The 72,089-nt window shown below is 43.4% G+C and overlaps 2 protein-coding genes across 3 annotated transcripts in view; one reads left to right on the top strand and one right to left on the bottom strand.

The window, feature by feature from the left end:
* LOC139388443 (stomatin (EPB72)-like 3b) overlaps positions 1–17,264 on the top strand; it is a 32,634-nt gene extending 15,370 nt beyond the window's left edge. For both annotated transcript variants that reach the window (XM_071135104.1, XM_071135105.1), the window contains exons 3-8: positions 7,489–7,595; positions 8,868–8,940; positions 9,117–9,199; positions 14,624–14,827; positions 16,462–16,596; positions 16,788–17,264. In XM_071135104.1, the coding sequence (XP_070991205.1) occupies positions 7,489–7,595; positions 8,868–8,940; positions 9,117–9,199; positions 14,624–14,827; positions 16,462–16,596; positions 16,788–16,976 (791 nt within the window). In that variant the 3' untranslated portion in view covers positions 16,977–17,264. The remainder of the gene's footprint in view (positions 1–7,488; positions 7,596–8,867; positions 8,941–9,116; positions 9,200–14,623; positions 14,828–16,461; positions 16,597–16,787) is intronic.
* A 9,865-nt stretch (positions 17,265–27,129) lies between these two features.
* Positions 27,130–56,687, bottom strand: LOC139388703 (solute carrier family 46 member 3). Its single transcript, XM_071135553.1, has 9 exons — positions 56,589–56,687; positions 49,720–49,915; positions 47,610–47,723; positions 45,191–45,386; positions 44,421–44,782; positions 39,227–39,473; positions 38,689–38,772; positions 37,510–37,666; positions 27,130–27,251 (listed from the first exon to the last, which is right to left on the bottom strand). The coding sequence occupies exons 2-9, from the start codon at positions 49,909–49,911 to the stop codon at positions 27,140–27,142; spliced, it is 1,464 nt and encodes a 487-aa protein (XP_070991654.1). The 5' UTR covers positions 49,912–49,915; positions 56,589–56,687; the 3' UTR covers positions 27,130–27,139.
* Between the last annotated feature and the right edge of the window lie 15,402 nt (positions 56,688–72,089).

Below are 72,089 nucleotides of genomic sequence, written 5' to 3'. Positions count from 1 at the left end.
AAAGTTGACGGGAAATTTGAGCTTCTGTTTTCCATTGGGGGAAGTGAAACACTTTTACACAATACAGGCCTACCCACTGGACTTCTGTACGGTGATCAAACACTTCCTCTGGCTGAAGTGACGTTTAGCAAAACAGAGCTATCCGTAATAAGGAAAATAGCCCAGAACCATTCATTCAGATTGACTATCGTCTGTGTGGGGGAAAATAACAAGGTTTTATCGGTAGGCACTGTAATTCAATAGACTCATTTAAAAGATACAGACTGATTAAGCAAGCTATGTTATTAAACGCTGTCAACACACACTATCAATAGCATAACTACACAGTAATCGACTAACGTTAATGTTGACATTGTGTATGTGACACACAGACTGGGCTTGTTTTAGGAGACGATTTCCTCTGATTTTCTCAGATAGTATATTTCCATGAGCTCAAACCATTACAGATGCCGTATCTTAATTTGAGCCAGTTTCACAAAGCAGAAAAATAACCCTTCAGCGACAGGAAATGTGGATCATGATGTGGATTATAATTTTTAGTAGGGGTTGATCAATTTTTTTATTAGGGCAAATCAAGTCTTTCATTTTAAATGGGAAATTATAAACTTTAGAAACCTTTTTAAACGTTGAATAAAATTCCTTCAACAACAGGATGATCAAATGAAGATCCAACATCTGTAGGGATCCCAGGCTGAGATGAGTCATCCCAACTGTGACAACACGTGGAATTTATTTATCTTTCATCTAGAGGGAGGGAGCACATGACGCTTTGTTGCATAACACAACCTTTGTTGGCCTTGACCGTGTGTGTGTGTGTGTGTGTGTGTGTGTGTGTGTGTGTGTGTGTGTGTGTGTGGTCTTCATCACCAGATAGCATTATGCTATGCTACTTCATAAAACCCCATAAAACCCCTCCCTCCGCTAATGTCTTCATCACCAGATAGCATTATGCTATGCTACTTCATAAAACCCCTCCCTCTGCTAATGTCTTCATCACCAGATAGCATTATGCTATGCTACTTCATAAAACCCCTCCCTCTGCTAATGTCTTCATCACCAGATAGCATTATGCTATGCTACTTCATAAAACCCCTCCCTCCGCTAATGTCTTCATCACCAGATAGCATTATGCTATGCTACTTCATAAAACCCCATAAAACCCCTCCCTCTGCTAATGTCTTCATCACCAGATAGCATTATGCTATGCTACTTCATAAAACCCCTCCCTCTGCTAATGTCTTCATCACCAGATAGCATTATGCTATGCTACTTCATAAAACCCCATAAAACCCCTCCCTCTGCTAATGTCTTCATCACCAGATAGCATTGTGCTATGCTTTTTCATAAAACCCCATAAAACCCCTCCCTCTGCTAATGTCTTTATCACCAGATAGCATTATGCTATGCTACTTCATAAAACCCCTCCCTCTGCTAATGTCTTCATCACCAGATAGCATTATGCTATGCTACTTCATAAAACCCCTCCCTCTGCTAATGTCTTCATCACCAGATAGCATTATGCTCTGCTACTTCATAAAACCCCTCCCTCTGCTAATGTCTTTATCACCAGATAGCATTATGATGTTACTTCAGAAGTAAACAGACCTGTGTGTGATCAAATCAAATGTATTTGTAAAGCCCTTCTTTCATCAGCTGTGCTGTACAGAAACCCAGCCTAAAACCCCAAACAGCAAGCATATGCAGGTGTAGAAAGAAGCACGGTGTGATCACTGCCATCCTAGACTAGAAGATATAACAAATATTTGTTTTGTCTGATGTGTGTAATGAGGAGCATCCAGACGCACCACTTGATCCATTTATGAAACAGTTTCTACCAGTTATTGATAAGAATGCACCTGTTAAGAAACTGACTGTTAGAACTGTTAGGGCTCCATGGATTGATGAGGAAATGAAAAACAGTATGGTTGAAAGAGATTGGGAAAAAGCAGTGGCTAATAACTGACTGGCTGACTTACTGGAAATTGACAGATTATGTCACTAAACTCAACAAAAAGAAGAATAAACTGTATTATGAAGCCAAGATGAATTATATAAAGAATGGTGAATAAAAAACGTTGTAGTACTTTAAATGAAATGATGTCCAGAAAGACAAATTCATCACAAAACCATTTGATGTTTCCAAATATTTGGCAAATTGGGCAAACTTAGACAAGAAATGCCAACAGCGAACAGTGAGTTATCGAATTCACACATTTAAAAAACAAAAATTAATAATGAAAGAAAAGCATTTTAAGTTATAAGTTGGTAAAGTAAGTGTGGGAGAGGTGGAAAAATGGTCGATCAATAATGACAGACCTGGCATTGAAAACTTAGATGGAAAGCTACTGAGGATGGTAGCTGACTCTCTGGCCACTCCTATCTGTCATATCTTTAATCTGAACCTAGAGGAAAGTTTTTGTCCTCAGGCCTGGAGGGAAGCCAAAGTAATTCCGCTATCCAAGAGTGGTAAAACGGCTTTTACTGGTTCTAACAGCAGACCAATCAGCTTGCTGCCAGCTCTTAACAAACTGTTAAATAATGGTGTTTGACCAAATACAATTCTATTTCTCTGTAAACAAATTAACAACATACTTTCCCGCATGCTTAAAGAGAAGGCCATTCAACATGTACTGCACTGACACAAATGACTGATGATTGGTTGAAAGAAATTGATAATAAGAAGACTGTGGGAGCCGTACTGTTAGATTTCAGTGCAGCCTTTGATATTATTGACCATAACCTGTTGTTGAGATAATTTATGTTTTATGGCTTTTCAACCTCTGTCATATCATGGATTCAGAGCTAAACTCAGCAAAAAAGAGAAACGTCCCCTTTTCAGGACCCTGTCTTTCAAAGATCATTCGTAAAAATCCCAAAACTTCACAGATCTTCATTGCATCGGGTTAAAATACTGTTTCCCATTCTTGTTCAATGAACCATAAACAATTAATGAACATGCACCTGTGGAACGGTCGTTAAGACACTGACAGCTTACAGACAGTAGGCAATTAAGGTCACAGTTATGAAAACTTAGGACACTAAAGAGGCCTTTCTACTGACTCTGAAAAACACCAAAAGAAAGATGCCCAGGGTCCCTGCTCATCTGCGTGAACGTGCCTTAGGCATGCTGCAAGGAGGCATGAGGACTGCAGATGTGGCCAGGGCAATAAATTGCAATGTGAGACGCCTAAGACAGTGCTACAGGGAGACAGAATGGACAGCTGATCGTCCTCGCAGTGGCAGACCACGTGTAACAACACCTGCACAGGATCGGTACATCCAAACATCACACCTGCGGGACAAGTACAGGATGGCAATAACAACTGCCCGAGTTACACCAGGAACGCACAATCCCTCCATCAGTGCTCAGACTGTCTGCAATAGGCCCAGACATCACTGGCAACAACGTCGCATATGGGCACAAACCCACCATCGCAGGACTGGCAAAAAGTGCTCTTCACTGACAAGTTGCGGTTTTGTCTCACTAGGGGTGATGGTCGGACTCGCGTTTATCGCTGAAGGAATGAGCATTACACCGAGGCCTGTACTCCAGAGTGGGATCGATTTGGAGGTGGATGGTCCGTCATGGTCTGGGGCGGTGTGTCACAGCATCATCGAACTGAGCTTGTTGTCATTGCAGGCAATCTCAACGCTGTGTGTTACAGGGAAGACATCCTCCTCCCTCATGTGGTACCCTTCCTGCAGGCTCATCCTGACATGACCCTCCAGCATGAAGATGCCACCAGCCATACTGCTTGTTCTGTGCATGATTTCCTGCAAGACAGGAATGTCAGTGTTCTGCCATGGCCAGCGAAGAGCCCAGAGCTCAATCCAATTGAGCATGTCTGGGACCTATTGGATTGGAGGGTGAGGGCTAGGGCCATTACTCCAGAAATGTCCAGGAACTTACAGGTGCCTTGGTTTAAGAGTGGGGTAACAACTCACAGCAAGAACTGGCAAATCTGGTGCAGTCCATGAATAGGAGATGCACTGCAGTAGTTAATGCAGCTGGTGGCCGCACCAGATACTGACTGTTACTTTAGATTTTGACCCCCCCTTTGTTTAGGGACACATTATTCCATTTCTGTTAGTCACATGTCTGTGGAACTTGTTCAGTTTATGTCTCAGTTGTTGAATCTTCTTATGTTCACACAAACGTTTACACATGTTAAGTTTGCTGAAAAAAATGCAGTTGACATTGAGAGGACATTTCTTTTCTTCCTGAGTTTATATATATATATATATATATATATATATAATAGAACAAGAGAGTTTTATTTAATGGAAGCCTCTCTAATGTCAAGCATGTAGGATGTGGTGTACCGCAGGGCAGCTCACTAGGCCCTCTACTCTTTTCTATTTTTACCAATGACCTGAATCTGGTAATGGTATGGCTGTTGAATAGGTTGAGGAGACTAAATGACTTGTCGTTACCTTAGATTGTAAACTGTCATGATCTAAACATATAGATTCAATGGTTGTAAAGATGGGCGGAGGTCTGTCCATAATAAAGAGATGCTCTGCTTTTTGACACTACACTCCAAAAAGCCATTTCTGCAGTCTCTAGTTTTATCTTCTCTTAATTATTGTCCAGCCATGTGGTCGAGTGCTACAAGAAAATACCTTGTTGAGCTGTAGCCAAAAACAGAGGGGCACCTCTTGCCTTAATGAGAGGACTTAATAAATGTTATGATTACCAGTCTCTCTTGGCTAAGAGTTGAGGAGAGACTGACTGAATCACTTCTTATTTTTATAAGAAACATTAATTAATGTAACGGCTCTCGTTGTTGGAATGAAGAGTGGACCAAGGCGCAGCGTGGACAGTGTTCATGACTTTAATATTCAAAAACACTCAAACAAAATAACAAATGTGAAAACGAAAGCGCACAGTTCTGTCAGGCACAGACACTAAACAGAAAACAAGATTCCACAAAACCCAAAAGGAAAATGACAACTTATATATGATCCCCAATCAGAGACAATCATAGACAGCTGCCTCTGATTGGGAACCACACTCGGTGTGAAATAGAAATAGAAAACATCGACTTTCCCACCCGAGTCACACCCTGACCTAACCAAACATAGAGAATAATAAGGATCTCTAAGGTCAGGGTGTGACAGTACTCCCCCCAAAGGTGCGGACTCCGGCCACAAACCTGAACCTATAGGGGACACTCGGTGGGGGCTCCGGTGGGGGCTCCGGTGCGGGACGCAGACCCCGCTCCGCTTGAGGCTCCCCCCACTTCGGTGGCGCCTCTCATGCAGCGATCGTCGCCAGGACCGCCGGACCGTAGATCGTCTCTTCAGGCTCTTGACTCAGAGACAACGATAGACAGCTGCCTCTGATGTAGGTGCTTCTACACCTGCATTGCTTGCTGTTTGGGGTTTTAGGCTGGGTTTCTGTACAGCACTTTGAGATATCAGCTGATGTACGAAGGGCTATATAAATACATTTGATTTGATTTGATTTGATTGGGAACCACACTCGGCCAAAAACAAAGAAATAGAAAACATTGACTTTCCCACCCGAGTCACACCCCGACCTAACCAAACATAGAGAATAATAAGCATCTCTAAGGTCAGGGCGTGACAATTAATGTGTTGAAAATTCCAAATTGTTTGCCGAGTCAACTTACACACATATCTGACACACACTTAACCCACCAGACATACCACCAGGGGTCTTTTCACTGTCCCCAGAACAAATTCAAGAAAGGGTACAGAATTATAGAGATGTTATTGCATGGAACTCCCTTCCATCTCAGATTGCTCAAATGAACAGCAAACCTGCTTTCAAAAAACAACAACAAAAAAACAAGATATAAAAAAACAGATATAGCAACATCTCACTGCACAACGGTGTGGGACGCAGATCTTCATCTTACTGCACAACGCCTCTCTCCTATTGGACCCAGATATTTTGTGTGTTTGCATTGATATGTAGGCTACGTGATTTAAAAAGCTACGCCATTTTTTATATTTACGTATTCATGTCCTATATTTAGTGTACGTAGTTATGTCCTTCAGTTGTTCTTGAAAGAGTAGCTGATGCTTTCGCAAAAAGGGATCCTAATAAAATATCAAACGCTAAATATATACTGAACAAAAAATATAAACGCAACATGCAACAATTTCAAAGATTTACTTAGTTACAGTTATTAGGAAATAAATTCATTAGGTTGCTAATCTATGGATTTCACATGACTGGGAATACAGATATGCATCTGTTGGTCACAGATACCTTTAATAAAGAGGTAGGGGTGTGGATCAGAAAACCAGTCAGTATCTGGTGAGACCACCATTTGCCTCATGCAGCACGACACATTTCCTTCACATAGAGTTAATCAGGCTGTTAGATGTGGCCTGGGGAATGTTGTTCCATTATTCAATGGCTGTGTGAAGTTGCTGGATATTGGCGGGAACTAAAACACGCTGTTGTACACGTCGATCCAGAGCATCCCAAACATGCTCAATGGGTGACATGTCTGGTGAGAATGCAGACCATGGAAGAACTGGGACATTTTCAGCTTTCAGGAAATATGAACGATCCTTGCGACATGGGGCCTGCATTATCATGCAGAAACATGAGATGATGGATGAATGGCATGACAATGGGCCTCACAGGGTCTCGTCACGGTATCTCTGTGCATTCAAATTATCAGCGATAAAATGCAATTGTGTTCATTGTCCGTAGTTTATACCTTCCCTTACCATAACCCCAGCGCTACCATGGGGCTCTCTGTTCACAACGTTGACATCAGCAAACCGCTCGCCCACACAACGCCATATACGTGGTTTGCGGTTGTGAGGCCGATTGGACGTACTGCGAAATTCTCTAAAACAATGTTGGAGGTGGCTTATGGTAGAGAAATTAACTCTGGTGGACATTCCTGCAGCCAATTACAAGCTCCCTCAAAAAGGTTGACATACATTGTGTTGTGTGACAAAACTACACATGTTTCAGTGGCCTTTTATTGTCCCCAGCACAAGGTGCGCCTGTGTAAGGATCATGCTGTTTAATCAGCTTCTTGATATGCCACACCTGTCAGGTGGATGGATTATCTTGGTAAATGGAAAAATACTCCCTAATAGGGAGGTAAACACATTTCTGCACAACATTTGAGAGCAATAAGCTTTTTCTGTGCGTATGGAACATTTCTGGGATCTTTTATTTCAGCTCAGGAAACATGAGACCAACACTTTAATTGTTGCATTGATAATTTTCTTCAGAGTAGATTGTACAATACACTGTACAGCTCACTGTAGTAAAGGGATCAGTGATTTCTACATTTATATATTTCCTTCCTCCTTACCATGACAGGAGTCTATATAGACAAGAAGTGACTCCCATCCAAACTCTGGTTTTCTAAAACTTGCCATTTCCAACAAATGCTAATAACATGTCATTTCTCTCTCTATTTCTCTCTCTATTTCTCTCTCTCTCTACCTCTCTCCCTGTCTACCTCTCTCTCTCTCTCTCTCTCTCAGCTGATGTTGGTTCAGGGAGCCTAGGTTGCTGTGGCTGGCTCATTGTGATCCTCTCTGGACTGTTCGTCTTCTCCCTGTTCCCCTTCACCATCTGGTTCTGTATAAAGGTGAGTAAGACACAATGTCCATAGAATGAATAGAACGGGCGTCTTCATTCCAGTCAAAGCTGTACTGTAAAAAGTAATTGGCCAGTAAGTTACTGTAATTTATTTTACAGTAAGTTACTGTAATCCATTTTACTGTACCAAAAATTGTACTATAACTACATACCTACAGAACTACAGAACTACATACCTACAGAACTACAGAACTCCATACCTACAGAACTACAGAACTACAGAACTACATACCTACATAACTACAGAACTACATACCTACAGACCTACAGAACTACAGAACTACATACCTACAGACCTACAGAACTACAGAACTACATACCTACAGAACTACATACCTCCAGAACTACAGAACTACATACCTACAGAACTACATACCTCCAGAACTACAGAACTACATACCTCCAGAACTACAGAACTACATACCTACAGAACTACATACCTCCAGAACTACAGAACTACATACCTCCAGACCTACAGAACTACAGAACTACATACCTACAGAACTACATACCTCCAGAACTACAGAACTACATACCTCCAGAACTACATACCTACATACCTACAGAACTACAGAACTACATACCTACAGAACTACAGAACTACATACCAACAGAACTACATACCTACAGAACTACAGAACTACATACCAACAGAACTACAGAACTACATACCTACAGAACGACAGAACTACATACCTACAGAACTACAGAACTACATACCTACAGAACTACAGAACTACAGAACTACATACCTACAGAACTACAGAACTACATACCTACAGAACTACATACGTACAGAACTACAGAACTACATACCTACATACCTCCAGAACTACAGAACTACATACCTCCAGAACTACAGAACTACATACCTACATACCTCCAGAACTACAGAACTACATACCTCCAGAACTACATACCTACAGAACTACATACCTACAGAACTACAGAACTACATACCTACAGAACTACATACCTACCGAACTACAGAACTACATACCTACCGAACTACATACCTACAGAACTACAGAACTACATACCTACAGAACTACATACCTACCGAACTACAGAACTACAGAACTACATACCTACAGAACTACATACCTACAGAACTACAGAACTACAGATACCTCTAACTAAAATCTACCAAGATATGTTCTATATTTAACTTTTTGTGTTGTGTGTGTGTGTGTGTGTGTGTGTGTGTGTGTGTGTGTGTGTGTGTGTGTGTGTGTGTGTGTGTGTGTGTGTTGTGTTGTAGATAGTTCAGGAGTATGAACGTGCTGTCATCTTCAGGCTGGGCCGTATTACAGACCGGAAGGCTAAGGGACCAGGTAAAAGACCAGTCACTGTGTGTGTGTGTGTGTGTGTGTGTGTGTGTGTGTGTGTGTGTGTGTGTGTGTGTGTGTGTGTGTGTGTGTGTGTGTGTGTGTGTGTGTGTGTGTGTGTGTGTGTGCGCACGCATATTCAATCTACATTGATAAAAATAAATAAACTCTCTCTCTTCCAGGTATCTTTTTCGTGCTGCCATGCACAGACTCCTTCGTGAAAGTGGACCTGAGAACCGTGTCATTCGACATTCCTCCACAGGAGGTAGGACCTATACTAACCAGGATGGACACCTATTAAATAAACTGTCATCTAAATCAGGAGGTAGGACCTATACTAACCAGGATGGACACCCATTAAATAAACTGTCATCTAAATCAGGAGGTAGGACCTATACTAACCAGAATGGACACCCATTAAATAAACTGTCATCTAAATCAGGAGGTAGGACCTATACTAACCAGGATGGACACCCATTAAATAAACTGTCATCTAAATCAGGATGTAGGACCTATACTAACCAGTTAAATAAACTGTCATCTAAATCAGGAGGTAGGACCTATACTAACCAGGATGGACACCCATTAAATAAACTGTCATTTAAATCAGGAGGTAGGACCTATACTAACCAGGATGGACACCCATTAAATAAACTGTCATCTAAATCAGGAGGTAGGACCTATACTAACCAGGATGGACACCCATTAAATAAACTGTCATCTAAATCAGGAGGTAGGACCTATACTAACCAGGATGGACACCCATTAAATAAACTGTCATCTAAATCAGGAGGTAGGACCTATACTAACCAGGATGGACACCCATTAAATAAACTGTCATTTAAATCAGGAGGTAGGACCTATACTAACCAGGATGGACACCCATTAAATAAACTGTCATCTAAATCAGGAGGTAGGACCTATACTAACCAGTTAAATAAACTGTCATCTAAATCAGGAGGTAGGACCTATACTAACCAGGATGGACATGGACACCCATTAAATAAACTGTCATCTAAATCAGGAGGTAGGACCTATACTAACCAGGATGGACACCCATTAAATAAACTGTCATCTAAATCAGGAGGTAGGACCTATACTAACCAGGATGGACACCCATTAAATAAACTGTCATCTAAATCAGGATGTAGGACCTATACTAACCAGTTAAATAAACTGTCATCTAAATCAGGAGGTAGGACCTATACTAACCAGTTAAATAAACTGTCATCTAAATCAGGAGGTAGGACCTATACTAACCAGGATGGACACCCATTAAATAAACTGTCATCTAAATCAGGAGGTAGGACCTATACTAACCAGGATGGACACCCATTAAATAAACTGTCATCTAAATCAGGAGGTAGGACCTATACTAACCAGGATGGACACCCATTAAATAAACTGTCATCTAAATCAGGAGGTAGGACCTATACTAACCAGTTAAATAAACTGTCATCTAAATCAGGAGGTAGGACCTATACTAACCAGGATGGACACCCATTAAATAAACTGTCATCTAAATCAGGAGGTAGGACCTATACTAACCAGGATGGACACCCATTAAATAAACTGTCATTTAAATCAGGAGGTAGGACCTATACTAACCAGGATGGACACCCATTAAATAAACTGTCATCTAAATCAGGAGGTAGGACCTATACTAACCAGGATGGACACCCATTAAATAAACTGTCATCTAAATCAGGAGGTAGGACCTATACTAACCAGGATGGACACCCATTAAATAAACTGTCATCTAAATCAGGAGGTAGGACCTATACTAACCAGGATGGACACCCATTAAATAAACTGTCATTTAAATCAGGAGGTAGGACCTATACTAACCAGGATGGACACCCATTAAATAAACTGTCATTTAAATCAGGAGGTAGGACCTATACTAACCAGGATGGACACCCATTAAATAAACTGTCATCTAAATCAGGAGGTAGGACCTATACTAACCAGTTAAATAAACTGTCATCTAAATCAGGAGGTAGGACCTATACTAACCAGGATGGACATGGACACCCATTAAATAAACTGTCATCTAAATCAGGAGGTAGGACCTATACTAACCAGGATGGACACCCATTAAATAAACTGTCATCTAAATCAGGAGGTAGGACCTATACTAACCAGGATGGACACCCATTAAATAAACTGTCATCTAAATCAGGATGTAGGACCTATACTAACCAGTTAAATAAACTGTCATCTAAATCAGGAGGTAGGACCTATACTAACCAGGATGGACACCCATTAAATAAACTGTCATTTAAATCAGGAGGTAGGACCTATACTAACCAGGATGGACACCCATTAAATAAACTGTCATCTAAATCAGGAGGTAGGACCTATACTAACCAGGATGGACACCCATTAAATAAACTGTCATCTAAATCAGGAGGTAGGACCTATACTAACCAGGATGGACACCCATTAAATAAACTGTCATCTAAATCAGGAGGTAGGACCTATACTAACCAGGATGGACACCCATTAAATAAACTGTCATTTAAATCAGGAGGTAGGACCTATACTAACCAGGATGGACACCCATTAAATAAACTGTCATCTAAATCAGGAGGTAGGACCTATACTAACCAGGATGGACACCCATTAAATAAACTGTCATCTAAATCAGGAGGTAGGACCTATACTAACCAGGATGGACACCCATTAAATAAACTGTCATTTAAATCAGGAGTTAGGACCTATACTAACCAGGATGGACACCCATTAAATAAACTGTCATCTAAATCAGGAGGTAGGACCTATACTAACCAGGATGGACACCCATTAAATAAACTGTCATTTAAATCAGGAGGTAGGACCTATACTAACCAGGATGGACACCCATTAAATAAACTGTCATTTAAATCAGGAGGTAGGACCTATACTAACCAGGATGGACACCCATTAAATAAACTGTCAGAGCAAAGTAATTACAATATAGCAATTAAACACTGGAATGGTAGATGTGCAGAAGATGAATGTGCAAAGCAGAGATACTGGGGTGGAAAGGAGAAAGATCAATAAATAAATACCAGTATGGGGATGAGGTAGTTGGATGGGCTAATTACAGATAAGCTGTGTACAGGTCGAATGATCTGTGAGCTGCTCTGACAGCTGGTGCTTAAAGCTAGTGAGGGAGGTAAGAGTCTCCAGCTTTAGTGATTTTTGCAGTTCGTTCCGGTCATTGGCAGCAGAGAACTGGAAGGAGAGGCGGCCGAAGGAAGAATTGGTTTTGGGGGTGACCAGTGAGATATATCTGCTGGAGAGCGTGCTACGGGTGGATGCTGCTATGGTGACCAGTGAGCTGAGATAAGGCGGGGCTTTACCTAGCAGAGACTTGTAGATAACCTGGAGCCAGTGGGTTTGGCGACGAGTATGAAGCGAGAGCCAGCCAACGAGAGCGTACAGGTCGCAGTGGTGGGTAGTATATGGGGCTTTGGTGACAAAACGGATGGCACTGTGAAAGACTGCATCCAAGTTGTTGAGTAGAGTGTTGGAAGCTATTTTTTAACCTCACTAGGGTATGTGGTACGCTAGCGTCCCACCTCGTCAACAGCCAGTGAAACTGCAGGGTGCCAAATTCAAAACAACAGAAATCCCATCCCATCTTTAAAATTCCTCAAAAATACAAATATTTTACACCATTTTAAAGATACACTTGTTGTAAATCACAGTGTCCGATTTAAAAAAGGCTTTACGACGAAATAACACCAAACGATTATGTTCGGTCAGAGCCAAGTCACAGAAAAACATCCATTTTTCCAGCGATAGAGAGAAGTCACAAAAAGCAGAAATAGAGATAAAATTCATCACTAACCTTTGATGATCTTCATCAGATGACACTCATAGGACTTCATGTTACACAATACATGTATGTTTTGTTCGGTAAAGTTCATATTTATATCCAAAAATCTCAGTTTACATTGGCGCGTTATGTTCAGTAGTTCCAAAACATGCAGTGATTTTGCAGAAAGCCACATCAATTTACAGAAATACTCATAATAAACATTGCTAAAAAATACAACTGTTATGCATGGAACTTCAGATAAACTTCTCCTTAATGCAACCGCTTTGTCAGATTTCAAAAAAGCTTTACCGAAAAAGCACACCAGGTAATAATCTGAGTACAGCGCTCAGACAACAAAACAAGCCATACAGATATCTGCCATGTTGTGGAGTCAACAGAAGCATTATAAATAATAGCATTATAAATATTCACTTACCTTTGATGATCTACATCAGAATGCACTCCCAGGATTCCCAGTTCCACAATAAATGTTTGATTTGTTTGATAAAGTCCATCATTTATGTCCAAATACCTCCTTTTTGTTTGTGCGTTTAGCACACAATCCACACTCACGAGGCGCGGGCAAGTCCAGGCGAAAGTTCAGACGAAAAATCATATTACAGTTCGTAGAAACATGTCAAACGAAGTATAGAATCAATCTTTAGGATGTTTTTATCATAAATCTTCAATAATGTTCCAACCGGAGAATTCCTTTGTCTGTAGAAATGCAGTGGAACGCAAGCTAACTCTCACGTGAGCGCGCGTGATCAGCTCATGCCACTCTGGCAGACCTCGGACTCATTCAGCTCCCATTCCCCCCTCCTTCACAGTAGAAGCATCAAACAACGTTCTAAAGACTGTTGACATCTAGTGGAAGCCGTAGGAAGTGCAATCTGACCCCATAGACACTGTGTATTCGATAGGCAACGACTTGAAAACTACAAACCTCAGATTTCCCACTTCCTGGTTGGATTTTCTCTCAGGTTTTTGCCTGCCATATGAGTTCTGTTATACTCACAGACATCATTCAAACAGTTTTAGAAAGTTCAGAGTGTTTTCTATCTAAATCTACTAATTAGATGCATATTCTAGCTTTTATGGCTGAGTAGCAGGCAGTTAAATTTGGGCACACTTAATTTGGGCACACACCCCCTACCCTAGTGAAGTTAAATGACATCGTCGAAGTCGAGGATCGGTAGGAAGGTCAGTTTTACGAGGGTATGTTTGGCAGCATGAGTGAAGGATGCTTTGTTTTGCGAAATAGGAAGCCGATTCTAAATTTAATTTTGGACTGGAGATGATTAATGTGCGTCTGGAAGGAGAGTTGGTGAACCAGGCAAGGCAATCATTTGAGAAACCAAGGCAGTTGAGTCTGCCAATAAGTATGTTGTGATTGACAATCACCCGACCTCAACCCATTGAGAGGGTTTGGGATGAGTTGGACCACAGAGTGAAGGAAAAGCAGCCACCGAGTGTTCAGCATATGTGCGAACTCCTTCAAGACTGTTGGAAAAGCATTCCAGGTGAAGCTGGTTGAGAGAATGCCAAGAGTGTGCAAAGCTGTCATCAAGGCAAAGGGTGGCTACTTTGAAGAATCTAAAATATATAATATGTTTAACACTTTTTTGGTTACTACATGATTCCATATGTGTTATTTCATAGTTCTGATGTCTTCACTATTATTCTACAATGTAGAAAATAGTAAAAATAAAGAAAAACCCTGGAATGACTAGGTGTTATAAAACTTTGACTGATACTGCATATCTTATCTTTATATAATAACATTCTTCAGTCTTGATGTAAACAAAATCATTGAGGTCTTTCTCTCTCCTCTCTCTTTCTATTTCTCTCTCTCTCTCTGTGGGTGTTTGTGTGTTGTAGATTCTGACTAAGGACTCTGTGACAGTGTGTGTTGATGGGGTGGTGTACTTCCGGGTGAGTGACCCCATCTCCTCGGTGGCCAACGTGTCCAACGCAGACTTCTCCACCCGTCTCCTGGCCCAGACCACCCTGAGAAACGTCCTGGGAACCAAGAACCTGGCAGAGCTGTTATCAGACCGCGAGGGCATCTCACACAGTATGCAGGTACAGAACCCTAGAAACCTATAAACCAGGGCCGGCTCCAGGCATAAGTGACATAAGTGGTCACTTAGGACCCACTGCCACAAGGGGGCCCCGACCCCTCAAAAATATGTTTTTTTTTAAATGTTTTTGTCGACTCAGTTGATGCACATTGGTTTGTGCATCAGCAGTTGTTCTTGTTATGTCAGGCATTCAATTACCTGACAATTAGCCATGTTAATGTTTCTATTGGTAGTTAGTCTAGCCGTGCTATTTAAACTTCTAGTAATCATCAATAAGCATGCAGGGCACGTGCCCAGTGGCCCTGACTTCCAGCTCCATGGCAAAACGTGTAGAATTGCTGGAAATTAACTTAAAAACAGTAACATTTCTCTCCGCCGTGAACCAAATCTCACTTAGGGCCCCCGTACCTAGAACCTACCACTGTAGAACCCTAGAACCAAGAAACTGGCTGAGGTCCTGTCTGACTATGATGTGAAGCAAGAACCTGGCTGAAGTCCTGTCTGACTATGAGTTGAACCAAGAACCTGGCTGAGGTCCTGTCTGACTATGAGTTGAACCAAGAACCTGACTGAGGTCCTGTCTGACTATGAGGTGAACCGGGAACCTGACTGGGGTCCTGTCTGACTATGAGGTGAACCGGGAACCTGGCTGAGGTCCTGTCTGACTATGAGGTGAACCGGGAACCTGGCTGAGGTCCTGTCTGACTGAAGTGTAGAAAGTCAAAGTTGCAGGTCCATTATTATATCCTGAGAGATCAACTTGGCGTATATAACAAGCCCATTAGAAATGCCAGACGTGCTCATTTTACTAACTTGATCACTATTAATCAGAATAATTAGACAGTGCTCTTCTCAACCATTGATGGCCTGATAAATCCTGCCCCCCCCCCTCCCCTCGCAAACCTATGTGAACATCTATATATGATGAGTTCGACACATATTTCAGAGATAAGATAAGCAACGTTAGGCTGGGTATCAGAGAAGTAAGACCTGATGAGAAGTTTGATGGTATGTGCCTTTAGCCGACAACGCAAAGCCACTGTGGATTTATTTACCCTGGCTGAGGGCCCCCGTACCTAGAACCTACCAACAGTTTTTAATTCATTTAATTTCTGAAGAAGTGCAAACTATTATTAATCACTGACTTTTCCCACGGCACTAAAAACTGTTACGATGAAACCCCATCTGGGAAAATGTCATCAAGATTCTTCATCTCTTAGGAAATTTCTGACAATCTCCATCCTTTCATTCTTAAGCAAAAAAATCTGGAGAAATTGGTCTTCAAAACAGCTCTTTTTTTTTTTTAAGTGTCAACTTTATTTATTAAAAAGAAATCCAATCTAGTTTTGGTGCTGACCACAGCAATGAGACAGCCTTAGTTAAAGTGGTAAATGATCTTAGAGCCGACACTTGTCCTTAAGTGCTGCGTTCAACACTGTTGACCATGATGTCCTTCTGGACAGACTGGAGAGGTGGGTTGGCCTCTCCATTTAACCGGTTGAGAGTTTTTTTGTCACCGTTGGTGAACATAATTTCCTGTAATATTCTGTTCCCCTCCTATAGTCCAGTCTGAATGAGGTGGAATAGGGAGGGCTCTGTAATAACGTGTTGCTGTAATATCCTATCTTCCTATAGGCCAGTCTGGACGAGGCTACTGACCCGTGGGGTATCAAGGTGGAGCGTGTGGAGATCAAGGATGTGAAGCTGCCCCACCAGCTGCAGAGAGCCATGGCTGCAGAGGCAGAGGCCACCCGGGAGGCCAGGGCGAAGGTGGGCACACACTCACACACTTACACACACACACACACAGTTGTCTCCCTCTGTAGGTTTGTTCCAATCCACTTCTTTGTCTCCCTCTTTAGGTGATAGCGGCAGAGGGGGAGATGAATGTTTCTCCATACTGAAAATGTATCTGTATGTTTATTACCTCTCCCCCTCCCTCCCCCCCTCCCCCTCTCTAGGTGATAGCGGCGGAGGGGGAGATGAACGCCTCTCGGGCCCTGAAGGAGGCGTCTCTAGTGATCGCTGAGTCTCCATCAGGCCTCCAGCTGAGATACCTCCAGACCCTCACCACCATCGCTGCGGAGAAGAACTCCACCATCATCTTCCCTCTGCCCATGGACGTCATCAGTCACTTCATGAAGAAGTGATGTCATCAAAACTCGCCACCCACCACTCCTGTCTAATGTAACCATTCAATCAGTTGATTTAGTTGATTCGGGTGATTTGAAAGAAGAAAAAAAAAAGTTTCATTTCTTTTCTGCGAGGATTGTTTCAGATTTCAGGATTAGATGGGAATGAAACACAACCCAATAACGTTTTAGGGAATGTATATCTGCGTGGTCAAGACCTTCATTTGTCTGTTATGGTGGAAATTGAAAACCATTTAAATGTCTTTCTAGTGTGTTAAAAAATATAAAAAAAATATGTTTGAAATACTTTCTGTTATATTGATAATTTATTGGATATTATAAACGGTGTGGTTCAAGCCCTGAATGCTGATTGGCTGACAGCCATGGTATATCAGACCGTATGTCACGGGTATGACAAAATAGTAATTTTTACTCCTCTAATTACGTTGGTAACCAGTTTATAATAGAAATAAGGCACCTCAGGGGTTTGTGATATATGGCCAATATACCACGGCTACGGGCTGTGTCCAGGCACTCCGCGTTTAATCGTACCCAAGAACAGCCCTTAGTCGTGGTATATTGGCCATATATCACACCATATACCACACCCCTCGGGCCTTATTGTTTAATTTAACTTTATTTTTGTAATCTTTATATTTTGATATTCCTCAATAGATTACAATTCAGAAATCATGCATGTACACTGAACGACAATATAAACGCAGCATGTAAAGTGTTGGTTCCATGTTTCATGAAAGATCCCAGAAAGGTTTATGTGGGCAGCACAGAATGGGGATTGCAGACTGCATAGCTCAGTGGGGGGGGGGGTTCTATGGTTCCATTATCATGTGTGGGTCTCTGGACCGAGTGCGTTAGTGTGTTAGCAGTACTTGAACCAGAGACGGAAGAGGAAACCGGACCCAGCTGCTTTCGTATTGGTGTCTATGGAAGAGCCACCCTGTTAAGCAGAATGTAACTGATCCCCCCCCCCCCCCCCCCTCCCCCAATGGTAAAAGGCCTGAGTTGAACTATTTGTCAACAAACAAATGTGTTATGGCTTTACACCCCCTGTTATAAAAAGTTACCTGTCTAACGGAACACAGAGGGTGTTCTTTAATGGAACCCTCTCCAACATAATCCAAGTAGAATCAGGAATTCCCCAGGGCAGCTGTCTAGGCCCCTTACTTTTTTCAATCTTCACTAATGACATGTTACTGGCTTTGAGTAAAGCCAGAGGGTCTATGTATGCAAATGATTCAACACTATACACGTCAGCTACTACAGCAACTGAAATGACTGCAACACTTAACAAAGAGCTGCAGTTAGTTTCAGAACGGGAGGCAAGGAATAAGTTAGCCCTAAATATTTCTAAAACTAAAAGCATTGTATTTGGAACAAAACACTCACTAAACCCTAAACCTCAACTAAATCTTGTAATAAATAATGTGGAAATTGAGCAAGTTGAGATGACTAAACTGCTTAGAGTAACCCTGGATTATAAACTGTCATGGTCAAAACATTGATGCAGTAGTAGTTAAGATGAGGAGAAGTTTGTCTATAATAAAGCTCTGCTCTCCCTTCTTAACAACACTATCAACAAGGCAGGTCCTACAGGCCCTAGTTTCTACCTTCTTAACAACACTATCAACAAGGCATGTCCTACAGGCCCTAGTTTCTACCTTCTTAACAACACTATCAACAAGGCAGGTCCTACAGGCCCTAGTTTCTACCTTCTTAACAACACTATCAACAAGGCAGGTCCTACAGGCCCTAGTTTCTACCTTCTTAACAGCACTATCAACAAGGCAGGTCCTACAGGCCCTACTTTCTACCTTCTTAACAACACTATCAACAAGGCAGGTCCTGCAGGCCCTAGTTTCTACCTTCTTAACAACACTATCAACAAGGCAGGTCCTACAGGCCCTAGTTTCTACCTTCTTAACAGCACTATCAACAAGGCAGGTCCTACAGGCCCTGGTTTCTACCTTCTTAACAACACTATCAACAAGGCAGGTTCTACTGGCCCTAGTTTCTACCTTCTTAACAACACTATCAACAAGGCAGGTCCTACAGGCCCTAGTTTCTACCTTCTTAACAACACTATCAACAAGGCAGGTCCTACAGGCCCTAGTTTCTACCTTCTTAACAGCACTATCAACAAGGCAGGTCCTACAGGCCCTAGTTTCTACCTTCTTAACAACACTATCAACAAGGCAGGTCCTACTGGCCCTAGTTTCTACCTTCTTAACAACACTATCAACAAGGCAGGTCCTACAGGCCCTAGTTTCTACCTTCTTAACAACACTATCAACAAGGCAGATCCTACAGGCTCTAGTTTCTACCTTCTTAACAACACTATCAACAAGGCAGGTCCTACAGGCCCTAGTTTCTACCTTCTTAACAACACTATCAACAAGGCAGGTCCAACAGGCCCTAGTTTCTACCTTCTTAACAACACTATCAACAAGGCAGGTCCTACAGGCCCTAGTTTTGTCGCACCTTGACTACTGTTCAGTCGTGTGGTCAGGTACCACAAAAAAGGACTCATCACTACTTTTATTTATGAGAGGTATTGACATGTTGAATGCACCGAGCTGTCTGTTTAAACTACTAACTCCCAGCTCAGACACCCATACATACCCCACAAGACATGCCACCAGAGGTCTGTTTAAACTACTAACTCCCAGCTCAGACACCCATGCATACCCCACAAGACATGCCACCAGAGGTCTCTTCACAGTCCCCAAGTCCAGAACAGACTATGGGAGGCGCACAGTACTACATAGAGACATGGCTACATGGAACTCTATTCCACATCAAGTAACTGATGCAAACAGTAAAATTACATTTAAAAAACAGATTAAAAAACACCTTATGGAACAGAGGGGACTGTGAAGCAACACAAACTTTGGCACACACATGCATACACACACACACACACACACACACGATATCATACGCACTATACATACACATGGATTTAGTACTATAGATATATGGTAGTGGGGGAGTAGGGGCCTGAGGGCACACAGTGTGTTGTGAAATCTGTGAATGTATTGCAATGTTTTTAAAACTGTATAAACTGCCTTCATTTTGAAGAGTAGCTGCTGCTTATGGGGACCCATAATAAATACAAATACAAATCCTGATTTCAAATCCACCATGTTTGCTTGAACTATAAACTGACTGGCAGCCATTTTCCCCCAACTGCCAACTGTAAACTGACTGGCAGCCATTTTCCCCCAACTGCCAACTATAAACTGACTGGCAGCCATTTTCCCCCAACTGCCAACTATAAACTGACTGGCAGCCATTTTCCCCCAACTGCCAACTGTCAACTGACTGGCAGCCATTTTCCCCCAACTGCCAACTATAAACTGACTGGCAGCCATTTTCCCCCAACTGCCAACTATAAACTGACTGGCAGCCATTTTCCCCCAACTGCCAACTATAAACTGACTGGCAGCCATTTTCCCCCAACTGCCAACTGTCAACTGACTGGCAGCCATTTTCCCCCAACTGCCAACTATAAACTGACTGGCAGCCATTTTCCCCCAACTGCCAACTATAAACTGACTGGCAGCCATTTCCCCCAACTGCCAACTGTAAACTGACTGGCAGCCATTTTCCCCCAACTGCCAACTGTAAACTGACTGGCAGCCATTTTCCCCCAACTGCCAACTGTAAACTGACTGGCAGCCATTTTCCCCCAACTGCCAACTGTGAACTGACTGGCAGCCATTTTCCCCCAACTGCCAACTGTAAACTGACTGGCAGCCATTTTCCCCCAACTGCCAACTGTCTGACAGCTGTTGCTATGACGATCAAGATGTCAAATGATAATTTGCCTGGTTGTAAATTTACCTTATGTAGCCCTGCCAACTTGACCCACTTCCTGAATGAATGCTGTTGTTTTCAATCTTCCAGTCCATTCTGGCCCGTTGACACAAACCCAGGTTTGAGTAGTTGATAAATATAAATGACTTTCGTCAAAAAAATAAATGAACTGCACAGAATCTGAAAGATATATTAATTCTCTGTTGAGGAAAATTATTTTAAAATATGTAAATGTTTGTTTTCATGTAGTAGGACCGCCCGCCAATGGCAATGTCTGCTAGTGGAAGCCAGAGTAGCTTACCAAGCAAGAGGAGTCTTGGGTAGTTGATATCCACTAGGGGGAGCCAGAGTAGCTTACCAAGCAAGAGGAGTCTTGGGTAGTTGATATCCACTAGGGGGAGCCAGAGTAGCTTACCAAGCAAGAGGAGTCTTGGGTAGTTGATATCCACTAGGGGGAGCCAGAGTAGCTTACCAAGCAAGAGGAGTCTTGGGTAGTTGATATCCACTAGGGGGAGCCAGAGTAGCTTACCAAGCAAGAGGAGTCTTGGGTAGTTGATATCCACTAGGGGGAGCCAGAGTAGCTTACCAAGCAAGAGGAGTCTTGGGTAGTTGATATCCACTAGGGGGAGCCAGAGTAGCTTACCAAGCAAGAGGAGTCTTGGGTAGTTGATATCAACTAGGGGGAGCCAGAGTAGCTTACCAAGCAAGAGGAGTCTTGGGTAGTTGATATCCACTAGGGGGAGCCAGAGTAGCTTACCAAGCAAGAGGACTCTTGTGTGGTGTATATCCACTAGGAGGAGCAGGAGTAGCATACCAAGCAAGAGGAGCCTTGGGTAGTGGATATACACTAGGGGGAGCCAGAGTAGCTTACCAAGCAAGAGGAGCCGAGGCACCTCTGTTTGACAGGCTAGAGACAATGTTTGAACTTCCAGATCTGGTGTTATATGTCTATTTACAAATGCTAGCTACTTGTCAGGCTAGTCTGGAGATCTGTTCTGCTTTACGACACTACTTTTAAGCCACAGAAGCAAAAAAAAAAATCTTTTTTGAATTGTAATTGCTAGAGCTTGAAATGCTATTCCTACTCAGGAGGAGAAGAAAACAAAGACTGAGAAAATGGCCAGTTCATCCACTGAACCCTACAAGAGAGGACGATGGAGAGAACAAGTCTCTTGTTTAACCTATGTGAAGCATTGACGCAGGGACATTTTAATTTTCAATACTTTCGGATGTCGGTTGCCAGATTTCACGACTTACTTCAGCTGTTTGTCCTTGACATCTCCCACGACAGAACTCACAGCTTGCCCATAAGTACTGCAGTGTAGAGCAGAACAGAACACAATAGAATAGAATAGAACAGTGTAGAACAGAGCAGAATAGTGGCAGCACACAGAAAAGTATCGCTGCAAGTTATAACTCATCTCTACAGTTTGTGCCATCACCGCGGAAGTCTGCCAGGTTATCTGGCATGTCCTGAAGGAGGATTCTGTTGCTTATCCCTTCAACGGCACAAATTGGCAGAGATTTTGGGGATTGATGGAGGTACCTGTTCAGATCCGAGATACGACATCACTACAACCACAAGGGCTTTTTCTCCTGATGGCAATACAAGGTACCGATATCCAGGTAAGATACTCTGGCAGTCCGAGATACAAGGTACCGATATCCAGGTAAGATACGCTGGTAGTCTGAGATACAAGGTACCGATATCCAGGTAAAATACGCTGGTAGTCTGAGATACAAGGTACCGATATCCAAGTAAGATACTCTGGCAGTCTGCGATGCAAGGTACCGACTATATCCAGGTAAGATACGCTGATAGTCTGAGATACAAGGTACCGACTATATGCAGGTAAGATACTCTGGTAGTCTGCGATACAAGGTACCGACTATATGCAGGTAAGATACTCTGGTAGTCTGCGATGCAAGGTACCGACTATATCCAGGTAAGATACGCTGATAGTCTGAGATACAAGGTACCGACTATATGCAGGTAAGATACTCTGGTAGTCTGCGATACAAGGTACCGACTATATGCAGGTAAGATACTCTGGTAGTCTGAGATACAAGGTACCGACTATATGCAGGTAAGATGCTCTGGTAGTCTGAGATACAAGGTACCGACTATATGCAGGTAAGATACTCTGGTAGTCTGCGATACAAGGTACCGACTATATGCAGGTAAGATACTCTGGTAGTCTGCGATACAAGGTACCGACTATATGCAGGTAAGATACTCTGGTAGTCTGAGATACAAGGTACCGACTATATGCAGGTAAGATACTCTGGTAGTCTGAGATACAAGGTACCGACTATATGCAGGTAAGATACTCTGGTAGTCTGCGATACAAGGTACCGACTATATGCAGGTAAGATACTCTGGTAGTCTGCGATACAAGGTACCGACTATATGCAGGGAAGATATAAATACTTGTGACTATATACATATGACTTAATACATGTGACTATTTACATATGACCTAATACATGTGACTATATACATATGACTTAATACATGTGACTATATACATATGACTTAATACATGTGACTATTTACATATGACTTATTACATGTGACTATTTACATATGACCTAATACATGTGACTATATACATATGACTTAATACATGTGACTATTTACATATGACTTAATACATGTGACTATTTTGCATTCAGAAAGTATTCAGACCCCTTGACTTTTTCCACATTTTGTTACGTTACTGCCTTAATCTAAAATGGATTAAAAAATGTTTTTATCCTCAGTAATCTACACACAATACCCCATAATGACAAAGCAAAAACTAATGACAAAGCGAAAACAGGTTTTTAGAAATGTTTGCAAATTTATTTAAAAAAACAGATACCTTATTTATGTAAGTATTCAGACCTTTTGCTATGAGACTCAAAATTGAACTCAGGTGCATCCTGTTTCCATTGATCATCATTGAGATGTTTATACAACTTCATTGGAGTCCACCTGTGGTAAATTGATTGGACAAGATTTTGAGAGGCACACACCTGTCTATATAACGTCACTGTGCATGCAGTTCACTGTGCATGCCAGAGCAAAAACCATTTCATGAGGTCAAAGGAATTGTCCGTAGAGCTCCGAGACAGGATTGTGTTGAGGCACTGATCTGGGGAAGGGTACCAAAATATTTCTGCAGCATTGAAGGTCCCCAAGAACACAGAGGCCTCCTTCATTCTTAAATGGAGGAAGTTTGGAACCACCAAGACTTCCTAGAGTTGGCCGCCCGGCCAAACTGAGCAATCGGGGGAGAAGGGCCTTGGTCAGGGAGGTGACCAAGAACCTGATGGTCACTCTGACAGAGCTCTAGAGTTCCTCAGTGGAGATGGGAGAACCTTCCAGAAGGACAACCATCTCTGCAGCACGCCACCAATCAGGCCTTTATGGTAGAGCGGCCAGACGGAAGCCACTCCTCAGTAAAAGGCGCGTGACAGCATGCTTGGAGTTTGCCAAAAGGCACCTAAAGACTCTCAGACCATGAGAAACAAAATGCTTTGGTCTGATGAAACCAAGATGGAACTATTTGGCCTGAATGCCAAGCGTCACGTCTGGAGGAAACCTGGCACCATCCCTACGGTGAAGCATGGTGGTGGCAGCATCATGCTGTGGGGATGTTTTTCAGCAGCAGGGACTGAGAGACTAGTCAGGATCGAGAAAAAGATGAACAGAGGAAAGTACAGAGAGATCCTTGATGAAAACCTGCTCCAGAGCACTCAGGATCTCAGACTGGGGTGAAGGTTCACCTTCCAACAGGACAACGACTCTAAGCACACAGCCAAGACAACGATCGAACATCTCTGGAGAAAACCAAAAATAGCTGTGCAGCAACGCTCCCCATCCAACCTGACAGAGCTGGAGAGGATCTGCAGAGAAGAATGGGAGAAACTCTCCAAATGCAGGTGTGCCAAGCTTGTAGCTTCATACACAATAAGATTTGAGGCTGTAATCGTTGCCAAAGGTGCTTCAAAAAAGTACTGAGTAAAGGGTGTGAATACTAAATGTAGATGTGATGTTTCAGTTTTATTTATTTTTTAGATTTGCAAACATTTCTAAAAAACTGTTTTTGCTTTCTCATTATGGGGTATTGTGTGTAGATTGATGAGGGGGGGAAAAATATATATATATTAGAGTAAGGCTGTAATGTAAAACATGTGGAAAAAGTCAAGGGGTCTGAATACTTTCTGAAGGCACTTTACTTATTATTGATTCTTATTATTCCTTATTCTCCAGTGACTGGACATTTGCCAATAAAACAGGAGGGAAGTGGAGGCAGGTTCTCTCTTCGTCTTAATCTCACAAGGACGAGCCGTCTCTCGGCGTTTCCATCTTGGCAGCCCGAATATGGTGGTTAGGTCGGACTCCAACTTACATTGGCACACACACTGTTCAGTTGGGATGCAGAAAAACCCTGGGAAATTCCAGGGTGTGGATACCAGGGTTGGGGTGAATTCCAATTTGGATTTAAAATTCTAAATTAAATTCTGGAATTCAAGCAAGAAGTGGAGAATTCACTTTGGAATTGAATTTGAATTGCAGCAATCAACCCTCCAAAAGTGGAATTGATTTGGATTTTAAATTGGAATTGTAAAAGAACTTCATCACTGGAATGGAATTGGAATTTAGACTGTCTGAATTGGAATCGAACAAGAACCATCCTTCGGTTGGAATTTAGTTAGAATTTAGACTGTCTGAATTGGAATCGAACAAGAACCATCCTTCGGTTGGAATTTAGTTAGAATTTAGACTGTCTGAATTGGAATCGAACAAGAACCATCCTTCGGTTGGAATTTAGTTAGAGTTTAGACGGTCTGAATTGTGATTAAAATGGTTAGATAAAAACATCCTTGGAATGGAATTGGAATTTATAATGTTAAAACTTGAATTGTATTATAACTGTGCAAACATCTAGTTACTGGAGTTTATTTATTTATCATTGAAATTGAATGCAAACTTTGTTTAAAAATCAATCAAATAATTATAATAATTTATAATTCTATTCTATTACTGTATATAACGGGGAGTGTCATTATGGCGGCAGGTAGCCTAGTGTTGGGCCAGTAACCGAAAGGTTGCAAGATCAAATCCCCGAGCTGACAAGGTACAAATCTGTCGTTCTGCCCCTGAACAAGGCAGTTAACCCACTGTTCCTAGGCCGTCATTGTAAATAAGAATTTGTTCTTAACTGACTTGCCTAGTTAAGTAAGGTAAAACTGTGTCATTTAGGTCAACTATCCCTTTTGTATGGTGGAAAAAGTCAAATTACACTGTGTTGTTTACTCAATTATTCTGTATTGTTTTACAATTCTACAATATATACCATTTAGCTGACATTTTAGTCAAAAGTGACTGACAGTTATTCATCCATTCATATTTCACAGAAGGGTTTTCATTCATTTTCACGCTGGGTTGACACAGCAGATGGGTGTGTTTTTAATGTCATCAATCATTAATCTACAAAAGGGTCAGCTCACACAGAGTGGTAGCTCAGTGTGGTAAATCACTCAGAGTGGTAGCTCAGTGTGGTAGCTCAGTGTGGTAAATCACTCAGAGTGGTAGCTCAGAGTGGTAGCTCAGTGTGGTAGCTCAGTGTGGTAAATCACTCAGAGTGGTAGCTCAGCGTGGTAAATCACTCAGAGTGGTAGCTCAGTGTGGTAAATCACTCAGAGTGGTAGCTCAGTGTGGTAAATCACTCAGAGTGGTAGCTCAGTGTGGTAAATCACTCAGAGTGGTAGCTCAGTGTGGTAAATCACTCAGAGTGGTAGCTCAGTGTGGTAAATCACTCAGAGTGGTAGCTCAGTGTGGTAAATCACTCAGTGTGGTAGCTCAGCGTGGTAAATCACTCAGAGTGGTAGCTCAGCGTGGTAAATCACTCAGTGTGGTAGCTCAGTGTGGTAAATCACTCAGAGTGGTAGCTCAGTGTGGTAGCTCAGTGTGGTAAATCACTCAGAGTGGTAGCTCAGTGTGGTAAATCACTCAGTGTGGTAGCTCAGTGTGGTAAATCACTCAGAGTGGTAGCTCAGTGTGGTAGCTCAGTGTGGTAAATCACTCAGTGTGGTAGCTCAGTGTGGTAGCTCACACAGTGTGGTAGCTCGCACAGTGTGGTAGCTCAGTGTGGTAGCTCCCACAGTGTGGTAGCTCGCTCAGTGTGGTAGCTCAGTGTGGTAGCTCACACAGCGTGGTAGCTCATTGTGGTAGCTCAGTGTGGTAGCTCACACAGCGTGGTAAATCACTCAGTGTGGAGGCTCAGTGTGGTAGCTCAGTGTGGTAGCTCAGTGTGATAGCTCACAGAGTGTGGTAGCTCACACAGTGTGGTAGCTCAGTGTGGTAGCTGTAGTGACTGTCCACAGCTCTCTGTCTCCTCCTCATCATCATCAGCTGTTAGTCGACTGGCCTCTTCATCCTTGTCCAGTCGCAGACACATTACCACCCTGGAGACAGACAGACAGACAGACACATTACCACCCTGGAGACAGACAGACAGACAGACAGACAGACAGACAGACAGACAGACAGACAGACACATTACCACCCTGGAGACAGACAGACAGATTACCACCCTGGAGACAGACAGACAAACAGACAGACAGACAGACAGACAGGCACATTACCACCCTAGAGACAGACAGACAGACAGACACATTACCACCCTGGAGACAGACAGACAGACAGACAGACAGACACATTACTACCCTGGAGACAGACAGATAGACACATTCCTACCCTGGAGAGAGAGAGCTCAATCACAATATACTACAACCCTGGAGAGAGAGAGCTCTATCACAATATACTACAACCCGGGAGAGAGAGAGCTCTATCACAATATACTACAACCCGGGAGAGAGAGAGCTCTATCACAATATACTACAACCCGGGAGAGAGAGAGCTCTATCACAATATACTACAACCCGGGAGAGAGAGAGCTCAATCACAATATACTACAACCCGGGAGAGGACCTCAGCCACCCGAGCCACAGCCTGTTCACCCCGCTACCATCTAGAAGGTCATTAAGGACCTCAGCCACCCGAGCCACAGCCTGTTCACCCCGCTACCATCTAGAAGGTCATTAAGGACCTCAGCCACCCGAGCCACAGCCTGTTCACCCCGCTACCATCTAGAAGGTCATTAAGGACCTCAGCCACCCGAGCCACAGCCTGTTCACCCCGCTACCATCTAGAAGGTCATTAAGGACCTCAGCCACCCGAGCCACAGCCTGTTCACACCGCTACCATCTAGAAGGTCATTAAGGACCTCAGCCACCCGAGCCACAGCCTGTTCACCCCGCTACCATCTAGAAGGTCATTAAGGACCTCAGCCACCCGAGCCACAGCCTGTTCACACCGCTACCATCTAGAAGGTCATTAAGGACCTCAGCCACCCGAGCCACAGCCTGTTCACCCCGCTACCATCTAGAAGGTCATTAAGGACCTCAGCCACCCGAGCCACAGCCTGTTCACCCCGCTACCATCTAGAAGGTCATTAAGGACCTCAGCCACCCGAGCCACAGCCTGTTCACACCGCTACCATCTAGAAGGTCATTAAGGACCTCAGCCACCCGAGCCACAGCCTGTTCACCCCGCTACCATCTAGAAGGTCATTAAGGACCTCAGCCACCGAGCCACAGCCTGTTCACACCGCTACCATCTAGAAGGTCATTAAGGACTTCAGCCACCCGAGCCACAGCCTGTTCACCCCGCTACCATCTAGAAGGTCATTAAGGACCTCAGCCACCCGAGCCACAGCCTGTACACCCCGCTACCATCTAGAAGGTCATTAAGGACCTCAGCCACCCGAGCCACAGCCTGTTCACCCCGCTACCATCTAGAAGGAGGAGACCGTATAGGTGCATCAAAGCTGGAAGAAGAGACTGAAAAACAGATTGTTATCTCCAGGCCATCAGACTGTTAAATAGTCACCACTAGCCAGCCTCCACTCAGTACCCTGCCCTGAACCTTAGTCACTGTTACTATCCGGCTACCACCCGGTTCTCTACCCTGAACCTTAGAGGCTGCCGCCCTATGTACATAGACATGGAACACTGGTCCCTTTAATAATGGAACACTGGTCACTTTAATAACGGAATACTGGCCACTTAAATAATGGAACACCGGTCCCTTTAATAATGGAACAACGGTCACTTTAATAATGGAACACTGGTCACTTTAATAATGGAACACTGGTCAGTAATAATGGAACACTGGTCACTAATAATGGAACACTGGTCACTTTAATAATGGAACACTGGTCAGTAATAATGGAACACTGGTCACTTTAATAATGGAACACTGGTCACTTTAATAATGGAACACTGGTCACTTTAATAATGGAACACTGGTCACTAATAATGGAACACTGGTCACTTTAATAATGGAACACTGGTCAGTAATAATGGAACACTGGTCAGTAATAATGGAACACTGGTCACTAATAATGGAACACTGGTCACTAATAATGGAACACTGGTCACTAATAATGGAACACTGGTCACTAATAATGGAACACTGGTCACTAATAATGGAACACTGGTCACTAATAATGGAACACTGGTCACTTTAATAATGGAACACTGGTCACTAATAATGGAACACTGGTCACTTTAATAATGGAACACTGGTCACTAATAATGGAACACTGGTCACTAATAATGGAACACTGGTCACTTTAATAATGGAACACTGGTCACTAATAATGGAACACTGGTCCCTTTAATAATGGAACACTGGTCACTTTAATAATGGAACACTGGTCACTAATAATGGAACACTGGTCACTTTAATAATGGAACACTGGTCACTTTAATAATGGAACACTGGTCACTAATAATGGAACACTGGTCACTTTAATAATGGAACACTGGTCACTTTAATAATGGAACACTGGTCACTAATAATGGAACACTGGTCACTAATAATGGAACACTGGTCACTAATAATGGAACACTGGTCACTAATAATGGAACACTGGTCACTAATAATGGAACACTGGTCACTAATAATGGAACACTGGTCACTAATAATGGAACACTGGTCACTTTAATAATGGAACACTGGTCACTAATAATGGAACACTGGTCACTTTAATAATGGAACACTGGTCACTAATAATGGAACACTGGTCACTAATAATGGAACACTGGTCACTTTAATAATGGAACACTGGTCACTAATAATGGAACACTGGTCCCTTTAATAATGGAACACTGGTCACTTTAATAATGGAACACTGGTCACTAATAATGGAACACTGGTCACTTTAATAATGGAACACTGGTCACTTTAATAATGGAACACTGGTCACTAATAATGGAACACTGGTCACTTTAATAATGGAACACTGGTCACTTTAATAATGGAACACTGGTCACTAATAATGGAACACTGGTCACTAATAATGGAACACTGGTCACTAATAATGGAACACTGGTCACTAATAATGGAACACTGGTCACTAATAATGGAACACTGGTCACTAATAATGGAACATTGGTCACTTTAATAATGTTAACGTACTGTTTGATTCATTTCATATGTATCACCTGTATTGCAGTCCAGGTTAATCTTATTAAACTACTTTGTACACATATTTTCTATTCAGAAACTGTCCATAATATCTATACACACTATTACATAGTACATACGAAACCCATGACTGTCTAAGCCCAGTCTATGTCCAGTCTAAGCCCAGTCTAAACCCAGTCTATGTCCAGTCTAAGCCCAGTCTAAGCCCTGTCTAAACCCAGTCTAAACCCAGTCTAAGCCCTGTCTAAACCCAGTCTAAGCCCTGTCTAAGCCCAGTCTAAGCCCTGTCTAAGCCCAGTCTAAGCCCAGTCTAAACCCTGTCTAAACTTTTAGCTCCTACAAATGCATTGAATAACAGATAAACTACATGTATATAACACCGGTATTCTTGGCACTAAACAGTCTCCATATAACATTTTTTACAACCAAACCGTTAAGACGCTACAGGCGATTTGGTGAGAAGACTTTAGGGACGGTCTGATAAACACTGCTCTAGCTCCGTTCACAGCAGAGGAGGAAGTGCGATATCGGCGGACGCAGTAGATATCTCTAGCATTAACTGACGGATTTGTACGAGGATCTTGTGGTGGGCTTCGGACATCGACTCTAGGGGCTTCATTTATATGTCGGACTCTGACATTGCTCATTCTAATTTTTCTATATTTCTTAACTTCTTTCTTTACATTTTTTGGATTCGCGTGTATTGTTTTATATTGCTAGCTATTACTGCACTGTTGGAGCTAGGAACATAAGCATTTAGTTAGATACTACTGCACTGTTGGAGCTAGAAACACAAGCATTTAGTTAGATACTACTGTACTGTTGGAGCTAGGAACACAAGCATTTAGTTAGATACTACTGCACTGTTGGAGCTAGAAACACAAGCATTTAGTTAGATACTACTGTACTGTTGGAGCTAGGAACACAAGCATTTAGTTAGATACTACTGCACTGTTGGAGCTAGGAACACAAGCATTTAGTTAGATACTACTGCACTGTTGGAGCTAGACACACAGGCATTTAGTTAGATACTACTGCACTGTTGGAGCTAGGAACACAAGCATTTAGTTAGATACTACTGCACTGTTGGAGCTAGAAACACAAGCATTTAGTTAGATACTACTGCACTGTTGGAGCTAGGAACACAAGCATTTAGTTAGATACTACTGCACTGTTGGAGCTAGGAACACAAGCATTTAGTTAGATACTACTGCACTGTTGGAGCTAGGAACACAAGCATTTAGTTAGATACTACTGCACTGTTGGAGCTAGAAACACAAGCATTTAGTTAGATACTACTGCACTGTTGGAGCTAGGAACACAAGCATTTAGTTAGATACTACTGCACTGTTGGAGCTAGAAACACAAGCATTTAGTTAGATACTACTGTACTGTTGGAGCTAGAAACATAAGCATTTAGTTAGATACTACTGCACTGTTGGAGCTAGGAACATAAGCATTTAGTTAGATACTACTGCACTGTTGGAGCTAGACACACAAGCATTTAGTTAGATACTACTGCACTGTTGGAGCTAGGAACACAAGCATTTAGTTAGATACTACTGCACTGTTGGAGCTAGACACACAAGCATTTAGTTAGATACTACTGCACTGTTGGAGCTAGGAACATAAGCATTTAGTTAGATACTACTGCACTGTTGGAGCTAGGAACACAAGCATTTAGTTAGATATTACTGTACTGTTGGAGCTAGGAACATAAGCATTTAGTTAGATACTACTGCACTGTTGGAGCTAGGAACATAAGCATTTAGTTAGATACTACTGCACTGTTGGAGCTAGGAACATAAGCATTTAGTTAGATATTACTGCACTGTTGGAGCTAGAAACACAAGCATTTAGTTAGATATTACTGGACTGTTGGAGCTAGGAACATAAGCATTTAGTTAGATATTACTGCACTGTTGGAGCTAGAAACACAAGCATTTAGTTAGATACTACTGCACTGTTGGAGCTAGAAACACAAGCATTTAGTTAGATACTACTGGACTGTTGGAGCTAGGAACATAAGCATTTAGTTAGATACTACTGCACTGTTGGAGCTAGGAACATAAGCATTTAGTTAGATATTACTGCACTGTTGGAGCTAGAAACACAAGCATTTAGTTAGATACTACTGCACTGTTGGAGCTAGAAACACAAGCATTTAGTTAGATATTACTGCACTGTTGGAGCTAGAAACACAAGCATTTAGTTAGATACTACTGCACTGTTGGAGCTAGAAACACAAGCATTTAGTTAGATATTACTGCACTGTTGGAGCTAGAAACACAAGCATTTAGTTAGATATTACTGCACTGTTGGAGCTAGGAACACAAGCATTTAGTTAGATACTACTGCACTGTTGGAGCTAGGAACACAAGCATTTAGTTAGATACTACTGCACTGTTGGAGCTAGACACACAAGCATTTAGTTAGATACTACTGCACTGTTGGAGCTAGGAACACAAGCATTTAGTTAGATACTACTGCACTGTTGGAGCTAGAAACACAAGCATTTAGTTAGATACTACTGTACTGTTGGAGCCAGCATTTAGTTAGATACTACTGCACTGTTGGAGCTAGGAACACAAGCATTTAGTTAGATACTACTGCACTGTTGGAGCTAGAAACACAAGCATTTAGTTAGATACTACTGTACTGTTGGAGCTAGGAACACAATCATTTAGTTAGATACTACTGCACTGTTGGAGCTAGAAACACAAGCATTTAGTTAGATACTACTGTACTGTTGGAGCTAGGAACACAAGCATTTAGTTAGATACTACTGCACTGTTGGAGCTAGAAACACAAGCATTTAGTTAGATACTACTGTACTGTTGGAGCTAGGAACACAAGCATTTAGTTAGATACTACTGCACTGTTGGAGCTAGGAACACAAGCATTTAGTTAGATACTACTGCACTGTTGGAGCTAGACACACAGGCATTTAGTTAGATACTACTGCACTGTTGGAGCTAGGAACACAAGCATTTAGTTAGATACTACTGCACTGTTGGAGCTAGAAACACAAGCATTTAGTTAGATACTACTGCACTGTTGGAGCTAGGAACACAAGCATTTAGTTAGATACTACTGCACTGTTGGAGCTAGGAACACAAGCATTTAGTTAGATACTACTGCACTGTTGGAGCTAGGAACACAAGCATTTAGTTAGATACTACTGCACTGTTGGAGCTAGAAACACAAGCATTTAGTTAGATACTACTGCACTGTTGGAGCTAGGAACACAAGCATTTAGTTAGATACTACTGCACTGTTGGAGCTAGAAACACAAGCATTTAGTTAGATACTACTGTACTGTTGGAGCTAGAAACATAAGCATTTAGTTAGATACTACTGCACTGTTGGAGCTAGGAACATAAGCATTTAGTTAGATACTACTGCACTGTTGGAGCTAGACACACAAGCATTTAGTTAGATACTACTGCACTGTTGGAGCTAGGAACACAAGCATTTAGTTAGATACTACTGCACTGTTGGAGCTAGACACACAAGCATTTAGTTAGATACTACTGCACTGTTGGAGCTAGGAACATAAGCATTTAGTTAGATACTACTGCACTGTTGGAGCTAGGAACACAAGCATTTAGTTAGATATTACTGTACTGTTGGAGCTAGGAACATAAGCATTTAGTTAGATACTACTGCACTGTTGGAGCTAGGAACATAAGCATTTAGTTAGATACTACTGCACTGTTGGAGCTAGGAACATAAGCATTTAGTTAGATATTACTGCACTGTTGGAGCTAGAAACACAAGCATTTAGTTAGATATTACTGGACTGTTGGAGCTAGGAACATAAGCATTTAGTTAGATATTACTGCACTGTTGGAGCTAGAAACACAAGCATTTAGTTAGATACTACTGCACTGTTGGAGCTAGAAACACAAGCATTTAGTTAGATACTACTGGACTGTTGGAGCTAGGAACATAAGCATTTAGTTAGATACTACTGCACTGTTGGAGCTAGGAACATAAGCATTTAGTTAGATATTACTGCACTGTTGGAGCTAGAAACACAAGCATTTAGTTAGATACTACTGCACTGTTGGAGCTAGAAACACAAGCATTTAGTTAGATATTACTGCACTGTTGGAGCTAGAAACACAAGCATTTAGTTAGATACTACTGCACTGTTGGAGCTAGAAACACAAGCATTTAGTTAGATATTACTGCACTGTTGGAGCTAGAAACACAAGCATTTAGTTAGATATTACTGCACTGTTGGAGCTAGGAACACAAGCATTTAGTTAGATACTACTGCACTGTTGGAGCTAGGAACACAAGCATTTAGTTAGATACTACTGCACTGTTGGAGCTAGACACACAAGCATTTAGTTAGATACTACTGCACTGTTGGAGCTAGGAACACAAGCATTTAGTTAGATACTACTGCACTGTTGGAGCTAGAAACACAAGCATTTAGTTAGATACTACTGTACTGTTGGAGCCAGCATTTAGTTAGATACTACTGCACTGTTGGAGCTAGGAACACAAGCATTTAGTTAGATACTACTGCACTGTTGGAGCTAGAAACACAAGCATTTAGTTAGATACTACTGCACTGTTGGAGCTAGGAACACAAGCATTTAGTTAGATACTACTGCACTGTTGGAGCTAGGAACACAAGCATTTAGTTAGATACTACTGCACTGTTGGAGCTAGACACACAAGCATTTAGTTAGATACTACTGCACTGTTGGAGCTAGGAACACAAGCATTTAGTTAGATACTACTGCACTGTTGGAGCTAGAAACACAAGCATTTAGTTAGATACTACTGTACTGTTGGAGCCAGCATTTAGTTAGATACTACTGCACTGTTGGAGCTAGGAACACAAGCATTTAGTTAGATACTACTGCACTGTTGGAGCTAGAAACACAAGCATTTAGTTAGATACTACTGTACTGTTGGAGCCAGCATTTAGTTAGATACTACTGCACTGTTGGAGCTAGGAACATAAGCATTTAGTTAGATACTACTGCACTGTTGGAGCTAGCACTTAGTTAGATACTACTGCACTGTTGGAGCTAGGAACATAAGCATTTAGTTAGATACTACTGCACTGTTGGAGCTAGGAACATAAGCATTTAGTTAGATACTACTGCACTGTTGGAGCTAGGAACATAAGCATTTAGTTAGATACTACTGCACTGTTGGAGCTAGGAACATAAGCATTTAGTTAGATACTACTGCACTGTTGGAGCTAGGAACATAAGCATTTAGTTATATACTACTGCACTGTTGGAGCTAGGAACATAAGCATTTAGTTAGATACTACTGCACTGTTGGAGCTAGGAACATAAGCATTTAGTTAGATACTACTGCACTGTTGGAGCTAGGAACATAAGCATTTAGTTAGATACTACTGCACTGTTGGAGCTAGGAACATAAGCATTTAGTTAGATACTACTGCACTGTTGGAGCTAGGAACATAAGCATTTAGTTAGATACTACTGCACTGTTGGAGCTAGGAACATAAGCATTTAGTTAGATACTACTGCACTGTTGGAGCTAGGAACATAAGCATTTAGTTAGATACTACTGCACTGTTGGAGCTAGGAACATAAGCATTTAGTTAGATACTACTGCACTGTTGGAGCTAGGAACATAAGCATTTAGTTAGATACTACTGCACTGTTGGAGCTAGAAACACAAGCATTTAGTTAGATACTACTGCACTGTTGGAGCTAGGAACATAAGCATTTAGTTAGATACTACTGCACTGTTGGAGCTAGGAACATAAGCATTTAGTTAGATATTACTGCACTGTTGGAGCTAGGAACATAAGCATTTAGTTAGATACTACTGCACTGTTGGAGCTAGGAACATAAGCATTTAGTTAGATACTACTGCACTGTTGGAGCTAGGAACATAAGCATTTAGTTAGATACTACTGCACTGTTGGAGCTAGCATTTGGTTAGATACTACTGCACTGTTGGAGCTAGTATTTAGTTACATACTACTGCACTGTTGGAGCTAGAAACACAAGCATTTAGTTAGATACTACTGCACTGTTGGAGCTAGAAACACAAGCATTTAGTTAGATACTACTGCACTGTTGGAGCTAGCATTTGGTTAGATACTACTGCACTGTTGGAGCTAGTATTTAGTTACATACTACTGCACTGTTGGAGCTAGCATTTAGTTAGATACTACTGCACTGTTGGAGCTAGCATTTATTTAGATACTACTGCACTGTTGGAGCTAGCATTTGGTTAGATACTACTGCACTGTTGGAGCTAGGAACATAAGCATTTAGTTAGATACTACTGCACTGTTGGAGCTAGCATTTGGATAGATACTACTGCACTGTTGGAGCTAGCATTTAGTTAGATACTACTGCACTGTTGGAGCTAGCATTTGGTTAGATACTACTGCACTGTTGGAGCTAGCATTTGGATAGATACTACTGCACTGTTGGAGCTAGGAACTCAAGCATTTCGCTACACCTGTGATAACATCTGTTAAATATGTGTACGTAACCAATACAATTTGATTTGACTTTGATGTATTTTGATCCGGCTTTTATCTATACGATTTGGTTGTATTAACCCTCCCAATCAGAATGGTTTTGGTGACTGACCCACCCAATCAGAATGGTTTTGGTGACTGACCCACCCAATCAGAATGGTTTTGGTGACTGACCCACCCAATCAGAATGGTTTTGGTGACTGACCCACCCAATCAGAAAGGTTTTGGTGACTGACCCACCCAATCAGAATGGTTTTGGTGACTGACCCACCCAATCAGAATGGTTTTGGTGACTGACCCACCCAATCAGAATGGTTTTGGTGACTGACCCACCCAATCAGAATGGTTTTGGTGACTGACCCACCCAATCAGAATGGTTTTGGTGACTGACCCACCCAATAAGAATGGTTTTGGTGACTGACCCACCCAATCAGAATGGTTTTGGTGACTGACCCACCCAATCAGAATGGTTTTGGTGACTGACCCACCCAATCAGAATGGTTGTGTTGACTGACCCATCCAATCAGAATGATTGTGTTAACTGATGAATCCAATCAGAATGGCTGCGTTGACTGACTTAGCCAACCAGAATGGTTATGTTGACTGACCCATCCAATCAGAATGGTTGTGTTGACTGAGTTAGCCAATCAGAATGGTTGTGTTGACTGACTCACCCAATCAGAACAGCCGGTATGAGTGCGATGGCTGAGGCCAGCAGGAAGCTGAATCCAGGGAACCAGGAGACAGTGGAGGCGTAGGTGCTGCTGAACACGGTGATCCCAACACCTATACTCAGCATCTCCACGAACGCAACACAGGCAAACACTGCACCTGGCGAGAGGAGAGGACACACACACACACACACACACACACACACACACACACACACACACACACACACACACACACACACACACACACACACACACACACACACACAGTTCTGGAGTTTACAAGCATGTCGCTATACCTCGCATTAACATCTGCTAACCATGTGACCAATACAATTTGATGTGATTTGATTATCGTTATTCTGAGTGGTTTTCTGTTACTGGGGCGGCAGGTAGCCTAGTGGTTAGAGCGTTGGTAACCGAAAGGTAAAAATCTGTCATTCTGCCCCCTGAACAAGGCAGTCAACCCACTGTTCCAATGCCGTCATTGTAAATCTGAATTTGTTCTTAACTGACTTACCTAGTTAAATAAAGGGTAAATAAATGACATACTACTGCCAGAGTCTTTATCATGGACGTTTGCTGATTTGGAGGAGAACAAATGCTGCAGTTATCTCTCTTAGCTTCCTTAGAATCAACGCGCTAACTGGTACGTCGCTCTGGACAAGTTACTCAATTACTCAGATGTAAATGCACTGAACGTGGTTTAGCCTCGTCACTATCGTACCTTGGGAAGCCTCATGGAAACACCGTAAGAATTGTAGATGGTGAGAGCTGTTTGTAATTTAGCCTAGCATAGCATAGTGTCACAAAATGTTATGTAGCCTAGCTCAGCCTAGCATAGTGTAACGAAGTGTAATACAGCCTAGCCTAGCATAGTGTAATTTAGCCTAGAATAGCATAGTGTAATTTAGCCTAGCATAGCATAGTGTAACGAAGTGTAATATAGCCTAGCATAGTGTAATTTAGCCTAGCATAGCATAGTGTAACATAATGTTATGTAGCCTAGCCTAGCACAGTGTAATTTAGCCTAGTATAGTGTAACGAAGTGTAATATAGCTTAGCATAGCATAGTGTAATGAAGTGTAATTTAGCCTAGCATTGTGTAATGAAGTGTAATATAGCCTAGCATAGCATAGTGTAACGTAATGTTATGTAGCCTAGCTTAGCATAGTGTCTTACCCTGTTCAGAGCGGAGTACTATCTTGGACATCATGGACCTCAGAACAGGAGCAGGCATGATGGAGAGAAGGAGAGGCAGTCGCACTAAGGAACACGCACACAGGAGAGAACTAGTTTACACACACAGGTGAAAAATACCACAGTCGGCCAACACAGCAGCAAGATTTGTGACCTGTTGCCACAACAAAAGGACAACCGGTGGAGCACAAACAACATGTAAATACAACCTATATTCATCTGTTTATTTATTTTCCCTCTCATACTTCAACTACTTGCACATTGTTACAACACTGTATATAGACATGTTTCCCATGCCAATAAAGGGGAGAGAGAGAGAGAGAGAGAGAGAGAGAGAGAGAGAGAGAGAGAGAGAGAGAGAGAGAGAGAGAGAGAGAGAGAGAGAGAGAGAGAGATTTTTGTTTTGAATGTTCTTAATTGGAAAATGCAAAAATAAAATCTATATATATATATATTTTTTTTTAAACATTTTCGTTAACCCCTAACCCATAACCTAGCCCCCCCCCCCTCCCCGTCTCACCTAGGAACATGAGTAACGTGCTCTTGGCGAAGGCTGCCATCAGTAGTCCTGCAGCGACAGACAGCAGTCCCAGTAGTACTATATACCCGTCCCGAAGACAGCGCGACAGCAGGGACACCCCTGCAAAGCTCCCCAGGTAGATGAGTGTAGACAAGGCTGAACCATAGCCAACCAACACCTCACTCCAACACAGAGGAGCATTCAGCTCATACAGGATGAAGATGGACATACCACCCAGCTTCGACACCTGTGGGGAAGAGAGAGAGGGTGGACACAGTTACTTATTTTCTGTTACTAGTTATTTGAACGCAATGTTTGAAAAAATACTAAATTAAATCTAATGAACAATCAGCTTAGATAGCTGACAAGGAGATGGGGGAGGGGGAGGAAGATGGGGGGAGGGGGAGGAAGATGGGGGGAGGGGGAGGACGATGGGGGAAGGGGAAGGGAGAGAGGAGCAGGCCATGAGCAGATGAGCTCCTGAATCTTTCAGCATTTTTTTGTTGACAAAAAGATTGATTTTGATTTTGATTTACAAGGACATATAGGATACTAACCTCCACAACATTACCTTCACTACAAACCTGCAATCTGATTTTGGACAAAATTACCTGGAAGGATTCTAGAAGGATTCTTACTACCAATGATTCTACTACCAATGATTCTCACTACCAATGATTCTACTACCAATGATTCTACTACCAAGGATTCTACTACCAAGGATTCTTACTACCAAGGATTCTTACTACCAATGATTCTTACTACCAAGGATTCTACTACCAATGATTCTTACTACCAACGATTCTACTACCAATGATTCTTACTACCAAGGATTCTACTACCAATGATTCTTACTACCAATGATTCTTACTACCAAGGATTCTACTACCAATGATTCTTACTACCAATGATTCTACTACCAATGATTCTTACTACCAATGATTCTTACTACCAATGATTCTTACTACCAATGATTCTTACTACCAAGGATTCTACTACCAATGATTCTTCCTACCAACGATTCTACTACCAATGATTCTTACTACCAAGGATTCTACTACCAATGATTCTTACTACCAAGGATTCTACTACCAAGGATTCTACTACCAATGATTCTTACTACCAACGATTCTACTACCAATGATTCTTACTACCAAGGATTCTACTACCAATGATTCTTACTACCAATGATTCTTACTACCAAGGATTCTTCTACCAAGGATTCTACTACCAAGGATTCTTACTACCAAGGATTCTACTACCAATGATTCTTACTACCAACGATTCTACTACCAATGATTCTTACTACCAACGATTCTACTACCAATGATTCTTACTACCAAGGATTCTACTACCAAGGATTCTTACTGCCAATGATTCTACTACTAAGGATTATTACTGCTCAACCCCCACTAATACACCCGCCCAAGCCCCATCCTGCAACCCAAGAGGCATGCACCAGATGCTCAGCATGCTCTGCTCAACCTAATGGTCTGAAACTTAACCACACAAATAACAACACTGGACACTATGGAACACAAAGCTTTAACTATCTCATCCTGGAATATACAAGGTCTGATATAATCTGCCTTTACCCTAAAAGATCAAGAACCCAGACTTTACCAAAGAAATTGTCATCCTACAAGAAACAAGGTATTGAGGAGACGGACCCACTGGTTGCCCTCTAGGTTACAGAGAGCTGGTAGTCCCATCCACCACACTACCAGGTGGGTAGTATAGAGGAGACAGACCCACTGGTTACCCTCTAGGTTACAGAGAGCTGGTAGTCCCATCCACCACACTACCAGGTGGGTGGTAGAGAGGAGACAGACCCACTGGTTACCCTCTAGGTTACAGAGAGCTGGTAGTCCCATCCACCACACTACCAGGTGGGTGGTATAGAGGAGACAGACCCACTGGTTGCCCTCTAGGTTACAGAGAGCTGGTAGTCCCATCCACCACACTACCAGGTGGGTAGTATAGAGGAGACAGACCCACTGGTTACCCTCTAGGTTACAGAGAGCTGGTAGTCCCATCCACCACACTACCAGGTGGGTGGTAGAGAGGAGACAGACCCACTGGTTACCCTCTAGGTTACAGAGAGCTGGTAGTCCCATCCACCACACTACCAGGTGGGTGGTATAGAGGAGACGGACCCACTGGTTACCCTCTAGGTTACAGAGAGCTGGTAGTCCCATCCACCACACTACCAGGTGGGTGGTATAGAGGAGATGGACCCACTGGTTGCCCTCTAGGTTACAGAGAGCTGGTAGTCCCATCCACCACACTACCAGGTGGGTGGTATAGAGGAGATGGACCCACTGGTTACCCTCTAGGTTACAGAGAGCTGGCAGTCCCATCCACCACACTACCAGGTGGGTGGTATAGAGGAGATGGACCCACTGGTTGCCCTCTAGGTTACAGAGAGCTGGCAGTCCCATCCACCACACTACCAGGTGGGTGGTATAGAGGAGACGGACCCACTGGTTACCCTCTAGATTACAGAGAGCTGGTAGTCCCATCCACCACACTACCAGGTGGGTGGTATAGAGGAGACAGACCCACTGGTTACCCTCTAGGTTACAGAGAGCTGGTAGTCCCATCCACCACACTACCAGGTGGGTGGTATAGAGGAGACAGACCGACTGGTTACCCTCTAGGTTACAGAGAGCTGGTAGTCCCATCCACCACACTACCAGGTGGGTGGCATAGAGGAGACGGACCCACTGGTTACCCTCTAGGTTACAGAGAGCTGGTAGTCCCATCCACCACACTACCAGGTGGGTGGTATAGAGGAGATGGACCCACTGGTTGCCCTCTAGGTTACAGAGAGCTGGTAGTCCCATCCACCACACTACCAGGTGGGTGGTATAGAGGAGACAGACCCACTGGTTACCCTCTAGGTTACAGAGAGCTGGTAGTCCCGTCCACCACACTACCAGGTGGGTGGTATAGAGGAGACAGACCCACTGGTTACCCTCTAGGTTACAGAGAGCTGGTCGTCCCGTCCACCACACTACCAGATGTGAAACAGAGACTCAGTGGGGATGCTAATTTGGTATAGAGCAGACCTAACTCACTCTATTAACCAGTTAAATGTAACTAAATGACATTTAAAATGTAATCTACATCATCCCAAAAGTAATTATTTATCATTAAAGGGGCATAAACAACATCTAGTAATGCTGCATACTCAAAGAAAGGTTAAAACCTCACCTTTCTGGTCATTTTTTTACAAATAAATTGTTGAGGATTAGTTACTTTTGAGGACACAAGAACGAGAACACATTACAAATTAAAATATTCAAATATTATTAAAATATTCAAAAAATAATGATACATTTCCTATTCAACAAAAATGTATGAATAAGGAAAGACATGATTTCTAAATATAGTATAATCAAATTATAAAACGACTAACTATAATATTTCACCTTCCTTATAACTGTCAAATATATATTTTTATGTTTAGTGTTTGAGAAAATGTGCATATTTTCTCTCCTGATCAGTGTGTGCAAACCTGGTCAAGAACGACAGGAAACGTATGATCTCTGTAATTGCAAACAAAGGTTTCTGTACCAAATATTAAGTTCTGCTTTTCTGATGTATCAAATACATGTCATGCAATAAAATGCAAATTAATTACTTAGAAATCATACAATGTGATTTTCAGGAGTTGAAGTGTACCTATGATAACAATTACAGACCTCTACATGCTTTGTAAGTGGGAAAACCTACAAAATCGGCAGTGTATCAAATACTTGTTCTCCCCACTGTATATTTGTAGTATTTAATTCTTTTTAATCCCAGCCCTCCGTCCCTGCAGGAGGCCTTTTGGTAGGCAGTCATTGTAAATAATCATTTGTTCTTAACGGACTTTCCTAGTTAAATAAATGTTCAATAAAATGAAAAATGAAAAAAATTAAAAAACGTCTACTCCCCCCATAGCTCTGCTCTGGCTTGGCTTCCTGAACTCACTAGGAACGCTTTTATTTTATATCGTTGTATGGAGGAGACCAAGGCTCAGCATGGTAAGTATACATTTTTCTTTAATAAAAGAAAGAACACTGAACAAACTATCAAAACGAACAGTGACGCTAATATGTGTAGTGCAGACAGGCAACTAAACATAGAACAAGAACCCACGAAACCAAAAAGGAAAAATGGCTACTTAAATATGATCCCCAATCAGAGACAACGATAAACAGCTGCCTCTGATTGGGAACCAATTCAGGCCACCATAGACCTACACAATACCTAGACCTACAAACCCCTTGACATACAAAACCACTAGACAATACAAAAACTAACATACCAACCCTCGTCACACCCTGACCTAACCAAAATAATAACGAAAACAGAGATAACTAAGGTCAGGGCGTGACATTTTATCTCATATTTATCTTGTCCATTTATGACAAACTGAAAGGGTTTTTGTAAAAAAAAAACATCTATGAATTATTTGAGATTAATGGCTGTAAATAGTCGGAAGAGCGAATTAAATCTCAGCTTCAAGTGGTTTCAGGTTTCAATTCCTACGTCACATAGGCTAAACAATACTACTGTGTCCTTGGGAACGAGGGCTATCGCTCAATCATTTTGATCTACGGTGTCCACAGATTTATAACCAAAATGTCGGTACCAGAACCACGCAGGTTTCTGAACAGGGGACCTTACAACTAACAAAAACACATCTTGTTTTCATTTCTGGTCCTTTTGGAGTGAAACATTGTTTACTATTACAAATCCTATTTTCCCCTAACCTATAACCCCTAACCTTTAACCCCTAACATCTAACCTTTAACCCCTAACCTTTAACCCCTAACCTTTAAACCCTAACCTTTAACCCCTAACTTTTAACCCCTAACCTTTAACCCCTAAACTTTAACCCTTAACCCCTAACCCTTAACCTCTAACCTTTAACCCCTAACGCTTAACCTAACCTTTAAGCTTAAAATATAATTTGAACAAATTCAGGAAAAAAGTTCTGACTTCTAAAACAGTTCCTGTTTTCCTACCTTGTCAGGACATTAAGGTGAAATGTTAAACACACACACACACACACACACACACACACACACACACACACACACACACACACACACACACACACACACACACACACACACACACACACACACACACACACACACACACACACACACACACACACACACACACACACCACACTAACCGTATAGAAAGCAAAGGCCGCCAGTATCAGTCCCAGGACAGTTTTCCTCCTCCTTGGTGACGCGGTGAATAACAGATACACACCCTGAAACCGACCAATCAAGGCTTCTCGTTGGAGAAAGCGTGCTGAGCCCGCCCCAAAAGGTGTTGGTGATGATGATGGTGATGAAGATGAGTCTGTGTGCGAGGGTCTCTCCACAGTCTCCTGCAGTACCCACGCTGTGTATACCAGGTTGATCAGGTGTAGTACGGCTGCTGTGATGAACGGCCAGGTGAACCCTGCTGTCTGAATATAGAACCCAGTACACAGAGAGGCTAGCCCTGACAACACACCTAGCAACATCTCCAAGGCTGCCATGCGCACTGTACGACCCCCACCCTTACCCCAGTCTCTCTCTCTACTCCCTCCGTCTCTGTCTCCCTGTCCATCGCTCTCTCTGTCTCTGTCTCTGCCTCCGTCTCTCCCTCTGTCTCCCTGTCCATCGCTCTCTCTGTCTCTCTCTCTGTCTCTGCCTCCGTCTCTCTCTCTGTCTCCCTGTCCATCGCTCTCTCCGTCTCTCTCTCTGTCTTTGCCTCCATCTTTCCCTCTGTCTCTCTCTCCATCTCTCCTTTGTTCTCCCTCTCCACTCCCCCCACTCATACCCCGATCTCTACAGTCATCTCCTCCCCCACCCCTACCTCCCTCACATTGGTAACTCCCCCCATCTCTAGCCCCAATCCCAACAATATCCATACTCCCACCCACTTCCTCACACAAATACTTAACCCCACCCCCCTCCACCCCCTCATCCTCACATAGGTCAGCTATATAGGCAAAACTTCCCCCCAGTAGAGCAGTGGGCCCCCCCATTACCCCAGCCAGGAAAGAGGCCCCTAGCAGGTAACCCAGGCTAAGGGAGAGGTGAGACACGGTTGCATAGCACAGAGCAAATAACAGCTCGCCCACCAGTGGGGGCACTAGAGCTACCTAGAGATGGAGGGATGAGGGATGGAGGGGGACAAAAGGAGAGAGAAGGGATAAAGAGAGACAGAAGAAGAGATAGGGGGAGAGAGAGAGACAGAAGAAGAGAGAGGGGGGAGAGAGACATTGATAACATACCAATTAGGAACCTCACACACACAGACCAATTCATATTTGAATCAGTTGTAGAACCCATTTCCCTTTATGGTTGTGAGGTCTGGGGTCCGCTCACCAACCAAGAGCTCACAAAAAGGGCCAAACACCAAATTGAGACTCTGCATGCAGAGTTCTGAAAAAAATATCCTCAGTGTACAACGTAATACACCAAATAATGCATGCAGAGCAGAATTAGGCTGATACCCACTAATTATCAAAATCCAGAAAAGAGCCATTAAATTCTACAACCACCTAAAAGGAAGCGATTCCCAAACCTTCCATAACAAAGCCATCACCTACAGAGAGATGAACCTGGAGAAGAGTCCCCTAAGCAAGCTGGTCCTTAGACCCAACCAAATCATGAGAAAACAAAAAGATAGCTACTTAACACATTGGAAAGAATTAACATAAAAACTGAGCAAACTAGAATGCTATTTGGCCCTTAACAGAGAGTACACAGTGGCAGAATACCTGACCACTGTGACTGACCCAAACTTAAGGAAAGCTTTGACTATGTACAGACTCAGTGAGCACAGCCTTGCTATTGAGAAAGGCCGCCGTAGGCAGACATGGCTCTCAAGAGAAGACAGGCTATGTGCACACTGCCCACAAAATGAGGTGGAAACTGAGCTGCACTTCCTAACCTCCTGCCCAAAATATGACCAGATTAGAGACACATATTTCCCTCAGATTACACAGATCCACAAAGAATTCGAAAACAAATCCAATTTTGATAAACTCCCATATCTACTGGGTGAAATTCCAGTGTGTCATCACAGCAGCAAGATGTGTGACCTGTTGCCACGAGAAAAGGTCAACCAGTGAAGAACAAACACCACTGTAAAGACAACCCATATTTATGTTTATTTATTTTCCCTTTTGCACTTTAACTATTTGCACATAATATGACATATGAAATGTCTTTAATTTGGAACTTTTGCAAGGGTAATGTTTACTGTAAAAAAAAACACATTTCACTTGCTTTGGCAATGTAAACATATGTTTCCCATGACAACAAAACCCTGAATTGAACATGGAATTGAACTGAAAGAAAAAGAGTGTTAAACCTATTTAATAAATATTCTTCAGGATCGGTGTCCCTTCCACGTTGAGCTAACGTAGGCTAATGCGATTAGCATTAGATTGTAAGTAACAAGAACATTTCCCAGGACAGAGACATATCTTATATTGGCAGAAAGCTTCAATTCTAGTTAATCTTACTGCACTGTACAATTTACAGTAGCTATTACAGTGAAAGAATACCGTGCTATTGACTGAGGAGAGTGCACAATTTTGAACACGAAAAGTTATTAATAAACAAATTAGGCACATTTGGGCAGTAGTGATACGAAATTTTGAACAGAAATGCAATGGATCAGTTAAACTTTGCACATACATTGATGCCATCTAGTGGCCAAAATCTAAATTGCAGCTGGGCTGGAATAATACATTATGGCATTTCTCTTGCATTTCAAAGTTGATGGTACAAACAAATTGCAAAAGAACGGTTGTTTTTTTCTTTGGATTATCTTTTACCAGATCTAATGTGTTATATTCTCCTACATTCCTTTCACATTTCCACGAACTTCAACGTGTTTCCTTTCAAATGGTATCAAGGATATGCATATCCTTGCTTCAGGGCCAGAACTACAGGCAGTTAGATTTGGGTATGTCATTTTAGGAGAAATTTGAAAAAAAAGGGGCGGACCCTTAACAGCTATGGCATAAAAGTTTATTGTCTTCTTCAGCAAATAAACACCCTATTCCCTACATAGTACACTACTTTAGACCAGAGCCCAATGGCACCCTATTCCCTACATAGTACACTACTTTAGTCCAGAGCCCTATGGCACCCTATTCCCTATATAGTGCACTACTTTAGACCAGAGCCCTATGGTACCCTATTCCCTATAAAGTGCACTACTTTAGACCAGAGCCCTATGGAACCCTGTTCCCTATATAGAGCACTACTTTAGACCAGAGCACTATGGCACCCTATTCCCTATATAGTGCACTGGTTTAGATCAGAGCATAGATGAGAATAGGATGTAATAAATGTCATACTTTTATTACCTTCCTGCCACGGTGGTCGCTGTAGGAGACCAGGAGTAGGGAGGAGAGGAGACTAGGGAAGAGGAAACACAGCTCACTGTAGAAGAGAAACAGAGACGCCTCCTTCTGGATCTCCTGTAGCGGGGAGGAGAGGGGAGGGGAGGGTGGAGGAGAGGAGAGGGGAGAGGAGAGGGGAGGGGAGAGGAGAGAGGAGGGGGGAGGAGAGGGGAGGGGGGAGGAGAGAGGAGGGGGAGGAGAGGGAGAGGAGAGGAGAGAGGAGTGTGAGAGGAGGGAGAGAGGAGAGAGGAGGGGAGTGGGGAGGAGAGGAGAGGGAGAGAGGAGAGGCGGGAGGAGAGAGGAGAGAGAGAGGAGGAGAGAGAGGAGAGAGGAGGAGAGGGAGAGAGGAGAGGGAGAGAGGAGAGGGGGGAGGAGAGAGGAGAGAGGGAGAGGAGAGGGAGAGAGGAGAGGGAGGAGAGGGAAAGAGGAGAGGGAGAGAGGAGAGAGAGAGAGGAGAGGGAGAGAGGAGAGGGGGAGGAGAGAGGAGAGAGAGAGGAGGGGGAGAGAGGAGAGGGAGGAGAAGGAGAGAGGAGAGGGAGAGGGGAGAGAGAGAGAGTAGAGGGAGAGAGGAGAGGGGGAGGAGAGAGGAGAGAGAGAGGAGGGGGAGAGAGGGAGGAGAGGGAGAGAGGAGAGGGAGAAAGGAAAGAGAGAGGAGAGGGAGAGAGGAGAGGGAGGAGAGGGAGAGGGAGAGAGGAGAGAGAGAGAGGAGAGGGAGAGAGGAGAGGGGGGAGGAGAGAGGAGAGAGAGATGAGGAGAGAGAGAGGAGGGAGAGAGGAGGAGAGGGAGATGAGAGAGAGAGGAGAGGGAGAGAGGAGAGGGAGGAGAGGGAGAGAGGAGAGGGAAAGAGGAGAGAGAGAGAGGAGAGGGAGAGAGGAGAGGGGGAGGAGAGAGGAGAGAGAGAGGAGGGGGAGAGAGGAGAGGGAGGAGAGGGAGAGAGGAGAGGGAGAGAGGAAAGAGAGAGGAGAGGGAGAGAGGAGAGGGAGGAGAGGGAGAGGGAGAGAGGAGAGAGAGAGAGGAGAGGGAGAGAGGAGAGGGAGAGAGGAGAGGGAGAGAGGAGAGGGGGGAGGAGAGAGGAGAGAGAGATGAGGAGAGAGAGAGGAGGGAGAGAGGAAGAGAGGGAGAGAGGAGAGAGGAGAGGGAGAGGGGAGAGAGAGAGAGTAGAGGGAGAGAGGAGAGGGGGAGGAGAGAGGAGAGAGAGAGGAGGGGGAGAGAGGGAGGAGAGGGAGAGAGGAGAGGGAGAAAGGAAAGAGAGAGGAGAGGGAGAGAGGAGAGGGAGGAGAGGGAGAGGGAGAGAGGAGAGAGAGAGAGGAGAGGGAGAGAGGAGAGGGGGGAGGAGAGAGGAGAGAGAGAGGAGGGAGAGAGGAGGAGAGGGAGATGAGAGAGAGAGGAGAGGGAGAGAGGAGAGGGAGGAGAGGGAGAGAGGAGAGGGAGAGAGGAGAGAGAGAGAGGAGAGGGAGAGAGGAGAGGGGGAGGAGAGAGGAGAGAGAGAGAGGGGGAGGAGAGAGGAGAGAGAGAGAGGGGGAGGAGAGAGGAGAGAGAGAGGAGAGAGAGAGAGAGGGGGAGGAGAGGGAGGAGAGGGAGAGAGGAGAGGGAAAGAGGAGAGGGGGGAGGAGAGAGGAGAGAGAGAGGAGGGGGAGAGAGGAGAGAGAGATGAGGAGAGAGAGAGGAGAGAGAGAGAGGAGGGAGAGAGGAGGAGAGGGAGAGAGAGAGAGGAGGGAGAGAGGAGGGAGAGAGGAGGGAGAGAGAGAGAAAGGAACAATTTGAAACAGATTTTTTTCTGGTCTTTCAGTTACAGTTCTATTTATTCACACAAAAGAAGACAAATAAAAGACGACCTAATTTAATGATTATTGCAACTGTTTGAATTGAATGTAAGTATTTGTGGTGTTTGAAGATGGAGTGTTGATTCTGTAATCTGTAGTTTATTTGATTTTATATTGATCATTAGGAATTTGTTATATTGTTGTCGTCGTCTCAATGGGTTGAATAGATCAAAAGTAACAAATAAAACAAATACATTTTGCAGATAAAACAAGTTAAAAAGGGTAGGTTAGCCCCCCCTCCCCTCTCCCACCTGGTGAATGGAGCTGACGTTGGTGCTGCTGTCAGAGCAGTGGGTGTAGTTCATCTGTGTAGGGTAGGGGGCACCGGTGAGCTGCTGCCACAGCCTCCTGTAGACATACTGCTGGATCAGGGGGTACAGCATGAACATGGAGAAGGCATAGACACCAACCACTGGCTCTATCAGGAACACACGGACCATCATTAACCTAGTGAAGAGAGAGAGAGAGAGAGAGAGAGAGAGAGAGAGAGACACAGAGAGAGAGAGAGAGACCCAGAGAGAGAGAGAGAGAGAGAGAGAGAAAGAGAGAGAGAGACAGAGAGAGAGAGACAGAGAGACAGAGACAGAGAGAGAGAGAGAGAGAGAGAGAGAGAGAGAGAGAGAGAGAGAGAGAGAGAGAGACAGAGATAGAGAGAGAGAGAGAAAGAGAGAGAGAGACAGAGAGAGAGAGACAGAGAGACAGAGACAGAGAGAGAGAGAGAGAGAGAGAGAGAGAGAGAGAGACAGAGAGAAAGAGTATTAGCATCCCTTTGTGAACCTGTCCTCTCTTCATTGTATGAAGGGGGGGGGAGGGGGGGGGGCAGCCTTTATTGGCGTCCACAGCGCCTGGGAAGCAGCTGTTGTGGCTCAAGGGCAGAACATTTTTCCTCCTTGTGTAGCTGCCTGGCTATTGGTCCATCACTATAAATGTCCTCCTTGTGTAGCTGTTATTGGTCCATCATTATAAATGTCCTCCTTGTGTAGCTGCCTGGCTATTGGCCCATCACTATAAATGTCCTCCTTCAGTTGCTGGTACTGGTTGTCCTTTAGGGTTAGGCCCCTTTTTTCTCCACTTCCTGTCTGATTGATGTGCCCAAAGCAAACTGACCTGTTGCTCAGGCCCTGAAGCCAGGATATGCATATAATTGGTATCATTGCAAAGAAGTTTGTAGAAATGTTAAGATAAGGTAGGAGACGATAACACAATAGATATAGTAGGAGAAATCCAAAGAAAAAAACAACCAGATTTTTTTTTGGAGTGAGCCAATGCTCTTACAATGTAACGTATAGGGAAATAATTAAATCTAGCTTACAGTATGCAATTCCTATGGCTTCCACAGGGTGTCAGCAGTCTTTGTTCAAGGTTTCAGGCTTGTTTCTTCCAAAACGAGTAAGAATAATGAGTTTTACTACAAGGACACAGTCTTGGAAATTCATGTGTACGCGCGCCATGAAGACAACGCACACCTACTAAAATTGATTTCCTATTGAACATACTTCTTTCCGAAATAAATATTATAGTTTGATTACATTTTAGGGTTTCTGAGGAGTAAATAGAAATGAATTTTGACTTGTTGAAGCAAAGTTTAGGGGTAGATTTTCGGATTCCTATCTTGGCATGTTGAACGAGCGAGGGGATTACTCAAATCGATGGCGCCATCTAAACAGAGTTTTTGGGATATAAAGATCTAACAAAACAACACTGCATGCTGGGACCCTTTGGATGACAAATCAGAGGAAGATTTTCAAAAAGTAAGTGAATATTTCATCGCTATTTGGGAATTGATGAAACCTGTGCCGGTGGAAAAATATTTTGATGTGGGGCGCCAACCTCAAACAATCGCATGGCATGCTTCCGCTGTAATAGCTACTGTAAATCGTAGAAGTTAGATTAACAAGAATTTAAGCTTTCAACCGATATAAAGACACTTGTACAGTGGGGGCAAAAAAGTATTTAGTCAGCCACCAATTGTGCAAGTTCTCCCACTTAAAAAGATGAGAGAGGCCTGTAATTTTCATCATAGGTACACTTCAACTATGACAGACAAAATGAGGGAAAAAAATCCAGAAAATCACATTGTAGGATTTTTAATTAATTTATTTGCAAATTATGGTGGAAAATATGTATTTGGTCACCTACAAACAAGCAAGATTTCTGGCTCTCACAGACCTGTAACTTCTTCTTTAAGAGGCTCCTCTGTCCTCCACTCGTTACCTGTATTAATGGCACCTGTTTGAACTTGTTATCAGTATGATCCAGCCTCTTTTTAAGTGGGAGAACTTGCACAATTGGTGGCTGACTAAATACTTTTTTTGCCCCACTGTATATATCATTGGAAAATAAAATAGACCAACTACGGTCACGTATATCATACCAACGGGACATTAAAACGGGACATTAAAAACTGTAACATCTTATGTTTCACCAAGTCGTGGCTGAACGTCGACATGAATAACATACAGCTGGCGGGTTATACACTGTATCGGCAGGATAGAACAGCAGCCTCTGGTGAGACAAGGGGTGGCAGTTTGTGTATATTGTTGGTTGAAGATATCCCTCTAGTGGTGTGGGGGCTGTGCTTTGGCAAAGTGGGTGGGGTTATATCCTTCCTGTTTGGCCCTGTCCGGGGGTGTCCTCGGATGGGGCCACAGTGTCTCCTGACCCCTCCTGTCTCAGCCTCCAGTATTTATGCTGCAGTAGTTTATGTGTCGGGGGGCTAGGGTCAGTTTGTTATATCTGGAGTACTTCTCCTGTCCTATTCGGTGTCCTGTGTGAATTTAAGTGTGCTCTCTCTAATTCTCTCTTTCTCTCTTTCTCTCTCTCGGAGGACCTGAGCCCTAGGACCATGCCTCAGGACTACCTGACATGATGACTCCTTGCTGTCCCCAGTCCACCTGGCCGTGCTGCTGCTCCAGTTTCAACTGTTCTGCCTTATTATTATTGGACCATGCTGGTCATTTATGAACATTTGAACATCTTGGCCATGTTCTGTTATAATCTCCACCCGGCACAGCCAGAAGAGGACTGGCCACCCCTCATAGCCTGGTTCTTCTCTAGGTTTCTTCCTAGGTTTTGGCCTTTCTAGGGAGTGCAAAAAACTCTGTATATAGCCTCCACACTGACTCTGTACCGGTACCCCCTGTATATAGCCTCCACATTGACTCTGTACCGGTACCCCCTGTATATAGCCTCCACATTGACTCTGTACTGGTACCCCCTGTATATAGCCTCCACATTGACTCTGTACCGGTACCCCCTGTATATAGCCTCCACATTGACTCGGTACCGGTACCCCCTGTATATAGCCTCCACATTGACTCAGTACCGTAACCCCCTGTATATAGCCTCCACATTGACTCTGTACCGGTACCCCCTGTATATAGCCTCCACATTGACTCTGTACCGGTACCCCCTGTATATAGCCTCCACATTGACTCTGTACCATAACACCCTGTATATAGCCTCCACATTGACTCTGTACCGGTACCCCCTGTACATAGCCTCCACATTGACTCTGTGTCAGTACCCCCTGTATATAGCCTCCACATTGACTCTGTACCAGTACCCCCTGTATATAGCCTCCACATTGACTCTGTACTGGTACCCCCTGTATATATCCTCCACATTGACTCTGTACTGGTACACCCTGTATATAGCCTCCACATTGACTCTGTACCGGTACCCCCTGTATATAGCCTCCACATTGACTCTGTACCGGTACCCCCCCTGTATATAGCCTCCACATTGACTCTGTGTCGGTACCCCCTGTATATAGCCTCCACATTGACTCTGTACCATAACACCCTGTATATAGCCTCCACATTGACTCTGTACCATAACACCCTGTATATAGCCTCCACATTGACTCTGTACCGGTACCCCCTGTATATAGCCTCCACATTGACTCTGTACCGGTACCCCCTGTACATAGCCTCCACATTGACTCTGTGTCGGTACCCCCTGTATATAGCCTCCACATTGACTATGTACCGGTACCCCCTGTATATAGCCTCCACATTGACTCTGTATCAGTACCCCCTGTATATAGCCTCCACATTGACTCTGTACCAGTACCCCCTGTATATAGCCTCCACATTGACTCTGTACTGGTACCCCCTGTATATATCCTCCACATTGACTCTGTACTGGTACACCCTGTATATAGCCTCCACATTGACTCTGTACCGGTACCCCCTGTATATAGCCTCCACATTGACTCTGTACCATAACACCCTGTATATAGCCTCCACATTGACTCTGTACCGGTACCCCCTGTATATAGCCTCCACATTGACTCTGTACCGGTACCCCCTGTACATAGCCTCCACATTGACTCTGTGTCGGTACCCCCTGTATATAGCCTCCACATTGACTCAGTACCGGTACCCCCTGTATATAGCCTCCACATTGACTCTGTATCAGTACCCCCTGTATATAGCCTCCACATTGACTCTGTACCGGTACCCCCTGTATATAGCCTCCACATTGACTCTGTACCGGTACCCCCCCTGTATATAGCCTCCACATTGACTCTGTGTCGGTACCCCCTGTATATAGCCTCCACATTGACTCTGTACCATAACACCCTGTATATAGCCTCCACATTGACTCTGTACCGGTACCCCCTGTATATAGCCTCCACATTGACTCTGTACCGGTACCCCCTGTACATAGCCTCCACATTGAATCTGTGTCGGTACCCCCTGTATATAGCCTCCACATTGACTCTGTACCGGTACCCCCTGTATATAGCCTCCACATTGACTCTGTACTGGTACCCCCTGTATATAGCCTCCACATTGACTCTGTACCGGTACCCCCTGTATATAGCCTCCACACTGACTCTGTACCGGTACCCCCTGTATATAGCCTCCACATTGACTCTGTACCGGTACCCCCTGTATATAGCCTCCACATTGACTCTGTACTGGTACCCCCTGTATATAGCCTCCACATTGACTCTGTACCGGTACCCCCTGTATATAGCCTCCACATTGACTCGGTACCGGTACCCCCTGTATATAGCCTCCACATTGACTCAGTACCGTAACCCCCTGTATTTAGCCTCCACATTGACTCTGTACCGGTACCCCCCCTATATATAGCCTCAACATTGACTCTGTGTCGGTACCCCCTGTATATAGCCTCCACATTGACTCTGTACCATAACACCCTGTATATAGCCTCCACATTGACTCTGTACCGGTACCCCCTGTATATAGCCTCCACATTGACTCTGTACCGGTACCCCCCCTGTATATAGCCTCCACATTGACTCTGTACCGGTACCCCCTGTATATAGCCTCCACATTGACTCTGTACCGGTACACCCTGTATATAGCCTCCACATTGACTCTGTGTCGGTACCCCTTGTATATAGTATATATACTGTTGGAGCTAGAAACACAAGCATTTAGTTAGATACTACTGCACTGTTGGAGCTAGAAACACAAGCATTTAGTTAGATACTACTGCACTGTTGGAGCTAGAAACACAAGCATTTAGTTAGATACTACTGCACTGTTGGAGCTAGGAACGCAAGCATTTAGTTAGATACTACTGCACTGTTGGAGCTAGGAACACAAGCATTTAGTTAGATACTACTGCACTGTTGGAGCTAGAAACACAAGCATTTAGTTAGATACTACTGCACTGTTGGAGCTAGAAACACAAGCATTTAGTTAGATACTACTGCACTGTTGGAGCTAGAAACACAAGCATTTAGTTAGATACTACTGCACTGTTGGAGCTAGAAACACAAGCATTTAGTTAGATACTACTGCACTGTTGGAGCTAGGAACGCAAGCATTTAGTTAGATACTACTGCACTGTTGGAGCTAGAAACACAAGCATTTAGTTAGATACTACTGCACTGTTGGAGCTAGAAACACAAGCATTTAGTTAGATATTACTGCACTGTTGGAGCTAGAAACACAAGCATTTAGTTAGATACTACTGCACTGTTGGAGCTAGCATTTAGTTAGATATTACTGCACTGTTGGAGCTAGCATTTGGTTAGATACTACTGCACTGTTGGAGCTAGCATTTAGTTAGATACTACTGCACTGTTGGAGCTAGCATTTAGATAGATACTACTGCACTGTTGGAGCCAGCATTTAGTTAGATACTACTGCACTGTTGGAGCCAGCATTTAGTTAGATACTACTGCACTGTTGGAGCTAGAAACACAAGCATTTAGTTAGATACTACTGCACTGTTGGAGCTAGGAACACAAGCATTTAGTTAGATACTACTGCACTGTTGGAGCTAGAAACACAAGCATTTAGTTAGATACTACTGCACTGTTGGAGCTAGACACACAAGCCATTTGCTACATCCTGCAATAACATCTGCCAAACACGTGTCTGTGACTAATAAAACGTTATTTGACTTGAGGTAGTGTTTGACAATGGCCAGTGACGGTGTCTTGTGAGAGACTCACGTATGGTCTTGACAACGGTTGACTCTATTCAGTCTGCATGGCTGAAGCGTTACAGCTAGCGAGCTGTAGATATTTAAAGGTAAAGAGTTACTGTTGAGCCGACATCTGCCGCTGTTGCCCTGAATGCAGTCTCCGCTAATGCTTGAACTTTCCCTTTAAATTTAAACGACGTCGAATTTCTCCGCGATCCTTGAAACGGGAACAGAGCCCTAAAATCATCCAGTCGTCTCTCCTCAGGGAGGCCCTGGCTGTTTCCAGACGTCGCTCACTTGATTAAACGTGTCATTTAACACAATAATAACACCAAGGGGGAATTTAGCAATCTAATATAGCTACAACAACAAACCTTAAAAGGTGCTGTAGGACCGACGTACTGCTGCCGGGTTGGTAGATGCTAGACGTGTTACCATGGTGAAATAGTAGAGATAAGACGGACGGTTAAACACTTTAGAGATTAACTTCGTAAGGTGTATTAATACCCCTTCTACATACTACACCAACTGGCACCCTATTCCCTATATAGTGCACTAGTTAAGACCAGAGCCCTACGGCACCCCATTCCCTATATATAGTGCACTAGTTAAGACCAGAGCCCTATGGTAAAACTATACTTTTCATACTAAAAAAAAGTAGTGCACTTTGTCGGGATTTGATAGAAAGTGATGAAAACCGATTTACCTGATGTAGTTGTTATTCAGACACCATTCATTCTGTTCTCACGAGCGGCTTCAGAGAGAAACACACCTTGTTCACAAACACACACACTCCCACACTTAGACACGCACACTACCAGACTCAAGACACTCCCCCACACACACACACACACACATACACACACACACACACACACACACACACACACACACTCCCAGCAAGGATGTTTTCCAGAGTGCAGGTGTCAGTCAGAGAACCTAGGACACAAACACCTGTCTGACATCACAGTATACACACACACACACACACACACACACAACACCTGTCTGACTCTAGTGCACACTACACACACCGCATCGCTAAGCAACCCTTAGGCTGTTACGGAATACAAAATCCTCCTGGGGACACACCCTCTGAGCTGTGGTAAATGAGAGAGAGACAAAGAATGAGGACTTGAGAGGGAGAGGGGGAGGGGGAATCAGAGGCAGAGGGGGAGCAGAGGGGGAGGGGGGAACCAGAGGGGGAGGGGGGAGGCAGAGGGGGAGGGGGGAGCAGAGGGAGAGGGGGGAGGAAGAGGGGGAGGGGGGAGGCAGAGGGAGAGGTGGGAGTAACCAGAGGGGGAGGGGGGAGGCAGAGGGGGAGGGGGGAGCAGAGGGAGAGGGGGGAGGAAGAGGGGGAGGGGGGAGGCAGAGGGGGAGGGGGGAGGCAGAGGGAGAGGTGGGAGGAACCAGAGGGGGAGGGGGGAAGCAGAGGGGGAGGGGGGATGCCTTATTTTAAATTGTTTTGCCCCCTCATCAATCTACACACGATACCCCATAACAACAAAGCAAAAACGAGTTTTTGGAAATGTTAGACCCTATAATCAGGACTTTGTTGTAGCTCCATCAGCAGTGACGACAGCCTTGAGTCTTCTTGGGTATGATGCTACAAGCTTGGCACACCTGTAATTGGGGAGTTTCTCCCATTCTTCTCTGCATAAAACATAGAGCCTTATAGTGTGATCAGCAGAACATAGAGCCTCATAGTGTGATCAGTAACGCCTTATAGTGTGATCAGTATAACATAGAGCCTTATAGTGTGATCAGTAGAACATAGAGCCTCATAGTGTGATCAGTAGAACATAGAGCCTCATAGTGTGATCAGTAGAAAATAGAGCCTCATAGTGTGATCAGTATAACATAGAGCCTTATAGTGTGATCAGTAGAGTCTTATAGTGTGATCAGTAGAACATAGAGCCTCATAGTGTGATCAGTAGAACATAGAGCCTAATAGTGTGATCAGTAGAACATAGAGCCTCATAGTGTGATCAGGAGAGCCTTATAGTGTGATCAGTAGAGCCTTATAGTGTGATCAGTAGAACATAGAGCCTCATAGTGTGATCAGTAGAACATAGAGCCTCATAGTGTGATCAGTATAACATAGAGCCTCATAGTGTGATCAGTAGAACATAGAGCCTCATAGTGTGATCAGTAGAGCCTTATAGTGTGATCAGTAGAGCCTCATAGTGTGATCAGTAGAGCCTCACAGTGTGATCAGTAGAGCCTCATAGTGTGATCAGTAGAGCCTTATAGTGTGATCAGTAGAGCCTTATAGTGTGATCAGTAGAGCCTTATAGTGTGATCAGTAGAGCCTTATAGTGTGATCACTAGACATTGAGGTTACATCGAGGTTACAAGAAAATAAAAGCACATAACTCACCTTTTCTTACAGAGTCATTACAACAAAACAAACCTACCGACCGCAGGGCAGAAAAGGGTTCAACAAGGGCCAGTTTCCTGGAGACGGATTAGTTCTGGACTAAAAACCATGGGCAGTGTTTTTTTTAAGAAATAAATTAAATGTATTATATTTCCATTTACTGTAGGTAAAATGAATATGGCTGAATCATTATCTGCATTTTTAACAAACAACAAATAAAACATGTCATGTTTTATTTAAAATAAAAATGATGTGTGCCTATAGCTCACTATGAAAATATGTTACACAAAATAAATGTTTTTTTTTTTGTCTAATGGCATATTTCTAATGTGGTTGCTGTTGACAGTTTAATTCAGGGTGGTTTTAGAAATGGACACAACAGCATAACCCTCTTTTATAATAAAGTTTATTAGCTTCATATCCCAGGGGAAAGTGCCAATCAAGACATACGGTTTTACATACAGTACAGGTGTACTATTCCATTCCTTCTATGCTACGGTTACAGCTGACCATTACAAAAAAGGTAAGGAGAGAAGAGAAAGAGAGAGTGGAAGGAAGGAAGGATGGAAGGAAGGAAGGATGAAAGGAAGGAAGGAAGGAAGGAAGGAAAGAAGGAAGGAAGGAAGGAAGGAAGGAAGGAAGGAAGGAAGGAAGGAAGGAAGGAAGGAAGGAAGGAAGGAAGGAAGGAAGGAAGGAAGGAAGGAAGGAAGGAAGGAAGGAAGGAAGGAAGACAAAAACATGCTTCTGCTATGTTGTGTTGTGTTGTGTTGTGTGTTTTATTTATTTACACCATCATATGTACAATCGGAGAAGAAAGACAACGGGTGAAAGGAATATTCTTCCTCAAAACAAAACGGCATAACCGGTTGGACCAGAACACCTTTTTATTCATTATTATTCATTAATATTTATTATTATTTATTTTGTTTGTATTGAGTCAACATGGACAATAAGTGTTAAGTGTTTTCCTGGACACTGATTAAGCATAGGTCATAGGTCATAGGTCAAAGGAGGGAACTGGGCCTAAATGTGTCATGGCAACCCTGGTTGACCCTGAGTGGCGCTATACGGTCTGCTGAGACATGGTTCTATCTGTTCATCAGTACCTGACCTGCACAACCACTTCAGTCTGTTTCATCTGTCAATCATAAATGTCAACCTATCTCTATTATATCTTCATGACGTCAACTGGCCACTGGTACCTGGTCCTAACCTGACCTGTATGTACCTGGTCCTAACCTGACCTGTATGTACCTGGTCCTGACCTGACCTGTATGTACCTGGTCCTGACCTGTATGTACCTGGTCCTAACCTGTATGTACCTGGTCCTAACCTGACCTGTATGTACCTGGTCCTAACCTGACCTGTATGTACCTGGTCCTAACCTGTATGTACCTGGTCCTGTCCTGTATGTACCTGGTCCTGAACTGTATGTGCCTAGTCCTGTCCTGTATGTACCTGGTCCTAACCTGTATGTACCTGGTCCTGACCTGACCTGTATGTACCTGGTACTAACCTGACCTGTATGTACCTGGTCCTAACCTGACCTGTATGTACCTGGTCCTGACCTGTATGTACCTGGTCCTGACCTGACCTGTATGTACCTGGTCCTAACCTGACCTATATGTACCTGGTCCTAACCTGACCTGTATGTACCTGGTCGTAACCTGACCTGTATGTACCTGGTCCTGACCTGTATGTACCTGGTCCTGACCTGTATGTACCTGGTCCTGTCCTGTATGTACCTGGTCCTAACCTGTATGTACCTGGTCCTGACCTGACCTGTATGTACCTGGTACTAACCTGACCTGTATGTACCTGGTCCTAACCTGACCTGTATGTACCTGGTCCTGACCTGTATGTACCTGGTCCTGACCTGACCTGTATGTACCTGGTCCTAACCTGACCTATATGTACCTGGTCCTAACCTGACCTGTATGTACCTGGTCGTAACCTGACCTGTATGTACCTGGTCCTGACCTGTATGTACCTGGTCCTGACTTGTATGTACCTGGTCCTGACCTGACCTATATGTACCTGGTCCTAACCTGACCTGTATGTACCTGGTCCTGACCTGTATGTACCTGGTCCTGACCTGTATGTACCTGGTCCTAACCTGACCTATATGTACCTGGTCCTAACCTGACCTATATGTACCTGGTCCTAACCTGGCCTGTATGTACCTGGTCCTAACCTGACCTGTATGTACCTGGTCCTAACCTGTATGTACCTGGTCCTGACCTGACCTGTATGTACCTGGTGCTGACCTGACCTGTATGTACCTGGTCCTAACCTGACCTGTATGTACCTGGTCCTGTCCTGACCTGTATGTACCTGGTCCTGACCTGACCTGTATGTACCTGGTCCTGACCCTTATGTACCTAGTCCTACCCTGACCTATATGTACCTGGTCCTGATCTGACCTGTATGTACCTGGTCCTGACCTGACTGTACCTGGTCCTAACCTGTATGTACCTGGTCCTGACCTGTATGTACCTGGTCCTGACCTGACCTGTATGTACCTGGTCCTGACCTGTATGTACCTGGTCCTGACCTGTATGTACCTGGTCCTGACCTGTATGTACCTGGTCCTGACCTGACCTTTATGTACCTGGTCCTGACCTGACCTGTATGTACCTGGTCCTAACCTGTATGTACCTGGTCCTGACCTGTATGTACCTGGTCCTGTCCTGTATGTACCTGGTCCTGACCTGACCTGTATGTACCTGGTCCTGACCTGTATGTACCTGTTCCTGAACTGTATGTAACTGGTCCTGACCTGTATGTACCTGGTCCTGATCTGTATGTACCTGGTCCTAACCTGTATGTACCTGGTCCTAACCTGACCTGTATGTACCTGGTCCTAACCTGACCTGTATGTACCTGGTCCTAACCTGACCTGTTTGTACCTGGTCCTAACCTGTATGTACCTGGTCCTAACCTGTATGTACCTGGTCCTAAACTGACCTGTATGTACCTGGTCCTAACCTGACCTGTATGTACCTGGTCCTAACCTGACCTGTATGTACCTGGTCCTAACCTGTATGTACCTGGTCCTAACCTGACCTGTATGTACCTGGTCCTGACCTGGCCTGTATGTACCTGGTCCTGACCTGTATGTACCTGGTCCTAACCTGACCTGTATGTACCTGGTCCTAACCTGTATGTACCTGGTCCTGACCTGTATGTACCTGGTCCTGAACTGACCTGTATGTACCTGGTCCTGACCTGTATGTACCTGGTCCTGACCTGTATGTACCTGGTCCTGACCTGTATGTACCTGGTCCTGACCTGACCTTTATGTACCTGGTCCTGACCTGACCTGTATGTACCTGGTCCTAACCTGTATGTACCTGGTCCTGACCTGTATGTACCTGGTCCTGTCCTGTATGTGCCTGGTCCTGACCTGACCTGTATGTACCTGGTCCTGACCTGTATGTACCTGTTCCTGACCTGTATGTAACTGGTCCTGACCTGTATGTACCTGGTCCTGATCTGTATGTACCTGGTCCTAACCTGTATGTACCTGGTCCTAACCTGACCTGTATGTACCTGGTCCTAACCTGACCTGTATGTACCTGGTCCTAACCTGTATGTACCTGGTCCTGACCTGTATGTACCTGGTCCTGTCCTGTATGTACCTGGTCCTGACCTGACCTGTATGTACCTGGTCCTGACCTGTATGTACCTGTTCCTGAACTGTATGTAACTGGTCCTGACCTGTATGTACCTGGTCCTGATCTGTATGTACCTGGTCCTAACCTGTATGTACCTGGTCCTAACCTGACCTGTATGTACCTGGTCCTAACCTGACCTGTATGTACCTGGTCCTAACCTGACCTGTTTGTACCTGGTCCTAACCTGTATGTACCTGGTCCTAACCTGTATGTACCTGGTCCTAAACTGACCTGTATGTACCTGGTCCTAACCTGACCTGTATGTACCTGGTCCTAACCTGACCTGTATGTACCTGGTCCTAACCTGTATGTACCTGGTCCTAACCTGACCTGTATGTACCTGGTCCTGACCTGGCCTGTATGTACCTGGTCCTGACCTGTATGTACCTGGTCCTAACCTGACCTGTATGTACCTGGTCCTAACCTGTATGTACCTGGTCCTGACCTGTATGTACCTGGTCCTGACCTGTATTTACCTGGTCCTGTCCTGTATGTACCTGGTCCTAACCTGACCTGTATGTACCTGGTCCTAACCTGACCTGTATGTACCTGGTCCTGACCTGACCTGTATGTACCTGGTCCTGACATGTATGTACCTGGTCCTAACCTGACCTGTATGTACCTGGTCCTGACCTGACCTTTATGTACCTGGTCCTTACCTGACCTGTATGTACCTGGTCCTAACCTGTATGTACCTGGTCCTGACCTGTATATACCTGGTCCTGACCTGACCTGTATGTACCTGGTCCTGACCTGTATGTACCTGGTCCTGACCTGACCTGTATGTACCTGGTCCTGACCTGACCTGTATGTACCTGGTCCTGACCTGTATGTACCTGGTCCTGTCCTGTATGTACCTGGTCCTGACCTGACCTGTATGTACCTGGTCCTGACCTGTATGTACCTGTTCCTGACCTGTATGTAACTGGTCCTGACCTGTATGTACCTGGTCCTGATCTATATGTACCTGGTCCTAACCTGTATGTACCTGGTCCTAACCTGACCTGTATGTACCTGGTCCTAACCTGACCTGTATGTACCTGGTCCTAACCTGACCTGTTTGTACCTGGTCCTAACCTGTATGTACCTGGTCCTAACCTGACCTGTATGTACCTGGTCCTGACCTGGCCTGTATGTACCTGGTCCTGACCTGTATGTACCTGGTCCTAACCTGACCTGTATGTACCTGGTCCTAACCTGTATGTACCTGGTCCTGACCTGTATGTACCTGGTCCTGACCTGTATGTACCTGGTCCAGTCCTGTATGTACCTAGTCCTAACCTGACCTATATGTACCTGGTCCTGACCTGACCTGTATGTACCTGGTCCTAACCTGTATGTACCTGGTCCTAACCTGACCTGTATGTACCTGGTCCTGACCTGACCTGTATGTACCTGGTCCTAACCTGTATGTACCTGGTCCTAACCTGACCTGTATGTACCTGGTCCTGACCTGACCTGTATGTACCTGGTCCTGACCTGACCTGTATGTACCTGGTCCTAACCTGTATGTACCTGGTCCTAACCTGACCTGTATGTACCTGGTCCTGACCTGACCTGTATGTACCTGGTCCTGATCTGACCTGTATGTACCTGGTCCTAACCTGACCTGTATGTACCTGGTCCTAACCTGTATGTACCTGGTCCTGACGTGTATGTACCTGGTCCTGACCTGTATGTACCTGGTCCTGACCTGTATGTACCTGGTCCTGACCTGTATGTACCTGGTCCTGTCCTGTATGTACCTGGTCCTGACCTGACCTGTATGTACCTGGTCCTAACCTGACCTGTATGTACCTGGTCCTGACCTGACCTGTATGTACCTGGTCCTGACCTGACCTGTATTTACCTGGTCCTAACCTGACCTGTATGTACTTGGTCCTGACCTGTATGTACCTGGTCCTGACCTGACCTGTATGTACCTGGTCCTAACCTGTATGTACCTGGTCCTGACCTGACCTGTATGTACCTGGTCCTAGCCTGACCTGTATGTAACTGGTCCTAACCTGTATGTACCTGGTTCTGACCTGTATGTACCTGGTCCTAACCTGTATGTACCTGGTCCTGACCTGACCTGTATGTACCTGGTCCTGACCTGACCTGTATGTACCTGGTCCTAACCTGTATCTACCTGGTCCTGACCTGTATGTACCTGGTCCTAACCTGACCTGTATGTACCTGGTCCTGGCCTAACCTTGTGTGTGGTTTGCTCTCTCATGATTTGGTAATACAGGACATTTCCGCGACAAATGACCAGGAAGTGGCTAGTTAATGACCAGGTGGTAGCTAGTTTAATGACGAGGTGGTGGCTAGTTTAATGACCAGGTGGTGGCTAGTTTAATGACCAGGTAGTGGCTAGTTTATTGACCAGGTAGTGGCTGGTTTAATGACCAGGTAGTGGCTAGTTTAATGATCAGGTGGTGGCTAGTTTAATGACCAGGTAGTGGCTAGTTTAATGGCCAGGTAGTGGCTAGTTTATTGACCAGGTGGTGGCTAGTTTAATGACCAGGTGGTGGCTAGTTTAATGACCAGGTAGTGGCTAATTTAATGGCCAGGTAGTGGCTAGTTTAATGACCAGGTGGTGGCTAGTTTAATGACCAGGTAGTGGCTAGTTTAATGATCAGGTGGTGGCTAGTTTAATGACCAGGTAGTGGCTAGTTTAATGGCCAGGTAGTGGCTAGTTTAATGACCAGGTGGTGGCTAGTTTAATGACCAGGTAGGCGCTAGTTTAATGGCCAGGTAGTGGCTAGTTTATTGACCAGGTAGTGGCTAGTTTATTGACCAGGTGGTGGCTAGTTTAATGGCCAGGTAGTGGCTAGTTTAATGACCAGTTGGTGGCTAGTTTAATGACCAGGTAGTGGCTAGTTTAATGACCAGGTAGTGGCTAGTTTAATGATCAGGTGGTGGCTAGTTTAATGACCAGGTAGTGGCTAGTTTAATGGCCAGGTAGTGGCTAGTTTAATGACCAGGTAGTGGCTAGTTTATTGACCAGGTGGTGGCTAGTTTATTGACCAGGTGGTGGCTAGTTTAATGACCAGGTGGGGGCTAGTTTAATGATCAGGTGGAGGCTAGTTTAACGACCAGGTGGTGGCTAGTTTAATGACCAGGTGGGGGCTAGTTTAATGACCAGGTGGTGGCTAGTTTAATGACCAGGTGGGGGCTAGTTTAATGACCAGGTGGTGGCTAGTTTAATGACCAGGTGGTGGCTAGTTTAATGACCAGGTGGGGGCTAGTTTAATGATCAGGTGGAGGCTAGTTTAACGACCAGGTGGTGGCTAGTTTAATGACCAGGTGGGGGCTAGTTTAATGACCAGGTGGTGGCTAGTTTAATGACCAGGTGGGGGCTAGTTTAATGACCAGGTGGTGGCTAGTTTAATGACCAGGTAGTGGCTAGTTTAATGACCAGGTAGTGGCTAGTATAACAGCAGGTGAGTTTCCCTTATGACCCTCTACGATAGACATTCAGTAGTTCAGCTAGGGAGGTTGTGTCACAAATGGTACCCTATATAGTGAACTACCTTTGACAAGGGCCCATAGGTAGTGCACTATGTAGGGAATAGGGTGCAATTTGGGACCCCAAGAGATGTCCACAGGACACAGTGGAGAGCCAGTGCAGAACCAGTACCTGATTATAGATATTGATTTTGGATATACAGGCTATAATGTGTGTATAAACATTAATAAATTGCTTACTAAACATGTATAAACTGCTTACTAAACATGTATAAACTGCTTACTAAACATATTATAAACTGCTTACTAAACATGAATAAACTGCTTACTAAACATGAATAAACTGCTTACTAAACATGTATAAACTGCTTACTAAACATATTATAAACTGCTTACTAAACATATTATAAACTGCTTACTAAACATGAATAAACTGCTTACTAAACATGAATAAACTGCTTACTAAACATGAATAAACTGCTTACTAAACATGAATAAACTGCTTACTAAACATATTATAAACTGCTTACTAAACATGAATAAACTGCTTACTAAACATGAATAAACTGCTTACTAAACATGTATAAACTGCTTACTAAACATGAATAAACTGCTTACTAAACATGAATAAACTGCTTACTAAACATGAATAAACTGCTTACTAAACATGAATAAACTGCTTACTAAACATGAATAAACTGCTTACTAAACATGTATAAACGTATAATTACACTCATGGTGGAGCAGTTGACTTTAAAGGACACAGAGAGTTACATACAAGTCAGAAGTTTACATCCACTTAGGTTGAAGTCATTAAAACTCGTTATTCAACCACTCCACAAATTTCTTGTTAATTAACAATCTATAATTTTGGCAAGTCGGTTAGGACATCTACTTTGTGCATGACACATGTAATTTTTCCAACAATTGTTTACAGACAGATTATTTAACTTATAATTCACTGTATCACAATTCCAGTGGGTCAGAAGTTTACATACACTAAGTTGACTGTGCCTTTAAACAAGCTTGGAAATTCCAGAAAATTGTCATGGCTTTAGAAGCTTCTGATAGGCTAATTGACATGATTTAAGTCAATTGGAGATGTACTTGTGGGTGTATTTCAAGGCCTACCTTCAAACTCAGTGCCTCTTTGCTTGACATCATGGGAAAATCAAAAGAAATCAGCCAAGACCTCAGAAAAAAGTGGTAGACCTCCACAAGTCTGGTTCATCCTTGGGAGCAATTTCCAAATGCACCACGTTCATCTGTACAAACAATAGTACGCAAGTATAAACGCAATGGGACCACGCAGCCGTCATACCGCTCAGGAAGGAGACGCGTTCTGTCTCCTAGAGATGAACGTACTTTGGTGTGAAAAGTGCAAATCAATCCCAGAACAACAGCAAAGGACCTTGTGAAGATGCTGGAGGAAACAGGTACAAAAGTATCTCTATCCACAGTAAAACGATGGACAAAGACTGTATTGTTTGGAGAAATGTCCTCTGTTCTGATTAAACAAAAATAGAACTGTTTGGCCATAATGACCATCGTTATGTTTGGAGGAAAAAGGGGGTGGCTTGCAAGCGAAGAACACCATCACTCCCGTGAAGCACGGGGGTGGCAGCATCATGTTGTGGGGGTGCTTTGCTGCAGGAGGGAATGGTGCACTTCACAAAATAGATGGCATCAAGAGGCAGGAAATTTGTGGATATTTTGAAGCAACATCTCAAGACCTCAATTAGGAAGTTCTAGCTTCGCAAATGGGTCTTCCAAATGGACAATGACCCCAAGCATACTTCCAAAGTTGTGGCAAAATGGCTTAAGGACAACAAAATAAAGGTATTGGAGTGGCCATCACAAAGCCCTGACCTCAATTCTATAGAACATTTGTGGGCAGAACTGAAAAAGCGTGTGTGAGCAAGGAGGCCTACAAACCTGACTCAGTTACACCAGCTCTGTCAGGAGGAATGGGCCAAAATTCACCAAACTTATTGTGGGAAGCTTGTGGAAGGCTACCCAAAATGTTTGACCCAAGTTAAACAATTTAAAGGCAATGTTACCAAATACTAATTGAGTGTATGTTAACTTCTGACCCACTGAGAATGTCAGGAAATAAATAAATAATTATCTCTACTATTATTCTGACATTTCACATTCTTAAAATAAAGTGGTGATCCTAACTGACCTAAGACAGGGAATTTTTACGAGGATTAAATGTCAGGAATTGTGAAAAACTGAGTTTAAATGTATTTGGCTAAGGTGTATGTAAACTTCCGACTTCAACTGTAGATAGAGGACATTCAGTAGGGTGAGTAGTTGACTTTAAAGGACACAGAGAGTTACATAGATAGAGGACCTTCAGTAGGCTGGACAACACTGGAAATATGTTGGGTTCTACATCATCATGATATATTAGCTTATATAGTAAGTTAGCTTATGTTATACAGTTTGTAACAGAGCACCATCACATTTTAGTACTTTTCAAAGCTGGCTGGTTTGTTTACAAGTTCATATCAAGAGTGCTGAGTTTTGGAGATTCAACCCAACTTTAAAATGACACAGAATCTAAGTGCTACATTTCCTGAAAACCCCATAAATGTAAACCTGTATACAGATGAACAGAATAAACTGTCAATTTCCTGGTAATATTACAAGAGGCAATAAAAAGTATCAAAACATTCCACCAAAAGACTTGAAAGAGTATGAAACCGTTTTAAATCATTCATAGTAAATAGTTATCCTTCAGCATCTTTTAGTGATGTCGTTTGTATCCATTTAAAATTACAGAAAGAATCCTAGACATTTAAAAAAAAAAAATGTATAGATCCGACAAGGATGGATTCCTCTATTACGGAGGTCACCGACCTTTTTCAGAGTCCAAATGCAAGCTGAGATCTACCGCTCAGATTTGATTTTAACATGACTTAAATAACGGAAGCCTAAGCAACATTAACCAATTAAAAACAGTTCTGGATCAATGAGGTTTGTACAGTAAGCTAGAGGCCCGATATATTATCGCTGCATACTGGCTATGCTTGACTTGCCTTGACCATGTTATTATTCTGGGACCATTTTGAAATTATATATATATATATATATTTTTTTAAATCTATTACCAGTTTGATCACCATTTGTTGTATTACTTGTGATGTTACAGCTGATTGAGCATAATCGTATAGTTTGTTTATATTTAGTTTTTTACTGGACTGATGGCATCTGATGGTCAGTCTGAGAGGAGGGAGGGAGCAGTGAGGCTGTCTCTCACCAGGCTCTCCCTCCCTCCTCTCTCCCTCCCTCCGCTGAGAAAAGGGGACACAGTCTTCCAGCCGATGGCGAAACTTAAGTTGCACTGCATCACTTGTGCCTCGTGCACCAATTCATGTTGTTACACCTATGATCAGAGAAAGTTAAATATTCCTCTGGGCCAGTCGGATAGGCAAAGTTCTACCTTCAGATACTGTTGTTTTTCCATAATTGTCCAAACACTGTCAGAGCTATGTAAACACTTTCTGTTTCTCTCTCAAGTATTCTACATAATTGTTCTATGGGCCCTATTCAGTCAAAAGCCAGAACCAGGTTTCCTGTATGAGTCATTTGGATCTAGAGACCGTTTCATAATGTAAACATAGTGTTGTCAATGTCATGAGGAAGACCGTCCTCCTCTTCCTCACTAGAGCAGCCTCCTCTGGTAAAGGGTGTGTTGTTCATCACCATTAGCCCGATTCCGATCCGAGTTATGAGTGAGTAAACGGAACTTAATTCCAATGTCATGCGATTTCTTCCCTAAGCGTATTCTGACCTTGATTATATGCATGGGGTAACTCATGTTTCAGCCAGCTATATAGCGGTAGAGATCGCATAAATTGAGGTGTGGCAGAGGTATGTCTACAGATTCAGTCTACGTATTCTGCCCTTGATTTAATTCATAATTCCACCACCTTTAAACAATTAATAAAATGGAGCAACCTGTCGGTTCCAAGTGTGAAAAACATCTACTTTCTTTTTTTTCTCTCTCCCCCGATTGAAACAACACCCTTCTTCATGCACTGTAGGGCCTAATGTACATATTTATAAGAGCTATCGGTAAGAGCTTGGTAAAATGAGTAATCCGTTTGAATAAGGGGATTGTAAATATAAATGACAATTGTTTTAGATCTATTTTACCTTATGATCGCTGGAGGCAAATGTGAAACCAATCATTTGGCAGCAAACTGAAACATATCAACTTTCCCACAGCGATGTGATGTTTATGAAATGTTGTGCCATTTATGTAGAATTTAAATTGTAGGCCTATGGCCTTTTTAACTTGAAACGTTCATGTCAGCATGTGACATTTTAACCTTTGGGCAATTTCCAATGTTTTAATTAAATACTTTCATTTTCTTCCTCGGTAAACGCCGTCACGGATGTGTGGTTGATCAAATTTAATGTAAAAAAAAAAGACAAGAAAAAAAAAGACATGTAGGTTAATTAAATCGCTCTGGAGCGGAGCGCAGACCGTAACAGTTTGAACCCGAAGCATGGCGCAACACTTGTCTGTGTCATTAACACAGTTCCATGGTTAGTGCAGGCAATAGACAAGGGTATAACCTACTATTATACACTATTTACCCTACTATAGTTATATACACACACATATTCCAACATTACCATGGGTTGAACAACTGAATGTGTCATTTTTTCCCCCGAATGAATCAATCCACCGTTTTTTTTGTTTTCGTGTGTAAAGGCTCTCTAAACAATTTTAAAAACATTTATTAATGAATACTTTCCTAACCTTAAAGCTGCAAGATGGCCCTTTTTGGGCGACCTGTCATTCTCATTCAAAGCAAGTCTAAATAGTGGTAGATCTGTTCTATGTGGGCATTTTCCCACAGTCGGTTACCTGAGAACGACTAGTATGCAGATGAGCTTCCCTGAGATGGTTTCTGACAGTTTGAGCAGAAATTCTTCGGTTGTGCAAACCCACAGTTTCATCAGCTGTCCTGGTGGCTGATCTCAGACAACCCTGCAGGTGAAGAATCCGGATGTGGAGGTCCTGGGCTGGCGTGGTTACACGTGGTCTGCGGTTGTGAGGCCGGTTGGATTTACTGCCAAATTCTCTAAAATGATTTTGGAGATGGCTTATGGTAGAGAAATGAACATTCAATTCTCTGGCAATAACTCTGGTGGACATTCCTGCAGTCAGCATGCCAATTTGCATGCTCCCTCAAAAAATTGAGACATCTGTAGCATTGTGTTGTGTGACAAAACTTTACATTTTAGAGTGGCCTTTTATTGACCCCAGCACAAGGTACACCGGTGTAATGATCATGCTGTTTAACCAGCTTCTGGATATCCTACACCTGTCAGGTGGGTGGATTATGTTGGCAAAGGAGAAATGCTCAATAACAGGGATGTAAACTAACTTGTGCACGAAATTTGAGAGAAATAAGCTTTTCGTATGGAACATTTCTGGGATCTTTTATTTCAGCTCATGAAACTAAGACCAACACTTAACATGTTGTTTTGATGTATTTTGTTCATTATATAGCTTTCTTTGATTGGTTCCTAACATTCTGAACAGTTCTCTCCATGTAGTCTGTGGACAAAAAAAAACCCCCATCTAATTAAAGGTTCACCGAATTTAAAGGGATGGCTCTAATAAATGTACTGAAAACCCTATTGAATGAATACTACGCCTGCATACAGTAAGACTGAATACCAACTACCGAGAAATGGGTAGAAAAGGTGTATACCAATAACAACTGTGGTTTTGACTAATCACAGAAACCTGGTTAGAGCTAGAGACTGAAAAAGATCCCAGTCGTTTTAAACAGTTTATCTCTAGTTGAATCTACACTTCTCCCTACACTGGTCTTTTCTAGTATAGTTGTGTCTAGGTACACTACTCCCAAGATAAGCAGTTTCTCTCTAGTTGAATCTACACTTCTCCCTACACTGGTCTTTTCTAGTATAGTTGTGTCTAGGTACACTACTCCCAAGATAAGCAGTTTCTCTCTAGTTGAATCTACACTTCTCCCTACACTGGTCTTTTCTAGTATAGTTGTGTCTAGGTACACTACTCCCAAGATAAGCAGTTTCTCTCTAGTTGAATCTACACTTCTCCCTACACTGGTCTTTTCTAGTATAGTTGTGTCTAGGTACACTACTCCCAAGATAAGCAGTTTCCCTCTAGTTGAATCTACACTTCTCCCTACACTGGTCTTTTCTAGTATAGTTGTGTCTAGGTACACTACTCCCAAGATAAGCAGTTTCCCTCTAGTTGAATCTACACTTCTCCCTACACGGGTCTTTTCTAGTATAGTTGTGTCTAGGTACACTACTCCCAAGATAAGCAGTTTCCCTCTAGTTGAATCTACACTTCTCCCTACACTGGTCTTTTCTAGTATAGTTGTGTCTAGGTACACTACTCCCAAGATAAGCAGTTTCCCTCTAGTTGAATCTACACTTCTCCCTACACTGGTCTTTTCTAGTATAGTTGTGTCTAGGTACACTACTCCCAAGATAAGCAGTTTCCCTCTAGTTGAATCTACACTTCTCCCTACACTGGTCTTTTCTAGTATAGTTGTGTCTAGGTACACTACTCTCAAGATAAGCAGTTTCTCTCTAGTTGAATCTACACTTCTCCCTACACTGATCTTTTCTAGTATAGTTGTGTCTAGGTACACTACTCCCAAGATAAGCAGTTTCCCTC

This window comes from Oncorhynchus clarkii, chromosome 29 (genome assembly GCF_045791955.1).
Source record: "Oncorhynchus clarkii lewisi isolate Uvic-CL-2024 chromosome 29, UVic_Ocla_1.0, whole genome shotgun sequence".
In the NCBI taxonomy this organism is placed as follows: domain Eukaryota; kingdom Metazoa; phylum Chordata; class Actinopteri; order Salmoniformes; family Salmonidae; genus Oncorhynchus; species Oncorhynchus clarkii.
The sequence above is the reverse complement of the archived record's forward strand: the minus strand, read 5'-3'. Positions and strand labels throughout refer to the sequence as shown.

What these genes read in the sequence shown, in the direction of transcription:
- LOC139388703 (XM_071135553.1), bottom strand. Translation starts at nt 49,911, where the DNA reads ATGATGGTCCGTGTGTTCCTGATAGAGCCAGTGGTTGGTGTCTATGCC. An exon ending in GCGACCACCGTGGCAGGAAG is followed by an intron (nt 45,387 to 47,609) that starts GTAATAAAAGTA and finishes CTCCATCTCTAG; the next exon opens with GTAGCTCTAGTGCCCCCACT. An exon ending in ATACCGGCTGTTCTGATTGG is followed by an intron (nt 27,252 to 37,509) that starts GTGAGTCAGTCA and finishes GTCTGTCTCCAG; the next exon opens with GGTGGTAATGTGTCTGCGAC.